Below are 70,439 nucleotides of genomic sequence, written 5' to 3' on the forward strand. Positions count from 1 at the left end.
CCCCTCCCCCATCTTCTTTGTCTACAGACACGTGACAGCCCTCTTACACCCCCCCCCCACAGGCCCCACCTCTGCCATCGGCTTCCTCTATTCTCTCTGCACCTTCCCCATTTTCTCTATACCCCCAGGTCCCTCATTCTAATATTCATGCTGAATTTCTGCCCTCAAAACTTTCTCTACCCCCTTCTCTGCTGAACCTATTAAAACCTGCCCCTTTAAGGTTAAGTCTTCTGTCTCTCTTTCTCAAAAATAAATTTGAAAATAATCCCAAGTGTCTTATGTTCCTGGACAAAAGTTGAATTGTGAGCCATAAAGAGATTCCTAAAGTGACTGAGGACCTTCATGTATTTGCTAAAGGATTTAACATAGTTTTTCCAACTTGAACCCAGTTTCTCAGATTTATATCAATTAGTCTACATGGTTGTACATGAGAACCAGCCCAAATGTTGAATGAAACTAGTCTGATAGGAACATCTTGAAAAGGATTTAGAGAAATAGACTCCTAAGTTTTGGCAAGATGCTAGATTCCTTGTTGGAGTTAGATCTCCATTGAGGAATTGTAGCTTTTTTAAAAAGCCTGTTGAAAAAAATTCAAGCTCAAGCACAAAAGCCTGATGAATGTGTTCATGATTATTATGTTTGACTCATGAAAGACTATTGAATACTGAAAACGAACCATGGACTGAAGGGGGAGGGGGAAAGAGAGAAGGGGGTGATGGTCATGGTGGGGGGCACTTGTGGGGGAAAAGTACTGGGTGTATTATGGAAACTAATTTGAAAATAAACTATTAAAAAACCGTCTTTAAAAAATATTCTAGTCTTTTGTTAGATGTTGAATCCCCTTGGGTAGCATTTAACACTATGTTTATTAATGGGCTTATCTGAAATTTTTTCCTTTTAGTTAAAAAGACCATGATGGAATGGGAAATTATATCCACTCCTGATTTAATTTGGCAAACCAGCTTGCTTGAACCCTAGATAAGTTATTTAAAGGAAAGATAGGGGGTGCCTGGGTGGGTCAGTCAGTTAAGTGTCTGGCTTCGGCTCAGGTCATGATCTCCCAGTTCATGGGTTCGAGCCCTGAGTCAGGCTCTGTGCTGACAGCTCAGAGCCTGGAGCGTGCTTCAGATTCTATGTCTCCCTCTCTCTCTGACCCTCCCCTGCTCATGCTGTCTCTCTTTCTCAAAAATAAATAAAACATTAAAAACAATTTTTTTAAATAATAAAGGGAAGAGTACTAAATTTTTCAGTGCTCAACTCTAGCGAATGAAGACCTCCAAGCAAAACTGAAAGCCTAGCTTTTTGCTATTATTACAAAGAAGTAGGACATTGGAAAAAAGATGGTTAGAAATTTAAGTGCTTTAGGTGCCTTCAGCCCACTGGCCAACCTTTCTAGTCTCTTCCTAATTTCCAGTGATGAGGGTCCACGGAGCTACGGGAGGTCTTCCCAGTCTCCTGTCGTAATCCTCTCACAGGAGCCACTCTTCAGATTGGGAGTGAATCTTTGTTCCTATGGACACCAGAGCTACATTCTTGGTGCTTAACTCTATTGCAATAAAGCAGCCTCTGCCTTGGTGTACTAAAGAGTGGGGGTCTCTAATAAACCCCAACAACGCCGTGTCTCTGAACCTATTCCCTTTTGTCCAAGCCCTTTGAGAGACACATACTCTTTTCTCCTTAGTTCCTCCACCCTTATTTATTTCAGGATTTCTTAGAAAAATATCATGGGAAATTTCTTTCTCCTGAAAGGGGAAAATAATTCTAGAATTTGACAGGAGTAACTAAAATAGCCAACAAGGGAAAATAAATGGTGCTTTGGCAGTGTAGTTGAGTCTGAGGACACTGATCATTTGTTCCTATTAGATCAGCTACCATCCTTTTTATGAGCAAAATCTTCAACTAATATGTGCAGAATCCACAGTGCACCTCCCATCCAGATTCAAAGAGATCCTCAAAACCTCTCCCTAGAATTAATACCCTGTAAATAAAGGCATCAAGCCCATTACAGGAGATTACAAGGTTCAAGTTCTTTTTATCTGCTACAGTAGTCCCTGATACCTGTGGAAAAACCCTGGTGGCTGAGGATGGAGATTTGTCCAGGACCTCTGTGCAACAAATAACATTGTTATCCCTCTGTACTCTGAGATTTCCAGCCCTCCTATGCTACTGACACCTATTGCCACTGAAAGCAAATTGTTCACTGTAACTGACACATGCAGTGCATTTTTAACCACTCCATTTGATAAAGATGGTCTATGTCTTCTTGCTTTCACTTGGGAAGAATGGCAATCCACCTGGCCAGTAATGCCCCAAGGTTACACAGAGAGTCCTTTTTCCCCCACAAACCTTCAAAGCTGATTTGGTTGATATAAAGTTTCCTGCAAGTCCCATCCTGTTATAATACATAGATGATTTGTTTTTCTGCTTTCATTCTCAAATTTCTTCACAGGGAGGCAGCATACACATATTAAAACTTCTGGCCTCAAAAAAAAAACAGTCTCAAAAGTTTGCTCAAATTCAGGTTTGATATTTAGGGAACTTGTTCTCAAAACAAGGACTACATTTGTATCTAGGTAGACTTCAAGGCATCCTGAATTTCCAAAAACTTAAAGGCCCAATTACGAGATTTTCTTGGGTTGGCTGACTACTGTTGAAATTGGATTCCAAACCTCTCTCTTATGGTGTAACCTCTATATGCCTTACTAGAAAAAGACAAATCTAGCCTTTATTATTTGAAAATATGGTGACATAGCCTTTGAGACTCCAAAGAAAAGTCTAATAATGCTCCCTGCCCTTGGACACCCAAATTATCAATTTTCCTTTTCCCATCACCCCAAAACATGGAGACCATTCACTCCACGGGATATCACAGCCAACAACTAGACCCTGTGGCACAGGGATATCCCACTTGCCTCAGTGCCATTCCTTCCACTGCCTTTTTAAACTGAGGCCACTGAAGAAATAGTCATAGGGTCCCCTTTAACCATCCTTATGCCCCATGTAGTAAACACCCCGCTGAATTTTCATCCCACTCAGCACTTTTCTCCAAGTCACCTTATCTCCTAGGAAATATTCCCACTAACTGCTCCTCCTATAGCTTGTTCTCGTTGCAGTAACCACAACCCTGTTATCCTTCTCTCCTGTACAGACAAAACCTCTCACAACTGTTGACAGATCACCTTTTGACTCCCTGCTATAATTTATAGGAAACCTCTCTAACCAATGCAGATTTTTCAGTTTACAGATGGTTATTAATTAAAGAATAAAAATGGTAAATATGCCAGGCATGCTATTGAAACTCCTTCTGAAGTCACTGGGGCAGCACCTTTAGCTAAGGGTAAATCTACAAACATTTATACTGGTGACTCTGGGGTAGCTCATAATTTTGGAAGGTTATGGTAACAGTGATGTCTCCTTATCTCTACTAGGAAGACATTTAAAAATAGCTCCTATGTCCAAAATTTATTAGATACCATACTTTTTGCCAGTGGCTCTAGCTATTATTAAGATTCTTAGACATTCCAGACTCCACTCCCAGGGTGTCAAGTAAACTACCTTGCTGATATTTCCACCGAATAGGCAGCTCTCTCATGGAGACTAATAGTTAAACATTGGTCATATTTCAAAGAGATATTCTCCCAAATGGCAATTGAGAAAAACCTATTAGCAATGCCCAAAAATTGTCTCCAGAAGAGAAGGAACAATATTAGAAATCTAGTAATTGTTGGTTTGAGAAAAAGAACTCTGGTTTGGACCAATAGCCATCCAGCCCTACCAGAAATTCTAAAATTCCCACTACTTACAATGATATATGCATCAGACCACTGTTCTGCTGATAAAATGGTAGTGTTCATGGATCAATATTGGTGGGAAAATATCAACAAGATGGCAAAAAGTGCCCACTTTGGCTGTCCCTCTTGTCCAAATTATGATACTGAGAGACCTGTCCATACTAGGCCAGGGCAAATTGCCAAATGAACAATATAAGGCTTGGCAAATGGATTTCATACAGCTCCTTCGATCTCATGGATAAAATATGCTTTAGTCACGGTTTGTATGTTTTCTCACTGGACTGAAGCTTTCTGCTGCAGATAGGCCAATGCCTCTTCTGGGGCTAAACTTATGTTAGAAAAGATTAACCCTATTTGGGATACCCCTCTCAAACTTCCTAGGGACTGAGAAACCCATTTTACTGGTCAGGTGTTTTGACAAGCTGGTTTTGCAACACTTTCATTGTGAATATCACCTTCAAACCTCGGGAAGTTGAATGCACTGACCACACTATTTATTCAGATTAAATTTGACCCCCCAAAAAAAGACTTTAAAGCAAAGAATGTAACAAGAAACAAAGAATGACACTGTATAATCATAAAAGGAACAATCCAACAAGAAAATACAATTGCAAATATTATGAGAGCACCCAAATACATAAAGTAAGAACTAACAAAGGAAGTAATTGATAGTAATACAACAGTAGGAGATTTTAACACCCCATTTATATAGATGGACACATCAATTATATGGAAAATCAACAAGGAAACCATGGCTTTGAGTGACATATTGCACCAGATAGACCTAACAGATGTATTCAGAATGTCCAATACTAGAAGAGCGGCATGCATGTTCTTCTCCAGCACACATGGAACATTCTCCAGAATAGATCTCATAACAGGGCACACAAAATGAGTCTCAACAAATTCAAAAATATAGACGTTATACCATGCATCTTTTCTGACTACAACACTATGAAATTAGAAATCAATCACAAGTGGGACCCCTGGGTGGCTCATTTGTTAAGTGTTAGACTTCAGCTCAGGTCATGATTTTGAGGTTCAGAAATTTGTGCCCTGCATCGATCTGTGCGAACACTTCAGAACCTGGAGCGTGCTTTGGATTCTGTGTCTCCCTCTCTCTCTGCTCCTCCCCACTCTCAAAAGTAAACAAACATTTAAAAAAAAATCAACCACAAGAAAAAATCTGGAAAGAATGAAAATATGTGGAGATTAAATAACATGCTACTAAACAATGAATAAGTCAACCAAGAAATCAAAGTGGAAATAAAAAAATACATAGATACAAACAAAAATGAAAACACAATGGTGCAAAATTTTGGGATGCAGCAAAAGCAGTTCTAAGAGGGAAGTTTATAGCAATAACAGGCCTCACATCAAATCAAGGAAAATCTCAAGTTAAAAAGGAGCTAGAAAAAGACCCCCCCCAAAAAAAACCCTTTAAATCAGCAGAAGAAAGGAAATATTAAAGATCAGAGCAGAAATAAACAATAGGAAGTAAGAAATCAGAACAGATTAATGAAACCAGGAGTCGGTTCTTTGAAAACATCAACAAAAACCTATAGCCAAGACTCAAAAAAAAAAAAAAAAAAAGAAAGAAAGAAAAAGAAAAAAGGACTTGAATAACAAAATCACCAATGAAAGAGGAGAAATAACAACCAACATCACAGAAATAAGGACAATTGTCAGAAAATATGAAAAACTATATGCCAACAAATTAGACAACCTAGAGGAAATGGATATAGTCCTAGAAACATAAATCAACAAAATTGTAATAGGAAAAAATAAAACATTTGGACAGATGGATTATCAGCAAGGAGATTGAATCAGTAATCAAAACACTCCCAACAAACAAAAGTCCAGGACCAGATGGTTTCACAAACAGATAAGGAAAACTTAATACCTGTTCTATTCAAACTATTCCCCAAAGCAGAAGGAAACTTCAAAATTCATTCTGAGGCTAGCATTACTGTGGTACCAAAACCAGATAAAGACACCACAAAAAAAAGGAGAACTATAGGCCAAGATCTCTGATGAACATAGATGCAAAAATCCTAACAAAATACTAGCAAACAGGGGTGCCTGGGTGGCTCAGTTGGTTAAATGTCCTACTTCAGCTTAGGTCATGATCTCATGGTTCTTGTGTTCAAGCCCCACATCAGGTTCTGCACTGACAGTTCAGAGCCTGCTTTGGATTTTCTCTCTCCATCTCTCCCCTGTGCATTCTCTCCCTCAAAAATAAATAAACATTAAAAAATACTAGCAAACAGAATCCAACAATACATTAAAAATATCATTCACCACAATAAGGTGGGATTTATTCCCTGATGCAGGGATGGTTTAATATTTCCAAATCAATAGGGGTACCTGGTTGGCTCAGTTGATTGAGCATCTGACTCTTGGTTTTAGCTCAGGTCATGATCTCACAATTTGTGAGTTGGAGCCCTGCATCAGTCTCTGCACTGACAGCTCAGGCCTGCTTAGGATCCTCTCCCTCTCTCTGCCCCTCCCCTGTTCTCTCTTTCACTCTTAAATAAGCAAACAAAATATTTAAAAAATATTTGCAAATCAACCAACATGATACACCACATCAATAAGAGAAAGAATAAAAACCCATATGGTCATCTCAATATGCAGAAAAAGCATTTGACAAAGTGTACCATCCATTCATTATAAAAGCCTTTGAAATAGTGGGCTCAGAGGGAACATACTGTTGAAAAACATACCTATGAAACATACCTATGAAAAACCCACAGAGAACATTATACTTAATGGGGGAAAATTGAGAGCTTTTCCCTTAAGGTCAGGAATAAGACAAGGATAGTCTCACCATTTTTATTCAACATAGTACTGGAAATTCTAGTCACAGCAATCAGACAAGAAAAGCCATCTAAATTGGTAAGGAAGAAGTAAAACTTTCACTATTTGCAGAGTTCAAGAAACTGTATATAGAAAAGTCAAAAGACTTTATCAAGAAACTACTAGAATAAATTAATTCCATAAAGATGCAGGATACAAAAATCAATGTGCAGAAATCTGTTGTGTTTCTATACAATAATAATGAAGCAGGAGAAATTAAGAAAAAAATCTCATTTAAAATTGTACCAAAAATAATCTGATACCTCAGAATAAACCTAACCAAAAATAAAAGACCTGTGCTCTGAACTATTAAGCAGTGATGAAATTAAGATGATACAAAGAAATGGAAAGATATTCCATTCTTCTGGATTAGAAGAACAAATATTGTTAAAATGTCTATACTACCCAAAGCAATCCACACATTCAATGCAATCTCTATCAAAATACCAATAGCATTTTTCACAGATCTAGAATAAACAATACTAAAATTTGTATGGAACCAAAAAAAGATCCTGCATAGCCAAAACAATTTTGAAAAACTGGAGATATAATTCCAGACTTTAAGTCATATTACAAAGCTGTAGTAATCAACCAGTATGGTAACTGGCACAAAAATAGGCACACAGATCAATGGAACAGGATAAAATAAATCCATAAATAACCCTACAAATATATGATATATTAATCTTTGACAAGTGAGGCAAGAATATGTAATAGGGAAAACACTAACAACAAATGGTGTTGGGAAAACTAGACAGCTACAAGGGAAAGAATGAAATTGGACGACTTTCTTACACCACACACAAACTTAAACTTAAAATGGATTAAGGATCTAAATGTGAGACCCGAAACTATAAAAATCCTTCAAGAAAGCACAGGCAGTAATTTGTCTGACACTGGTCAAAGCAACATGTTTCTAGATATGTTCCCTGAGGCAAGGGAAACGAAAGCAAAAATTAACTACTGGGACTACATCAAAATAAAAAACTTCCAGACAGCAAAGGAAACAATCAACAAAACTAAAAGATAACCTACTGAACTGGACAAAGTATTTGCAAATTACATATCTAAGAAAGGGTTAGTATTCAAAACATATAAAGGAGTCATGGACATGGACAGAAGACATGAATGGATATTTTTCCAATGAAGACATCCAGATCGCCAACAGAAACATGCAAAGATGCTCAACATCACTCATCATCAGGGAAATCCATATCAAAACTACAATGAGGTATCGCCTCACACCTGACAGAATGGCTATGATAAAAACACAAGGAACAACAAGTGTTGGTGAGGATGTGCAGAAAAATGCACACTTGTGCACTGTTGGTGGGAATGCAAACAGGTACAGCCACTGTAGAAAACAGTATTTAGGTCTCTCAAAAATTTAAAACTAGAACTATCATATGATCCAGTAATTGCACTTCTGGATATTTCCCAAATAATACAAAAACACCAATTTGAAAAGATATATTCACACCTTTTTATTGCAGCATTATTTACAATAGCCAAATTATGGAAGCAGCCCAAGTGTCTAACGGTAGATACATGGATAAAATGTGTACACCACACACACACTGGAATATTACTCAGCCATAAAAAGAATGAAAGTTTGCCATTTGCAGTAACATGGATGATCTAGAGATTGTAATATTAAGTGAAATACATCAGTCAGAGAAAGACAAATACCATCTGATTTCAGTCATATGTTGAATTTAGGAAACAAAACAAAGGAACTAAGAAAAAAAAGACAAGCCAAAAACCAGACTCAATCATAGAGAACAAACTATATGTATCCACCTCTGATGGACACTAGAGGTGGGTGGGGGAATGGGTGAAGTAGGTGAAGGGGATTAAGATTACGAGCACAGACTGATGTATGGAATTTTTGAACTACTATATTGTACACCTGAAACCAACATAGTACTGTGTGTTACCTGTATTAGAATGAAAAAAAAAAACCCACCTTAACTCAGAAAAAAAGACTAAATTGACAAAATTTGTAGAGATCCTCCAAATCCTTCAGCTAAAAGCACTGATGTTGGTTTTTCTAACTCAAATCCACTCCCTTTGGAACTCATAGACTTTTACCCTTTGAGATAGTCACAGGGCATCCAATGTCTTTGGCCTCTGCCTCCTTTGGCCCAAAGCTGATAAAAGGATATATACTTCAATACTGTTAAGGCCTAGTTGCCTCTATCAAAAACAATTATGCTTTGGTAGGACAATCTTTTCACCGTGCATTCTAGGAAGATGAAGATCTTAAGCATCATACCTTGCACTGTAGAGATTTTGTCTATTGGAAAAGACACTTCCAGAAAGAAAGACTCTCTTCAGCCTCAGTGGAAAGGTCCTTATCAGGTACTGATAAACAATCTTTGTGTTGCCAAAAGTCCAGGAAATAGACTCTTTTATTTATGTGACTCGTCAAAAGAAAGCACCAAACTCTAACTGGACCTGCACACCATCTGGTGAACAAAATTTCCTGAATTGAAGCAGATGGCATTTGATGAGACAGCTTTCTCAAGATACCTGGACCAGGTCTGTATACCTTTATTTATTTATTTATTTATTTATTTATTTATTTATTTATTTATTTTCTGCTATTGCTTCTTCCATCCCTTTGTGGGAAGAAAATGCCCCTTATCTGCATTTCCCCATCTTTTATCAAAGGGGGGAATCTCTTGATTATGGCCTTCCTGAGAACAGCCTCATTATGATCTCATTGTGAACTTTTCTGAAGGGTTAGAAGGTTCAGAATTCCTACAAGTTTTTCTTTCATGTAAACTATTAACTTATATTGGACTCTTGTGCAAATTCATGGTTTCTGAATTTATAGCTTTATAGACTGTATTACTGGATAACTTTTGTTTTCAAAATAGCTCTTTTGAGGGGTGCCTGGGTGGCTCAGTGGGTTAAGTGTCTGACTTCACCTCAGGTCATGATCTCACAGTTTGTGAGTTTGAGCCCCACATTGGGCTCTGTCCTGACAGTCCAGAGCCTGGAGCCTGCTTCAAATTCTGTGTCTCCATCTTTCTCTGTTCCTCCCCCATGTGCTCTCTCGCTCTTTTGCTCTAAAATAAAAATTGCATTCTTCTCAAAAATAAAGATTAAAAAAATTTAAAAACCCATACTTTTAAGATGACAGTATTTTTACTAAGTCTGAAGCTTTGCTATTCTTGCAAAAAGTTAATTAACTATTCCTTTATGTTTATACCTGCACTGCATCTTCCCAAATGTACCTGGTTATTTCCTTCAGTGCACTCTTGCATATTTTGCTCTTTTGCTTCATAGCCACTTTTAAAGTGGACTTCCAGGAGACACACATGACTCCAGGTTTGTCTCCATGGGAAGAACTTTTCTTTCCTAAGTTGGAATAAGTGCCAATAAATATTTTGAGTTGGTTACTATTAGACCTAAAGTCTTGGTTTAGAACCAACATGCAGTTTGGAATTGTCATGTTACTTTGGATTCTTTGCTTATTGTCTATCAATTTTTAAGATATACCCACTAAGGTGATGCTGGCTTAGTGCTTCAAGATGATCTCCAATTCAGTTGCTGGGTCACCGGGTAGTTCTGTTTTTAACTTTTTGAGGAATCTCTATACTGTTTTCCAACATGGCTTCACCACTTTGCATTCCCCCCAACAGTACAAAAGGGATCCCCTTTATCCATATTGTCACCAACATCTGTTGTTTCCTGAATCACTAAATTCTACTCCTGAAACCAATACTACACCATACATCTGAATGTATTCGAATCTAAGTTAAAAAAAAAAAAAGATAAATAAAAAAATATGACCTCCAAAGCTTACAACCTTGAGAAGACATAGACTTCAGATGGAAAGTGACTGAGAAACTCCCCTAACCCTCCTCGTTACTCAGATGTGGACTGCAGTGGTTTCCACCTGCTACGCATTTTTTCTCCAATGCCATGTGAACCAGGAAAGCTCCTTCCTGACACCGAAGGACAAAACCACTATCTATGAAAAACCTAACTCTTGATCAGTGAGACTTTGGAGGAAAGACCTTGGTTAAAAAGGGGGAAATGGAAAGATAAAGGGAAACCTTACTAAAGTGGAGTTAAGAGGAGCTCTCTTGCCAAATGCAAATCCAGTGAAAAGAGATGGAGCTTGCACAAGGATATATTTTACTACCCTGGGAAGAGGTAGAAAGGTTTTCTTCCTCCTCCAGTGACAGCCCAGCCAATAAGACATAGCCGAATTCAGCCAACTAGAAGCCACTAGGCTTTGAACTTCTACTTTATTGTAATGGAATTTTTCTTATTCCAGGCTTCCCAGCTTTTCCTTTCCTCTATAAAGGGTAGATTTCTCCTTTGTGCTCCAGGCTTATCTGTGGTCTCACTGCAGCTTCCTTATCCTGGATTGCAATTCTCTGCTATTCCCAAATAAACCCATCTTTTGCTGGTAAAATACCTGGTAGTTTGGTTTTTAAAGTTAACATTATTGAATAGTTTCCCAGATCACATGAACCTGAAATTCATTTGGATTAATTCTTTGTTATTTTTGAAAATTTTGGAAATAGCAAATTTACAGAAGAGCTTAATTCTGTTTAGCCAATTAAATAGGGCTCTTTTAAAATTAATTTTGGCAATGCCATCTGTGGGTCAAAAAATACCTTATCTGTAATATACGTAATACACATACATATAGACAAACAGAGATCCGTTCAGCTGTCTTCTCTGTGAGGGAAGTGTTGTGAATTGCCAATAATCTTTCTAATTCCTTTCTAAATTTGGTCTAATCTTCTGAAAGTGGAGGTAAAAATTTCTTTTTGGTGAAGGGTCTAGGATACATCTGCAAAAGACATTATGTAAGGATGCCTGAAGCCAGTAGAGCCTGATTACAAAGCCCTATAAACTAGGAGTGAAACAAGTCTTATTGCAAGTTTGGGGAGCTTGTGTTAAATTCATTTCCTAGCTTTCAGAATTTACAAGAGTAACTGTAAACTTTGAACCAAAAGATTTGGCCAGAGTGCTTTCTGTAAATCATGTAGGGAAAGGAAAGTTAAAACAGGCAGATGGGGCCAGATTTTGATAAGAGGAATTAGCTGGATGTGGCCATTAATTTTTGTCTTAAGTTTACTTTCTGGTCCTTAATCTTCTCAAAGGGAGTTCCTAAAGCTAGCTGTTATACTAATAAAGCAATTGAGAACTCTCTACAAAGAATTTCTTTTCTTTCAAACATAGCCAACTTAAAGGATTCATTATATGGCCACTAATGTTTAGGATGTTCTTAATCTTAAAATAGTGACTCAAACCAATAAGCCTTTTAATGGAAAAACTGGGGCAAGTTCATTTCCATACACTAACAATAAAACAGCAGAAAAAAAATGAAGAAAAAAGTCCTATTTACAAATGCACCAAAAATAATAAAATACACAGGAATAAATGTAACCAAGGAAGTGAAAGACCTGTACTCTGAAAACTATAAAACAGCAATGAAAGAAATTGCAGATGACACAAAGAAATGGAAAGATATTCCTGCTATGAATTGGAAGAACAAATATTGTTAAAATGTCTATACTACCTAAGGCACTATACACATTCAGTACCATCCTTATTGAACTACCAACAGCATTGTTCACAGAACTAGAGCAAACAATCCTAAAATCTGTATGGAACCACAAAAGATCTCAAGTAGCTGAAGCAATTTTGATCCAGATTTCAAGTTATATTATAGAACTGCAGTAATCAAAACAGTATGCTATTGGCACAAAAATACACATAGGTCAATGAAACAGAATAGAAAGCCCCAAAATAAATCCACAATTATATGGTCAATTAGTCTTTGTCAAAAGAGGCAAGAATATGCAATAGGAAAAATTCTCATGCTCTGTCTTTCTCTGTCGCAAAGATAAACTATCAAAAACAAACAAACTATCAAAAATGAACTGAGGATTGAGGGGGAAGGGGGAGGGGGGAAAAGAGGTGGTGGTGATGGTGGAGGGCACTTAAGGGGAAGAGCACTGGGTGTTGTATGGAAAACAATTTGACAATAAAATATTATGGAGAAAAAAAACCAACCAAACAAACAACAACAACAACAAAAAAAAAGGCAATCTCCAGAAGCTGAAAACCTCATTTAGGATGTTCCCTTAGGGAACACTGTTTTAGGTTTGGAACCTTCGCCTTAGGGCAAAGTCTCACCTGGATAGGTGTTACAATTTCTGCCCATCTAGTCCTCCCATCTCCCCAAACGCTGCGGTTTAATCTCTTCTGACAGGTCCATTGGCTGTTCTTCTCGGTATTGTAATATTGCCAGGGATTCGCAAGTTGCTCTGCTAGTACTTTAATATCTATTCACCCAGACAACAAAGTGACTTGAACATTGAACTTATTCAGCAAATCCCTTCTGAATAGTGGAGAGGGCCACTCAGGCATTTACCAAAAACTATGTTTCAAATAAGTTTTTCCAATCTGATAACGTAGGGGTTGAAAGAACAGTCTTTGCAAATGTTCTCCTGATACTCCTATTACTTTCATCCAGCATAATTTTATTAAGTATTTAATTTTTTTTAATGTTTTATTTATTTTGAGAGAGAGAGAGAGAGACAGCATGAGCAGGGGAGAGTCAGAGAGATAGTGAGACACAGAATTCGAAGAGAGGCTCCAGGGTCTGAGCTGTCAGCACAGAGCCTGACAGGGAGCTCGAACCCACAAACTGCAAGATTGTGACTTGAGCTGAAGTCGGACACTCAACCAACTGAGCCACCCAGGGGCCCCTTAAGTGAGTTTTTAATACACAATACATGGTGCTGTGTTAATTAATCATCCATTTTTTCACTTTCACTTGTGCCCAGGACTTCTTGTGAGAAAGGTTAATGGAGCCTGTGGATTGTAAAAGAGTGTGGGCTTTATCACTCTTTTTTTTTTCTTTCTTTCTGTTTTTTATTTATTTTTGAGAGACAGAGAGAGACAGCATGAGCAGGGGAGGGTCAGAGAGAGGGAGTCACAGAATCTGAAACAGGCTCCAGGCTCTGAGCGAGCTGTCAGCACAGAGCCCGACGTGGGGATTGAACCCACAAACTGTGGGATCATGACCTGAGCCGAAGTCAGATGCTTAACCAACTAAACTCCTGGTGATTGCCTTTTGGAATAAGACTAATTCAGCGCTGTCACTCACCTTCCAACACTCCAATTTTGCTGGTTCAGAAGGCTGCACAAAAGAATATTGCTTTGTCCCGGACCTCAGAGCAATTAAACAAATAATGGAATATAACCACTTGGTTGTAACTAATCCTTACACCTTGCTCATCACCTTGTCTGAAGATTTTCACTGGTTCACCATGCTCAACCATGGGTTTTTCTGTGTGTCTCTAAGTCCAGAATCTTAAGATCTATTTGCCTTTGAATGGGAAAATTTGGACACTAAGGTTAAGAAGCAATAGTCCTAGACTCTACTCCAAGGATTTAAGAAGGTCCCCACCATTATTGGTGAGTTTATTTCATTCTAGCTAAATATCTGAGAGAACTTTAGCTCTTTGGTAGCTAGTAAGACCAGAGACTAAAGACTATTTTTACTCAGAACTTTCTACATGACTAAGGATAAGATGAGAGAAAGAGAGACAAGTTTCTCAACCCTCTATAAAATATTTGCTGTTTGAATGGCTTCCGGGGCAAAGAAGTTTGCTCCCTGATAGGGAAGAGGCATTAATCAGGGCTGCCATGCTGATTACCTGGAGGCCAGCTGTGGAGTTGCCTGTGGAGATTTCTAGGTTTGGCAGAATTCTGCTAGATCTAGATTCCCAACTTTGGACTCAGAGCTAAGCCTTTCAATGAAGCCTTCAACTGAGGAGACATTGAACTCTGTAATTAGACAGGAGACTGTCACCAGGCATTCCAAGTCATTAAAAAGTTGTTCATGGCACCAGCACTCAGACTTCCAGACATAAGAAAGCCCTTTGACTTGTCCATGCATGAGAGAGGGCGAGTCTTGGAGTATTAGCATAGACTCTTGTTAACGTGAGAAAACCAGTTGCCTATTTTTCAAAACAATTCAAAACAATAGTAACATGGGGATGCCCTATTTATGAGCTGTGGCAGCAACTTGTGATCTTTTCCAGGAAGCAGAAAAATTTACCAGAGACAACCTACCATAGTACATACTTCCTTTGTGTTCTTACTTTGCTGGAACAAAAGGATATTTGCTCGTGTCTGGCAGACTGGGAAAATATCAATATTATTGGACAATCCTAATGTTACTCTAAAATCTGTATTTAACTTTAAAACCAGCCACATTACTTCCAACCAGTAATGATGAACACATACACACCGGTATGCAAGTAGTTGACCAAGTTTATTCTAGCCACTCTGATTTGACAGATCTATATCTCTCAAGAATCTGGACTTGGAAATGTTGATCATTTCCAGAATTAGCTTTATGGACCACAGTAAGCAGAAGGCTAACCCATCAACAAACCTTGGAATACAAAGCCTTTTTGCCAGGTATCTCCACATGAAAGGTAGAATTTGTTATACTCATCCAAGTCTTATAACTAGGAAGAAGGAGCAGAGCGATTGTATATAGTGATTGTAAATATGCCTTTTCCACAGTATATGCTCAATGGGGGTATTTGGAAGGAAAGGGGATTTTTCCTTGGAGAGAAGCAAGGACAGTCTAAGGAAATTTTTGATTTGCTTGAGGCAGTAATACAACCCAAAGAAGTAGTGATAGTCCCGTGTCCAAGGCGCCAAAAATCAGAGTGCTTGATCGCACAAGGAAATGATCAGGCGGATCAGGCTGCCAACTTAGCAGTGAGAATCAAGACTCCAACATCTCAAATAACCTTCATTCTGGACATGGATGCAACGCACGCTATCCCCAATAGCCCCCTGAAGTTCTTGACACAGCTAATGAGTAGGGATTTAATCAGGGTGTTTACTATAAATATACCAAAGAAGGCTGGATTTACAACAGACAAGGAATTGTGCTGAGCCCAAAACACCTTATAGAAGAAATTATTTATTTTTTAATGTTTAGTTATGAGAGATAGAGTGTGAGTGGGGGAGGGTCAGAGAGTGGAATATACAGAATCCAAAGCAGGTTCCAGGCTCTGAGCTGTCAGCACAGAACACAATGTGGGGCTCAAACTCATGAACTGTGAGATCATGACCTGAGCCTAAGTTGGGCACTTAACCAACTGAGCCACCCAGGTGCCCCTTTATAGATGACATTATTAGCCACATTCTTCAGGGTACTCATTATGGAAGAGATGCTAAGAAAAATACTCTCTAGGACCCAATATGCAGAGGATCATTCAGAAAGTAATACAGAAGTATATGATTTATGGGGGGAAAAAAACAAGTCAAAGACTAGTCCTTGTTTGGGTTTAGGGTGTTCAAACTCAAGGGAATGGAGCATGAGAAACTGGCAAATAGACTTTAAGATGATGCCAAAGGCTACCAGTAACTTTAAATACTTAGTATTTATAATTACTTTTACTGGATGAGTAAAAGCTTTTTCTTGCCATTCAGAAAAATCTCAGAGGTAGTTAAAGCCTTATTAAAAGAAATTATTCTAAGGTTTGAATTTTCTTTTTCCTTCTAGAGTGATAACGGAGGAACCTTTGTGGTCAAAGATACTCAAGACACCTCTGGACCTCTAGATATTCACTGGAGATCACATGCTTCTTTGAGATTACAACTAAAAGATTAACAAATAAACCATACCTTAAAAAAAAAAAGACTTTAGCAAAAATCTGTCCGGAAACTAACCTGACTTGGGACAAAGCATTATTGGTGGTTCTCCTCAGGAGAAGGGTGGCTTCTAGAAGCAGGCTCCCATTGAGCCCTTATCAAATGTCTAGGAAACCCTTCCTTTGTTCTGAATATCATTTAGGAGATCTGGAGGGGTCTAGGGTAAAAGAATTTGACACTGTAAAGTATGTGCATTCTCTTGGTGCAAATTTAGTAGCATTTCATGTTTGCTTCCAGGGAAGGATGTTCCCTATACATGTGCCATTGTACCATTTGAGTCCTGGTTGCTGTTCAAATTCTAGAAAAATGAACACGCTGAAGATTAGTTTAAGCCATGGTAGGTGGGATCATATGAGTTATTATTGGTTATTCACTCCTCTATCAAGTTAAAAGGTGTCAAGCTATTGAGTCATCATTCCTGTGTGAAACTGGTACCAATTAGCCAACCTACCCACTGTGACTTACTTATCAGAACAAGATTAGAGACAGGAATTTCTCAAGTCAAAAGCATAAAAGCTAGGATCACCCTAACTTTGTATGGTGGCACATCCCAAGCACAGACTTCACTCAGTCACCTTCACAACAGGAAGTTTCCAACTATTCTTGGGAGCCCTGACAGATTGTAAGGTGTTATTCTGAAGATAATCAGACTAACAGAGGAGTATGACTATTTCCAGTTGTTGGTGTTTCTCTGCAATTGTCATCTCTTGCTTGAAAAGATAACTCCATGGTTAGAATTGTACAAACTTTAGCTTTTCCTGGTAACCTGTTTGATTGCTGGATATATCACCTGAAGCCCTTCTCCATAAATGATCATACTGACCTCACAGTATGCTCATACCCAATTTCGTGAATGTGCCTAACTTCATGGCACTCTATGGAGAGAACCCTATAGACTTAACCTATTGGGTCAGAATAGTTAACAGAGGGTCATATATCCCCTGTTTCTTTTTAATACTCCCTAGTGATCCCCCTGTAATAACCTTTTGAAGCTTATCCAAGGGCACTGGAACCTCTGGTCATAAAAACCAAACATTCACTAACAGACAGGTGGTAACTAATTGTCTATTTAACACAACTTTACATTTTTTTGGGCCCAGCATCTCTCTCTCTCTCGTTCAGCAGAGATGTACTAATTATATATGTGCAAATTAAAAGTTATAAAATAATGTGTATCTTAACAGAATCTCTTCCCCTTAATAGGCATACAATATAAATATCAATTGGACATGGTCTTATACTGATCCCTGGCTTGACCAGGTTTTAAGCAGAATCCTCCAAAAATGAAGAGCTTAATTTCCAGAACATGTCAGGAATCTTCTGTGGGATACAGATTTTTCTGTGAGGCAAATGATCAGACTTGGGCTTATGAATGCTTAGACAGCTGGCACTTAGGAAGTACTTGTTTACTAGGACACTTAGTCACTCATTCCGACATCCATGATTCCAGTGATACCCAGCATTGTAACGATTCTTTAAAAAATGTTTTCCAGAACTAAAAGTTCCATATTAGACAGTGACTCATTCAATTTGGGGGAAAGCATAAGATTACCTAACAGAGTATCAGGAAGAGGGAACAGGCTATTTCTTTGGAAGAACTTTATTACCATGGTGGGAAGTGGCAGCCCATGAACATCAGATTGGAAACCCATCTATAATTTGGAAATGTTAGCTAATGAAACTGCTTTAGCGAAAGCAGCTCAACAGAAGTATCTAGCCTCTTCAGCAGAGGTAGTCTTGGACAAAAGGATAGCTTTAGATTATATTTTTGCTGAGCAGGGGGAAATCTGTATGATGGCAAACAGGTCTTTCTGTGTCTATACTAATACTCCCCATAAAGTAAAGACTCACCTAAACAAAATCAGACAGCAGGCTACCTGGTTTCAAGAGATGTCAGAAGATTCTAGGATCAGACTGTTTTTCAATTTTATTTTCATGGATCCTCTAAGGCATTGATTGTTACAAGGACTAATAAAAATGGACATGTTCATATTCATCATAATAATGATTAGATTTGGAATGATAAAAATGTCTGCACAATGCTATTCCAAGATGGTCAAAGAAAGAACTCCTATTCTGGTTATGCAAAATGTACCTACAAAGCTGGGAACAAGAAAATATTTCCAACTAAGTGCAAAAGAATTTTATTCCTCAAATCCCAAACTGTGCCTCTAAAATCAACAGGAAGTAGCCAGAGCGGTCATCATCCCAGTCCCTCAAGACTGGAGAAGGATCAAATGACAGATGGGACTAAAACCAATAATCTGAGTTTTAAAATGCTAGGCTCTTCCATTCTAAAGACACTTTGGTTAACCTGGTTTATGAGCCTGTTTTGCAGAAGTTGATGGACCACCAGTAAGACTAGTTGAGGCTGGAGCAAACCAGGAGGAATTCTTGCAGTTGCACAGAAGGGACCAAGAGTGAACTAAAGTAGCCTCTTTGATGACACACTCTGAGATCTCCCCCACATGTCATGCTTATCCTCCCACTTAATGAACATGTGTCCCACGAAAAGTCATGATTCCTGAATTCTCATCTCAGAAAGGAAGACACACCTCCCATTTCCCCTATAACTAATCAGCATATTCCATTCAACCTACATACCCTGTGACATTGTGACTCCTTATCCTTAAAGACACTCAACTGTGACCCTTTGGGGAGGTAGATTTGAGATTTTTTCCCCCCATTTCCTTGCTAGGCACCCTGCAACAAAACCCTTTTTCTCTGCCACAAAACCAGCATCAGTATTTGGCTTGTTGTGCATTGGATAATGGATCCTTGTCCTCCAGCAATAAATCTGGGAGGAATAATAGCAAAAATGGTGTAGTGAGGACAGTGTCTCTGGTCTCCCATGAAAATGTAAGAGGTCTCCAGTCTCAGACACCCTCATCTATGTCACCAGGCAGGTACTACTGGAATGGGACTTTTCCAGGGATAAGAAGCAAGAAAGGCTAAGATGATGAAGGTCCCCTATGGGCTGCAGCCTTCTATGACAAACTGCCCTGAACGCTTTGCTGGACAGTGAGTCCTGCTTATAACCTGATGTTTCAGAATCCCAGTCTATTAGACTGACCACCAAGGTACATCCAAGTAAATACACCCTCTGGACGGTGGAGGCAAACAGAATATTCATGCTGGTCTCGAGGTCAAGCTCTTAGGACATAGCACAGAATGAAAGGCTAAACTCCATCTGGTTTTTACAATGAAAACTTACAGCAAAGTTTGTCCAAACAGACATGAGTCTGAGGAGAAGTGTGAACTCACCAGTCTGTGAGGTCACTTTGAATAGCAGACTAATCAACCCTATGCCTGTGTTCTTTCTCCATCGCAATTCCTATTTATGACAAATGACACAGAAAGGGAAACAGTGACCACCTCAGGGAGGAAATGATCAGTCAAACCAAGACTATTCTAACAAAATTACTAGACTTATCAAGTCCACACAACTCATTCCACAAATAGTTTCTCTAGTTAATCTAAATGTAGAAAGAGAGAGAAAAAGGGCCTCTTACCTGTTTCAAATACATTAGCCCCACTAGGCAGAGCACCAGGGGCTGATGTGGCAGAAATTCCTACCTACTTCCGGTGTTTCGGGGTGTGTCAGGCTCTCTCAGCTGCAGTGGTGTTCAGCCAGAGAAGTTTATCCTGCTGATTACACTAAGTGTTATGGAGGCAAAATATTCCTGTACTCTTCAAGGTTCTTCTAGTTGGTTTGAGAGTTAAATTGACAGGAGACAGAGGAATAGGAGCAAAAAGCAAAATTTAATTTTGTGTGCACAGAGGCCCAGTATTCAAATGGAGTCTCAAATGACTAAGGAAGGCAGCTATTATGTTTTTTGGATAAAGAAGCAATAAATCTGGGAGGAACTGACAGGACAAAGAAAGCATTTGAGTAGGATAGGGCTTGGAATTAGGCAAGAGGACATGGACATCCTAGAGCTCACTCATGAAACCAGGCCTCTGGAGCACCAGCCCTGTCGCAGGTCCCTGGCTTCCCTGGCTTGGGTGACTTGAGCATATGCAGTATGCACTTGGTCAGTCAGTTTGGAGGCAGTACAGGCCCTCCAGGCCTCTGACGTGCACAGCCCCCAGGACAAAGGAGTATACGCTGAAAATCTGTCTACAGCAACAGCTTTAGGTTGGTGATGGCCCCCATTTGGATTAGCTGCCTGATGGGGTATTTGGCTTCTCCAACAATCAAAGCTCCCAGGTGCCTCTTATTGGAGGGTATCCTGGCCATCAGGCCCAATCCAGGCAAGGCCAACCACATTTCTCCAGCTCTGCCTTCCAGGGGAATATGCACATTTGTGTCTGTTAAAATCTTAGAAACAGGAAGACACCGGCTACTTCCAGTAGCCTGCTCTTGTGCCTCGACAGTGGGGGGACTAACCCCACCTCACCAAAATTGCTCTGAAACAGCCATAGAAATGGGCAACAGTCATTCCACATGTTGACTTACTGTGTGCTGAAGTCCTGAGCTTCTGTGTCAGTCAAGGTTCCCAGATGTCTCTTACTACAGGATACCTTTGCCATCCCATTGATCGAGTCCTGGTGAGGGGAGTCCAGACCACTTAAAGTCTGCCTTCACAGGGAATATGCTCATTTGTTTATCAATCACAATTATGTAGGTTGGGGCTTGGAATTAGGCAGATGATTTGTAGCCCCAAGAGCCCTTTCCTGTGACCCTTACCTCTCATGAAACTTGGTCTGTTTCAGCGTTCTGGCTACCTTGACCTGTACAGCCCATAGAATCTCACTGTACAACCTTTAAGTTGGCCTCTGGGACACCTGGTACTCTAAGCCTGTGAAAACCCAGCCAGGCCCTCACCACCTCTATAGCCTCTGCTGTGGAGGGAGCCCACCTTTCAAACACCCACACTGAGCTAATAGCTACAAAAGGCTGACAGACATCCCCATGTAGACTTACTGCCTGAGGCGGTCCCAGGCTTCACCAGTGATTGTTCCCAGCCAGGTGTCTCTTACTGGATGGTACCTGGCCACCCTGCTTGGCCCCTTCTTGGCAAGGCCACCCAGACTTCGCCAGCTCTGCCTTCAGGGGGAGTATGCACATTAGTGTGGGTTAAATTATGGGAATAGTCAGGTGCCAGGTACTTCCAATAGCCTGCTCTTGTGACCCAGCCCCACAGGGCAGTTGCACTGTTCCAGATCCCTGACTACCCTGACCTGTGCAGCTTGTGCATGTGCAATACTTGCTCCATCGGCTACCACTGGCTGCTGAATGAGCGATAGTCCCCATGTAGACACACTGTCTCCTTGAGCCTGGGCCCCTGCATCAATCCCAGTTTCTGGGTGACTCTTATTGGGGGATACTCCAGATTACTCCAGGACTGCCTTCAGCGAGAATATGCACAATTACATAGGTTACGGCTTGGAAGTAAGCACTTTGTAACTCCAAGAGCCTGCATCTCCGGATGCTTGCCCTCTTCCAGATCCCTGGCTCCCTGGACCCACACCACCCATGCTGGCACATACACTCCCTGTAAACCAGTCTGGGCAGACCCAGCCCTCAGAGCCTGTGAAATGCTGGCTAGGCCCCAACCACCTCCCTAGGTGCCAGCGAGAGGGAGCCCACCTTAGGAAAACTGCTCCTATTTGACAGCTACTAATGGGAGACTGTAGCCATGTGGACTTACTTCTTAATGGGGTCTTGAGCTTCTTTAGGAACCAGGTCCCCCGGTGTCTCCGAATGGAAGATACTCTCTCCTGTGGGCCCGATCCTTTCCTTGAGAGGCAGTTGAAAAACTTCCAAGACCACCCTATCCCGGACCCCGGGCCAATTTAACCTGGGCGACCCGCGCATGCGCTGTCTTCACAGGCTCAGCTGGTCCTGGGCTGCAGGGGGCACTCCAGGCCTGTGGACCTCCAGCCTGACCCCAAACCACCTGAATGCCCTTAGCAGGGAGTAAACTCCACCACCTGAAAATCTTTCTGGGGCAACAGCTTAAAACTGAAGACAATCTGTCCCCATTTGCACTGGCTTTTCTGTGGGACATCCGGCTTCGCCACTCAGCACGGCTCTCAGGTGTCTCTTATTGGAGGGAACTCCAGCCATCTAGCCCAGCCCTGCCCAGTGGAGCCCAACTTTACTTCTGCAGTTCTGCCTTCAGGGGGAGTATATGCATTTGTGGAGGTGCAGATACGAGGTACCCTAACAGCCCCCTTCTGACTACCTTGATCTGCACGGCCTGCATGTGTATGGTCCATACCATGTCAGCTGGCCCTTGGCTTTGGGGCCCTCAAGGCCTGTGGAGCTCAAGCCAGCCCTCAAATACCTAGCTTCTAGGGTGGAGAGAGCCTGAAATTCCTTCTGAGGCTTCAGCTTAAACTACTGACTGTTAGTCCCTGTTTGGAGTGGCTGCCCAATGAGGTTCCAGGCTTCTCCAGCAATCAAGGATCCCAGGTGTCTCTTATTACAGGGTTTCTCAACCATCCCTTTTTGCCTCAATGAGGCAAGTCAGTCCAGATTCTTCTAGATATGCCTTTAGCAGGAATAGGAGTCTTTTTGTATGTTAAGCCATGGAAGTAGGCAGATGCCAGGTCCCTTTCTGTGACCCAGCCTCAGCCAACATTGTGCAGTTCCAAGTCCCTGGTTACTGTGGTCACCTTGACTTGTGTGGCCTGTGCTTGAGTTGTCCATACTCTGTCCGCTGCTTCCTGGCTTTTGGACCCTCTATGCCTGTGAAGGTCAAACTGGTCCCCAAACACCTGCTGGCCTGTAGGGTGGAGAGAGTCCACCCCACTAAAGTCATTCTGAGGCCCCAGCTTAAACTAGAGGCATTCCCCATTTGGACGGGCTTTGGGCAGACTCTGCCCTGCCGGCCTGTGAAATTCAGGCCAGGCCTCAACCATCAGTATAGACTCTGGTATGGAAGGAACCCACCTTCTGGAAATTGCTCTGAGCCAATGGGTGCAAAAGGGTGACAGTCAGTCACCAGGTAGACTTGCTGCCTGCTGGGCTCCAGGGCTTTTCTAGGAATCAGGACTCCCTGTGTCTCCATATGGCAGATACCCCGTCCTTCCAGGCAGGTCACTTCCTAGTAAGGGGTTGATAAACCTCCAGTTGTGTTTTCGGGGGTGGGGGAGGAATATTCCATAATGTGTAGGTAGGCCTGACTCATTAGGCTGATACCTTGTACACCTAAGAGCCCTCTCCTGTGATGTGCCACCCCCGACATTGCCCTGCTTCAGGTCTCTGGCTAGCCTAAACTGCCATGCCTGCTCATGTGTGCTTGTGTATCCCGTCACCTGGCCTTGGGCTGCAGGGCCACTCCAGGCCTGTGGAGCTCTGGGCAACCCCAGCTACCCGAGGCAACAGCTTTAATCTGGCAACAGTGTCCCCATTTGGACTGGCTGCCTGATAGGGCCCTGGTGTGCATCAGCAATCAGGAGGCCCTAGGTGTCTCTTATTGGAGGTGCCTTTGTCACACTCCTGGCCCCACCCTGTCAATGCAATCCAGATTCCTCTGGCTCTGGACCTAGTAGGAATATGCATATTTGTGTAGATTAAGCCTTGGAATTAGGCAGATGCTTCATACCCACAATAGCCCCATCTATAGATGGCTTATACTGTCACTGCCTGTCCCAGGTTTCTGGCTTCCCTGGGCTATATGGTTCCTACGTGTGCCGTACGCACCCTGAATTCTGCCCTTGGGCGACAGGCTTTCCAGGCCTGTGGAGCTAGGGTTTATCCCCAACAACCTCAAAGGAGGAGGTTTCTAGCTCTGTGAAATTCCCACTGAGGCAGCCACTGATATGGGTGACAGGCCCCGTGAGGACTGGCTGTCTGATGGGGTCCCAGGCTTCTGTTGCTTCAGCTAGGCCCCGACCACCTGTCAGCCTTTGACATGGAGAAACCCACCTTTGGAAAATCGCTTCAGGCAGACAGCTACAAATGGACAGCGGTTAGTCCCCATGCAGACTTGCTGCTGATGAGCTACCAGGAGGTTCTCCGGCAATCAAGTCTCCCTAATGTCTTCTTAGAGGAGACTCCGGCGAGCCCTCCCAGTCCCTCCTGATTATCTTCTGAGGCAGCAGCTTTAAACTGGCGACTGTCATTCCCCATTTGGGCTGACCACCTAATGGGGTTCTGGGCTTTTCCAGTAATCGAGGCTCTCAGTTATCTCCTGCCCTGGCAAGGCAGTCCAGATTCTTCCAGTTCTGTCTTCTGGAGGAGTATAGGGTAAAGCTTTGGAATCAGGCAGAGGCCAAGTTTCCCCTACAGCCTGTTCTTGTGACCCAGACTCTCCCAATATTTGGCTTATACCAGGCCCCGGACTACATTGACTTGCAAGGTTAAGTATGGGCAGTATGTACTTCAAAACCCACCCTTGGGCAACTGTCCTTGGTCCCTCCCCCACCCCCAAGTCTGTGTGGCTAAGGCCCATCCCTACCATCTGCATAACCTCAAGGGTGGTGAAAGCCCACCCCTTGAAAATTGTTCTCAGGGGTCTGATAAAATGGATGTGAGTCCCCACGTATAGTTACTATCTGCTGTCATCCCTGACTTTAGCAGCCATCGAGCTTCCTAGATGTCTCTTATCAGAAGGTAGCCCAGCTGGTTGGCCAAATCCATCCCTGGCCAGGTGGTCCAGATGCCTCTAGCTCTGCCTTCAGTGAAAAGATAGCACATTTGTGTAGGTTAGGGCATGGAATTAGACCTGAGAGGCCTGCACGTTTTTCATTCAATAAGTCATTGTCATAATACTTTTATTTAATTTCTTAGACATGGTTCCTTTAGTTCTTTGAACATATTGATAATGACTATATGACATCTTCATCGGCTTATTCCAAAATCGAGACCGACTCAAAGAAAGTTTCTATTGCCTTTCTCCCTCTTGTGTTCAGGATACACTTCTTTATTTCTTTCCATGTCTCTTTGTATGTTTGTTGTTGTTAAAAACAGGATATTTTAGATGATATGCTGTAGAATTCTGAATCCTCTCCAACCAAGGACTGTTGCTATTGCTGACTTGTTTATTTGTTTAGTAAGTAGCCCAGACTAATTCTGTAGAGCTTGATTCTTGCAGTGTACAGATTTTGATGTCATCGCTCAGGTTTTATTTCTTTTTATTTTTTAGTCTGACTTCCTGGGAGTCATTCCTGAGTCAGCAGAACTTAATTAAGTCAACCCATCATTGGTGAGAAGTTATGCTTACACACATTGACCCACTAAACATCCTACCTTTTGTCTCTGAAACTGTGTGTGGTTTGGGGAGTGCTTTCAAAGGTCAGGGAGTGTAAAAGTCTCCTCCACATTTAGCCAGTGACTAGTAGCTCACAGGACTCTCTGGTTTGTCTGATTGGGCAGAGTCGTTGTATGTCCAATGACTTCTGGACCACCAGCAATAAGTGTCATCTTAGTGGAGCCCTTTTTGGGTATCTATTTCCTCCAGATTTACCTGTTACATTTCTGGCTGGTCTGCCATTTTGTTTCTTGCCCCAACAGTATCATGGGGAGACATTAGCCTTCCTACATTGTTGCCCACTGTAATCTCTATTGTATTCAATGGTGTCATTGGGTGTGGATTTTCTTCCAAGATCTGCCATAAAGTCACTCTTCCCCGGCAGGGCAGAATAACTGCCAGTTCACAATGCCTGCCTGCCCATCCAAGGTAATACTTCTGAGCCACAGAATTCAGCAGGTGTCAGAGGATCTCAATTTTAGTCAGATTTATGGAGATTTTCTTTAATAAATATTTCTCAACAGTATGCCATTTATCCAACTTATAGAAACTATATACATGGTTATTTTTTTAATATAATTTTGTCCCCTTTTATTTCTGCCTTTCAGAGAGAGAGTCCACCACACTCCTATCATAGCCATTCTTGAAGTCCCACCTACATGAGTTTGAAATATACTTTGTTCAAAAATTTCAGGAAGCATTATTTGGCAAAATATACTTGACTACACCTAAAAAATATCTGTGAAAATATAAAAACTACTAAAAGGGAACCTAATTCTTAGTGCCAGATTGAAGAGAAATATATAGTAACTAAAGATTGACACAGCATTAAAATGAGGATGGATGAGCCACACTTGATCGCTTTCTGAAGCAGCTGACCTCCAGGCCAGCAAAAAGATGAGAGAGGGCTTTATTCCTCCTCCTCAGTGGTCCATGTCTGAATGCTTCAAACTTAGAAACTTAGGAACTGCAACAAGGAAATTGCACAACTATTATTTTGCTCAAATAAATATCAAGTGTTGACTTAAATTTTTTAAATGTTTTTATGTTTTTTATTTATTTTTGAGAGACAGCACAAGCAGGGGAGGGTCAGAGAGAGAGAGGGAGATACAGAATTTGAAGCAGGCTCCAGGCTCTGAGCTATCTATCAGCACAGAGTCCGACACGGGGCTTGAACTCATGAACCATGAGATCACCATCTGAGCCGAAGTTGGATGCTTAACCGACTTAGCCACCCAGGCGCCCCCACTTAAATTTTTTTTAATCTTTATTTTTTCAGAGAGAGAGAGAGACAGACAGACAAAGTACAAACAGGGGAGGGGCAGAGAGAGAGGGAGACACAGAATCTGAAGCAGGGTTCAAGCTCAGGGCTCTCAGCGCAGAGCCTGAGTGGGGCTCAAACTCACGAAAGTGAGTTCATGACCTGAGCCGAAGTCAGATGCCCTACCTACAGAGCCACCCAAGCACCCCAAAAGTGTTGACTTTAAAGTGTTAATGTGAAAACACTAACAAGACATTATTTAGTTATTTCACATTACCCTCTGTGAACTTTGATATTTACTGAAGGTATTTCACTACACTGGCTTCCCGGCAGTGCACTGAAATTCAAAGTCATGCATATAACCACACCTGAAAGCGGGACTTGGAGCAACACCACCATTTCTAAGCATATGTGATGGGGATAACCTAGCATGCTGCTTTTAATTAATGCTATTCTAATCTTATGGATTTCTACTGTTGAGGGGCAAGGTAAGTAAAACATGAAAACAAACCTAAATACTAGGTTCTCTCAAATGCATGGGTTTTGGAGTGTGTGTGTGTAGGTGTGTGTTTGTATGTCTTAAAATGAATAATTAGGTAAGATCATATTTTAATCTATTTTATCAAAGTATTTTCTAATATGAAATTAAGAGAAAATTGAATGACGTTTCTCTGTTCTTTAAGTGTAATAGCCACCATATACAAAATTTGGGAGGAATTAAATGACAAAAAAGTTGCATGTAAGGAAGTTGAAAGGGCCAAGTACCAGAGTAATTCTCCACAAACTCTGCAATGCCACTGACCAGAGAAAGCATCCCCAGAAAAACTGGACACCTTCCAAATGTTTGCGTTTTCAAAGATTTGTTAATTTAAGATTTAAGTATTATTAAACCAGGAACTTCCTTTGTCAATCTAATTATCGTTTAATAAAGAAAAATCTTTTTAGTGAAATAGTACAGTATATTCTAATTTTTATGTGTAATAAACCAGTGAAATGTCAGTGAGTTATTTGCTTTTTCTGAGCTCTTTAGCAAATTTGAAAGTGAAAGGAAATCCTGCATTGTTTTTTATTAAAACTATAAACTACATCTTAAAATATTTTGAAAGCTGTCTCATCTTATTTCAAGCTGAAATAAAACCCATCTTATCTGAATCATTGCAAACTAAAACTTTAACAATGCCCAGGGCAGCTGAATAGACCACTTGTCCAAGTGGAGTTTCAGTCCTGTGTTTTATTGTTTGATTTCCAGAAGGGCTTTGCTTTGCTATTTTGTTGCTTGCTAAATTTTGCATACAATGGAAGTCCTTACAGGAAGTTTCTCTTTAGTCCTAAGGTAAGAGAATAATAGAACAATAAACATGCCTTACTTTTAAGATCCACCTTCATGGGGCGCCTGAGTGGCCTAGTGAGTTAAGAGTCCATCTCTTGATCTTGGCCCAGGTCATGATCTCACCGTCCATGGGATCAAGCCCTGAGTCCAGCTCCTACTGGACAGCATGGAGTCTGCTTGGGATTCTCCTGTGTCTTGTCACCCTCTCTCTCTCTCTGCCCTTCCCCCATGGGTGCATGCTCTCTCTCTCTTTCAAAAATAAATATTAAAAAAAGATCCACCTTCATAAACATTATAAAACCTTATTTCTATGGATTTGAAACTTTTGTTACTACTTTTAGCATTGAGATATAATCACAGGAGAACAGTTAGCTGATGGGGGTAAAAATACTTTTTCTCCAATATCAGGCTTAGTTAAGTAGTCTCAAATAAAATACCAAATGCTCTGTGCTCAGTTGGTTAAGCGTATGACTTAGGCTTAGGTCATGATCTCCTGGATGGTGGGTTCTAGCCTCACATCGGGCTTTCTGCTGTCAGCACGGGGTCCACTTGGGGTCCTCTATCCCCCTTTTTTCTTCCCCTCCCCTAGTTATGCTCTCTCAAAAATAAACAATAAAAATAATAATTCAAATTTTTAAAAATACCAAATTCTCTGGTTAGGCTATACAGCAGCCTCACTGAAGAACTGTGAGTGTGTATGTGTGTATTTTTTTGTTTTATTTTACTGTGTGTCTGGTACATATAGTTTTAAACATCCGTTAGAGACAACATTAAGAGGGGATTTCTAAATGGAGAAAAAGCAGAGGGAAATAAGTGTAAAATATGACACTAATATGTAGAATATTTACAACCCCTAACCCAGAAAAAGATCTTCAACTTCTATCTAGTCTCCCAGAGAACCTTCAGGGAAGCTCTATCTGAAAGCTGTGTAGATGTTAAATGCCCTGTCAGTTTGTGTTGCATTTACATTTAGGCACCTGTTGAGAAACTGGCCCCAAAGCAAAAGCCGCACAGTAAGGTAACACTTATATAAAAACTTTCAATAGTGAAATTTATTGAGCAATATATTATGCTGCAGGCTGCAGCAAAGAAGCTCCAAAGAAAATGAACACTTCGTGCCTCTCTTCGGCTTTCAGTGTCCTCAAAGGAAGGCAAAACAAGTAGATAAGTAAATAGATAGCAAGACTATGTGTGTGTGTGTGTATGTATTTAAATCAATATATGTATATATTGTATATATATATAAGGGAGTGTATGTATTTCATAGGAAACATCGGAAGCGGTTTTTTGAAGATAGAGACAAGAAACATTGTCTCCTACTTTTGGAGCAGATGACTGGATAAGGGAGGAGTTAACTTTCAGAGCTAGCCCATCGCTGTGTGCACAAGGAGTATTTTCTAAATGTAGAATGAGCATTGAAGAGCAGGCAGAATAGGGATAGTTGGAAGATGGAAGTGAAGTTACTCTGGATGGCAAAGTATATGTAGGTAGTAATGCATGGAAATCAAATGCTGTAATTTGAGGGGAGGGCAAAGCAGATCTGAAAAAGAATTCTGGAAGGTATGAGTGTCAGTGTTACGGGGCTGGGTGGGAGTGTCTTTTCCTCCATATCTTCTCACAAACTACCAGAGAATGACAAATGTCAAATTGTAAACAGTTAGTTAAGAAACTCCAGGTTCCACAGGCTAAAGGCCACAGACATCACCAGTGTGAAATATTGTGCGGCTGGAAAGTCACTGCTAGATAAAAGCCAAAAGGGAATTTTCCCCATTAACTAGTTTGTGAGCAGAATTTCTGGAAGTTGTTTCCTTTGTTCACATAAGGGGAAAACAAAACTCAGTCATCCTTTAGCACCAGGAAAAACCAGAGGACACAGAGACTTCAGGCAGAGATGCCCGCGGCAGTTAATCAAGGCAGAGAAAGGAATGGATGGATGAGCCCTGACCACCAGCACCTTGTGGGGACCTGACAGCTACTACTGCCCCCCTTTGCCACCATTCCTAAATTGGGGAGGGATTTGCTTCTTGAAGTTGCTGCAAAAGAGATTTTATTCCCCATGACTCCAAAACATAAACTTCATTGACAATGGCCTTTTCAAACACTCTGGTACTTTAATTAGAGGTCATTTTTTGTTCTCAACTGAGTACACTGGAAAGCATGTAAGGTAAAGGATTTTGAGCCAGAAGAAAGAAAAAAAAATCAATAAGATGATTAAAATATGACTTAAGGGTTGACTCACTAATGGAGGTTAATTCTTCAGTTTTGTTTTATTTTTCCCAGTGGGACATTGTGATTTTCCAAAAATCAACCACGGAATTCTATATGATGAAAAGAAAGATACGCCCGTTTCCTCAGTTCCTGTTGGGACAACTTTATATTATTCTTGTGAATATAATTTTGCATCTCCTTCAAAATCCTTTTGGACCCGCATAACGTGCAGGGAAGAAGGATGGTCACCGACACCCAGGTGCCTCAGTGAGTAAATGCCCCGATCAGTAGAGGCGATGCATCATTCAGTAAATAGGCAAGATGTGCCAGATGGGATGTCAGGCTCTTGGGGCTCCTGGCACATGATCACAGGGATCAGGACTAGAGACGCCAGCGAAGACAAGAAGCTAGTCCTGGGGCTCCTGGGGGGCTCAGTCAGTTAAGTGTCCAGTTTTGGCTCCGGTCGTGATCTCACGGTTTGTGGGTTCGAGAGCCTGGAGCCTGCTTCAGACTCTGTATCTTCCTCTCTCTCTGACCCTCCCCTGCTCGCACTCTCTCTCTCTGTGTCTCAGAAATAAATAAAAAACATAAAAAATTAGGAAAAAAAGGAAATGTAGTCCTTTCTTGAGAAGTCTTTTATGAAAACCAAATGAAGAATAAGTATGTGAACTTTCTTATATTACCTAGAAGGGCTTTACACATTTTAATTTCAAAAACTGATAGTTTATGTATTTCACTATGAATATGGAGTTCCTAATATTTGTTTGGTATTCAGCCTGGTCCTACTTTTCCTTTAAAACAAGTCTTTTTACATATTTCTTCTATTTTGAAAAAATGTTTTCAACAATTTGAAACTTACTATTCCCGCAATGCAAAGATCACGTAAATGTACATATTTTCACTTTTATGTTTTCCACAAATCACTTCTTTTGTTCTTACCAGGATGTCTTTCAATGAATGGGAAGAACAGACTCAGGAGAGGATAGAGAAGCAAAGAGCAATGGGAGGCAGAGCCTTTGAACCAACAAAGGACACAGTTATAGTCTTTCTCCTTCTACAAGAAACATTTAGGAGAATTCAGAGAGAAATAGATATATTAAAATCTTGTTTTGTACCTAGAAAAGTTTATAAAAATAAAAAACTACAGAACAGAATGAAATGTGAATTTGCTTCCATAGATGGAATATACGAATATACTTCATATAGTAAACATTGATATAAAGTAGCATGATCTAAATTCTTTCGAAGTTTTGTTTTTATACATGATTTCTGTTGAGAGTTGGACTTTTTTTTTTTAAATATCGTGAGATGCAAATTTAGTTTGCTTTTTTTTTTTTTTTTGCTATTTCCACCCTATTAAACAATTTCTGGTCCTTAGGGCTGTGTTTCTTTCCTTCTGTGGAAAACGGCCATTCTGAGTCTTCAGGACAAACACACCTGGAAGGGGACACCGTACAAATTGTCTGCGATGTCGGCTACAGCCTTCCTGACGATACTGATGTCATTACGTGTTTGGAAGGCGGCTGGTCCTCTCCTCCCAAATGCAGCTCCACCAGTAAGTAAAATACTGTCCTTTCACATCCTGACATGGGATGCGATTTTTTAAAAAATAAATACATCCAAAAATATAATAAATAAAATAAATATATCTAATATCAGAAGCTAAATGCAGGTGTCACCACTTGCTTTTATCATTATGCATTTGTTTTTCAGTTCCAGTTGTGTCTGATAGATGTACAAATGGCATAGTTGGCCTGCCTACACAAATCTAATGTATGCAGTGAATAAAATTTAGACAATATAAACACTTTGAGGGCTGTACCTTTATGTTAAAGTAACGCCCATATATTGTTTACATGAAAATTATCACATTAGTTGAAAATTAATTTAAATCTGGAGTATTAAGCTGAAAAGAGAGTATTTAAGGGAAAATATGTCCAATACTAGTTAAAAATGTCTTATGACTAAGATTTTTATAGTTATTTTCTGTGTGAATACTAAATTCCTATGCTGAGTTCAATAAACTGTCGATTTCTAAGTTTAAAATATTTTGTGCTTGTGAGCATTATGTTTATTTTTCAGTGGCTTAAAATTTGGGAAACAATTCCTTTGGAAACTGTATAATGTGATCGCATCTTCAGATTTGGGTGAACGCTTTTAATTCTTTACCTTTACAAGTCTCTGGCCAACACTCTGAAGCCAGCTCATGGAATTCTATCCTATGTTTGCACATCTTAGTACACAGCCAAAAACTCAAGAACACTCTTAGGAAAATGTCTCTGGCTCTTTCCCATCGTAATGCCCTCCCTCTGTTACTCTGCCCTGTAAATTCTAGCCACCTTGGTCTCCAAAACTGGGATCTGGCTCTTCCCACTGGACTCTTCATAGCTTCTCCTTCCCTGCAATACAGTCTGGAAAGTGCTAGTAGAAGGCTGAAACAACCGTAGACCGCACTTCGGGGTTTGGGTTTTTTTTCCCTTTTCTTGATTATCACGGATTTGCACCAACTCGTTTCCAGTTTTTTAGAGATATGTTTCATATAGCTTTCTAATGTTTTCCCAGTTGGAGGGTATGCTGATACCAGCTACTCTATTTTATCAAGAAATGAAATCTTCTGATATGCTCAGTTTAAAAAATGTGATTCCACAACTTCAATAAATTTAAACTTCTAGAAAATAGAATCTGTTTAAAAATTTTTTTAATGTTTTATTTATTTTTGATACAGAGAGAGACAGAGCATGAGAGGGGGAGGGGCAGAGAGAGAAGGAGACACAGAACCAGAAGCAGGCTCCAGGCCCTGAGCTAGCTGTCAGCACAGAGCCTGACGCGGGGGCTCGAACCCACGAACGTGAGATCTGACCTGAGCCGAAGCTGGAGGCTTAACCGACTGAGCCACCCAGGCGCCCCTAGAATCTGTTTAAAGCAGCTTGAATTAGGGGCACCTGGGTGGCTCAGGTCATAATCTCATGGTTGGTGTGTTCGAGCTGCCTGTCAGGCTTTGTGCTGACAGCTAGCTCAGAGCCTGGAGCCTGCTTCTGATTCTGTGTCTCCCTCTCTCTGACTCTCCCCTGCTCACTCTGTCTCTCTCTGTCTCTCAAAAATAAATAAAAAACATAAAAGAAAAATTTAAAGCAGCTTGAATTACAAAATTACCAGTTAGGCCACAACCTCTTTCAATTATGGGGGGCTTAAACATGACTAATCTTTGCAAAAAATTATAAAAGAACACGTTTATTGACTTCCTACCTGAAATGTCCAGTATTGGACATGGTTCAATAGGTTATAGAGGGGTGATGATTTGGAAGGCTTCAGTTATGGTATAAATATTTCATTGTCATCTCAAGAACAAGCTCTCTTCCTTTTTGTGAGATGATGTCAATTGTCGGCCCAGCAATTGTATTTTAGAAGCCTGACAACTCAGTTTGACCAGTGGTAACCCACCCAAGCTGGCTTCTGTGTACATTTTGTGAGACTCCATTAGCCTTTGAAAAATTCTGTGTATCCAAGGTCGGGTGTTGGATCAAGAACACTGTGGAGGGGCGCCTGGGTGGCTCAGTCGGTTGAGCGTCTGGCTTCAGCTCAGGTCATGATCTCACGGTTGGTGGGTTTGAGCCCCGCGTCAGGCTCTGTGCTGACAGCTAGCTCAAAGCCTGGAACCTGCTTCAGATTCTTTATCTCCCTCTCACTCTGGCCCTCCTGTGCTCACGCTGTCTCTCTCTGTCTCTCAAAAAGAAAAAAAAAAAAACACCGTAAAACACTGTGGAGAAAGTCAGGGGCCGCTGGGTGGGTCAGGTTGTGATATTACTGTTTGTGCGGTCAGCACAGAGCCTGTTTTGGATCCTCTGTCCCGCTCTCTCTCTGCCCCTCCCCTGCTCTCTCTCGATCTCTCTCTCTCAAAAATAAATAAACATTAAAAAAAAGAGAGAGAGAGAGAGAGAAAGAGGACACTCTGGAGAGTCAACAATGTTTCAGAACTGGACTCCATCATGGGTTCTGAGAGAAATTACTCTGTGTCCATGAGTAAATGATTACCTTTATTTGAGCTGAGATTACTGATCTATGAAGTGACTATGCTAAATTGCCTAGGTAACGACGGTTAATGATTTTTCTTTCAATCCCCAAATTATTTCCACGGTGGTGGAAGCTCTTATTTTCTACCAACCATGTTAGATTCATTGACAAATACTTAGTGAGAAATGGCTTTTAAAAAGAATTAGAGTAGCAAGGGAAGAAATAAAGAATGGATAATGAAATGGTGGAGAGAGATACAGAAAGATGAAACAATAGGTAAGAGGAATACAGGAAGAGAAGAGAGAAAAATAAATATCTAGAACAAGAATTCTAAACTTTTTCTGAAGTATTCACACTTTCTGTTTCCCCAAGGAAGCTGTGGAAATGCTGATAAAATCATTAATCATTTCGTGAAATCAATCATGATATACATGTGTATTTAAATTTTGGGTCCAATGTTATTAGAATTGTAAATCACATGCTTTAAAAATATATTGGCTTTACTCTTAATGCTACAGTCTTAAAAAGAGGCATTTTTTTTTTGAGAGAGAGAGAGAGAGCACGGTGGGGCAGAGGGAGAGGGAGAATCTGAAGCAGGTACTGTGCCCAGCACAGAGCCACACGAGGGGCTTGATCTCACAGCTGAGAGATCATGACCTGAGCCGAAATCAAGAGTTGGTTGTTTAACTAACTGAGCCACCCAGGCACTCTTCACACTAATATTTTCTTAAATATAGCAAATAAATTTTCAGGGAAGTCTGTCCTATCATATCAAACTCCTTTCAAATACCACCATGGTTTTCTTATAAGAGCAAACTGTTTGTGATTTTATTTTCCTAGCATAGCAACATCTCCACGAAGACAGGTAGTCAACACAAAACAATATTAGCGTATGTTCCAATATAGGTGTCTGTATACAGTTACTTAAGTTGTATAAATGATACCCCTAAAGCTCTATAGATCAAAATATGTGTAAACCCTTATTGAGTTCTGTTACAATAAACAATCGATTTCATCTATCTATCATCATCATCTACCTCTCTATCCATCATCTATCTGCCTATTTATATATGTTACCATATATACATACATATCAATATTCTATATGTATATATACCATATATACATACATAAATATCTATCTATATTGGTTTCTCTCTTATAGTATTTTTCATAGGTTCAGGCAAACAAAAATTATTTTTTGAGTTGTTTCTACTTTACATATTAATGTTACCAAGTTGTAATTTCACATTAACAGGATTACGTTTAAGACGGTCTAATATTTTGCTGCATCCTCTTTTTACTATAATTTATTATATTATTTGATAAAACAAATTGCTGATGCTAGTTTTTATCATCAGATCCCAGTACTATATTTGAACAGTTTTATTTTGACCATTTTTTGAATTTTAAATGTACATAAACGTCTCTAAAGTATTCTCTCAGCTTAAACATTACGCTCTGGTTCTCAGTTATTGAAGATAGAGAGAGTACTGTATCTGCTCTACCAGCCACTCATATACCTCTTTTTTATTGTTTGATGCACAACTATATATAATTTAAAAATATGTTTGGGAAAAATCTTTCAAAGATAAATAAGGTCTAAAATTCTGAAGTTTCTGCTCTTCTACTGAAAGTCCTACAGGCTTCAGGGATCAGATGATTTTTAGCATGGCTACCATACTCTAGGTCAGAGGTCATTTGTGGACATATGTGATGATAGGTTTATAGGCTATAGTTCAGTTGATGGAGGAAAGGCAAACTAAAATGAATTTATTCAACAGTAGAACTGCCAGAAATTGGTGCTTCAGTTTGTCGTCTGTCAGTTTCCTATGGCTGCCGTAACAAACTAGTACAAACCTGATGGCTTAAACGATACAAATCTATTCTTTTCCAGGTCTGGAGGCCGGGACATCCAAGACCAGTTTTTCTAAGCTAAATCCAAGGTGTAGGCAGGGCTGATTCCTTTGGGTGCTCTAGGAAGGAAGCTGTTTACATACGTGTTCCAGCTGCCAGAGGCCCATTGGTTGGTGCCCCCTTCCACCCCCTTCCAAGCCAGTAGTTTGGCTCCTTTAAATAGTTTTCTCTCAATCTTCTCCTTTTTCGGTCAAAGCATTTTCTGACTGGACTGACTCCTCCTGCTTGCCTTTCATAAGGACCATTGTGGGCACATCAGGCCCACCTGGATAGTACAGATGGGGATAATCTCCCCATCTCCAGGTCCTTAACTTGACCATATCCACAAAAGTTCTTTTGCCGTGTGCAGTAACCTTCACAGGTTCTGGGGATGAGAATATGGACATCTTTGAGGGAGTATCATTTAGACCACCATGGTCATTTACAAGAAGCATATTGATTCACAGAACACTACTATTTAACAACTAAAGGAATAAACAGTCTACCTAAAAACTTCTGGCCTTACATGAGTTATACATGGACTCCTTTTTGTATTCTCATTGCACTGTTTCCATATCCCAAACCTCTAGCGCCAATTGTTTTACTATTTATTATTTACTATTTGGTTTTCCAGTTACGAATTCCGTGTCATTTTTGGTTTGATGCAAGACCTGGTCTGATACTCCCAAGTTAAATAAATTCTGCCGACTAGTAAACCCAAACCAGTGTGAAAATCTAATGAAGGGGTCTGATATATTGCAAATCACCCATAATCCCTTATAGGAATTCATTAGATTACTGAATTGGATTTCTCTTGGGCATGCCAAAACTCTACTGGCAAGAATTCTTTGCTTTTGTTTTTTCAAAAAACAATAAATTTATGTATAATTTACCTTATTCTATATAAAAATATATTTCACATTGTTTCCTAGAACATTTTATTTAAGGGTTATGCCTAATTTATTTTTATTTTATTTTATTTTATTGTTTTAGTTTAGAGAGAGAAAAAGAGCATGAACGGGGGAGAGACGGAGGGAGAGAAAGATAATATCTTAAGCAGGCTCCATGTTCAGTGTGGAGCCCGATGTGAGGCTCAATCCCACAGCCCCGGGATCATGACCTGAGAAATCAAGAGTTGGGTGCTCAACCAATTGAGTCACCCAGGTGTCCCACAGCTGATTTATTTTTAATAAATTAAAGGTATGGACTAAAAGAATAATATCAGTTGTAGTTTTCCTGGCAAAACCCTGATTTTTTTTCTCTTACTGGTCATACTTATTAACTTATCATTACACTATTTACTAAACAAATACTGATATTTTCAATGTGTATTTTTTCATAAAAATATTTAAAATCAGATATTATAGTTAACAATGGGTTTTCTCTGAATCAGAATATACTTACTTATTATTTTTTAAAATTTATTTATTTTTTTGCTTAGAGAAGGAAAAAATATATATTAAAAATTTCTTCAGGGTTCCCGGGTCTCAGTTGGTTAAGTGTCCAACTCTTGATCTCGGGTTCAGGTCATGATCTCATGGTTCGGTAGTTTAAGCCCCACATTTGGCTCTGTGCTGATGGTGGGGAATCTGTTTGGGATTCTCTCTCTCTCTGCCCCTTCCCTATTCATGCTTGCTCTCTTGCTCTCTCTCAAATTAAAAAAAAAAAAAAAAGCCCAGATATGGAAGCACCATAGATTCCATAGTATGTGGTGAAGATGTCTGGTCCCATTTGCCCACATGTTATGGTAAGTACTTTTTTTTATCTAGGAAATAAAAGCAATCCTGAATATATTTCTGTTCATTAGACTTCATTGAAAGATACTTCCTAATGGACAATAATCTAAATTTAAGGTGTCTTCACAGAGCTTTAAGAGACCAACATTAAATATTGATATAATAACAGATCTTTGAAAAGCACTTAGCCCATCCCAAATTAGGTTGTTTATATGCCAATATCGACCAAAATTAAAGCTGTTTTTAAGGTACCTTGAATTCAAACTGCCTAATAATTCAAAACTAAGCAAACATTACCAAAGTTATAGTTTATTACACATCCTACAGCCACTTTATATATTTTCTTCCTTTTCATCCTTTTCCTTGTCATTTGATTATTAACTCATAATTTATAGCCAGAGACTTGGTTTATTGTTTATTTTAGAGCAGTTTTGGGCTTCATGACAAAATTGAGGGAGAGGTACAGAGATTTCTGTGTACTCCTTGTGCCACACATGCAAGGTAGTCTGTTCTATTATCAACTTGATTGACCATTGTGCTATTGACAATTGACACATCACAATTACCCAAAGTCCATAGTATACATTACAGTTCATTCTTGGTGTTACACGAAGTCTTTGATGTAAATGCAGCCTGGAGTGCCTCATGTCATGCCAAATCATGCCCTTTTAAAATATGGTTGTACATTTCCCCCCATATGTATTAGTTTTCTACTGCTGCTGTAACAGATTACCATAAACCTACTTACAGACCTAAAACCTAAACCTAGTTCCAGACTTATTATCTTTCGGTTCTGGAGGTGAAAAGTCCTGAAATCAAGATGTTGAATCATGGTTCCTTCTGGAAGTCCTAGAAAAGAATCTCTTTGCCTTTTACAGCTTCTAGAAGCCCTTTGCATTTCTTGGCTGATGGCCTTTCTCATATCACTTCAACCTCTGCTTCTGTTGTCATATTGCCTACTTTGATTCTGGCACTTCTGCTCCCTTTTGTAAGAACCCTTGTGATTACACTGGGTCCACTATCACCCAGATAATTCAAAATGATCTCTCTATCCCAAGGAGATGGGATGACCTTTAATTTAATTTAATTATTCCTGTAAAGTCTGTTTTTCCAAGGAAAGGTAACATATTTATATGTAGGGATTAGAACGTGGACATTTTGGGGAGACCGTTATTCTGTCTATAACACTGTATAACTACACTTGAATAAAGCAGCTAGAAAATCCTACATCGGCCAAGATCAATTATTTTCAATAGCCTTTTTTTTTTTTTTTTTTTTTTTGCTATTGGATAAGAAAGGAAATGCAAGCAACCAGTAAAGAATTGTCATGCAAAATTACTGGAATAAAATACAGAAACCCATGAGTGCAAATTTTACTAAAGCTGAGTGACTCACATGCCAGGGGTGGTTGCACAAACTGTTATTAAACAGTTAAATTGCCAATAACAATATATAAAACTGGCTAGTTTAAATATTTCTGAGATTTAATTAGAAAATATTTCATCATATTTTTGTGATATGTTTTAGATTTGAGAGTATTTGTCTTGAAGTTCATTTGTATTTTTACATGTGAATTTCAATATCTAATTTTATAAATGAACCATGAATAACAGTTAGAAGAGAAAAGTACACACACACACACACACACACACACGCACACGCACGCACACATCCATTTTTACCTGAATCAGAAGGTATTCATAATACATTGGTATTTAGAAAGTTATCAGAGATGTGTTTTAGAAAGATATTAGAGATGTGGTTGGGTATAATGGAAAGATTCAGAACACCTAGAAGCAATTTAGCCATGTTGGTTAGCCACTTTTTTTTAAAACGTCCATATACTAAATACAGCTCCTTATTTGTAAAATTAGGAATTTTTTGTTATGTAATGTTCCCTCCTAGTTAAAATGTACTAGACATGTCTTCTTTGGGCCATTCCAGTTATTAACTTTTTAAATATATGCAGCATTTAATTAAATATGCTGTATTTTAATTTCTACCAGTTGAAAGAATGATTTTCATGTGACCTGAATGTGAAAACTATTCATATGTTACTTTATAGACAAATAATAAAAGTTAGTAAATTTATTGTTAATTAAATAAATGAAATGATATATAAGTAATGGCTCAGGACTTACTTATTATAGTCCTGAGGAGATTGTCATACAAAATTGTACTTTGCTGTTCAATATCCTAATTTCTTAAAAGGGCCTACACATTTATTGGGTGTAAATAATTAGTTTATATTTTGAAGGTAAGAATATAAGCACATTTAGAATATAATCTTATTTTTATATTGTATATATTAAATTTATTTTCACAATGATTATCTCACACACCTTTTATTTTATTTTAGATATACGATGTCTTGTTCCATTTTTAGAAGCTAATATAAATGCTTATCCAAAACAAGAAAAATACACAACTGGAGATGTGTTGAAATTTTTCTGCAGACATGGACTTACAAGAGTTGGACCAGATTCAGTTCAATGCTATCATTTTGGATGGTCACCTAATTTTCCAACATGTAAAGGTCAATGTTTATTTTAGAGCTAATGAAACAACTTATACAAATTTATATTAATGTCTATGTATTTTATTGGATCTTATATCTATAATCTGACAAACTGCAAAAAAATGGCAAAGGTAGTATTTTAATTGAGAAGGAGGAAGATTCTGGGTCATAGATTAGTTATATTTCCTTTATCAAGGGGTAACTCTACCTCTATGTTTTGAAATATGTAATAGAGCTTTATAGATCAAAATACAGTCGCTGGGACTGAAAAGTGTTAGGGATTTTTCCCCAAACTCAATTAAAAAAAATTATACTTTAAAAAATATTGTATGGGCCTTGTTATTAAGTAATTAAGCAATCAAATAAACATATGGATTATTCAATATAAAGGAATTATGATTTTTTACTTGTTCAGGTGACATTACTTTTTCAAAAATTATAGTTATTTTTATATATTTATAGATATTAATAAAAGCTATAATTGCATGTGTATATCATATCACATATTTGATAACTACTTATTTATATATGATATTCAGATCATTGCACTACTTAAAATCTTCAAGGATACAATTAATATCTTGGTTATAATAACTTCCAAAATATTGAAGGTAGGGCCAATGATGGTATTTGCATAGAGAAAGAATATAAGATGCACTAAAAATTATTGTTAACTTAAAGAAATGCATTAAGATGTTTTGTATATGTTGGTCAATATTCTTAGACATTCTGAAGAATTTAGAAGTAAAATCTTACTATGTCTATCATTTACTTTAAATTACTTCACAAACAAATTGCTTGGGTGAAATGTAACTTTCATGTGTATCTAGGTGATCAGTATGTGTGTCCATTATGCATTTTTCTTTGTTGAGATTATTTATAAAAAAGCATCAATTTTTGAGAAAAAGAATAGACTTTACACCATATACTATGTACACTGTAAGAAGCAATCCTGAAGAAAATAGAAATGTAGCATAAATGTAATTTAGTTCTAGGTCAACCAAAATAATAACTCCACATTTTGCCAGATTTATAAGACTATTTAGGCATTATGTAAACAATTTCTTTATGATAGAGCAAGTACAGTCATGTGGTCAACCTCCTCAACTCCCCAATGGTACCATAAAACAGACAAGGAAAGAAGAATATGGACACGGTGAAATGGTGGAATATGATTGTAATCCCAATTTCCTAATGATGGGGACTAAGAATATACAGTGCATCGATGGAGAATGGACAAATCTGCCTACTTGCGTTGGTAAATAGATGTTAATATTTAAATAGAACAGCTTAAACTTTGCACTTTAAACATATATATGTATGTATGTATATTTATGTATGTGTGTATATGAATATATTTAAAATATTTTAAAAGTAAGAAGATCTTTTATTACATTTTCTTAGAACAGGTCAAAACATGTGGATATGTACCTCAACTTGAGAATGGCTATGCCCAGTTCTCTCTGCCTCCCTATCGATTTGGTGTTTCTGTGGAACTGAATTGCAGCAGTGGATATACGATGATTGGAAATAATGCAATTACTTGTATTGATGGAATGTGGACTGAACTTCCTAAGTGTGTTGGTGAGAATACATTTCTTAGGGTTTTTTTAATTGTTTATTATTTTTTAAATCAATAAGTATATTTACATAGGCATATGCTGATGCCCCTCAGGTATTAAACAGGATATAAGGTACTAAGTTGTTTGCTCCTAATTACTTAACGTGAATTTTTAAAGATTTTCTTTGACCTATGAACACTGTGAAAACGTATTGAGATGCTAATGGCTCCGTGAACCTGGAGAATTTGGGACTTCTTCAGAGTGCTACCAGTTTGCTTTTTCTAGGTAACTACTGCTGGAGCCTATCCACCATGTGATGGAGCTATGCAAAATGGATTTTCCTTAGCTTCTGGATAAACCATGTTCTTTTAAGTCTCTGTGCCTTTCCTCATGTGTGCCTTTGCTCTCTTCCTGAAATATCTTTCTCCATTGGAAGCACATGTAAAACTATTTGCCTTCAAGAGTCAACTCAAAATTCACTCACCCCTGTAACCTCTCTTGGTTTATTTTCCACTACCCATATGCTCATCTCAAAATTTTAGTAGAAAGATATAGCCTCTCCACGGTGTTGTCTGTACATTTATCACCGTCATGTACCTAACAGATACTTTGTCTTCCATTTAGATTGTAAAGTGCCAGAATATCAGGACCCATCTGTACGGACCCAATCTTTAATTCAGTGCCTTAGTAATCATTCACTTAGGTTTGCATAAAGTATTAACATTCTGTGTCAGTAACTAACTCATTTCATAATTATTTTTGGTTGTTATCTCACAAGTTCCTCATCTGGGGCATGCTCCATTTGTTATCAGCTCTCATTTTTGTCTCACATACTTGCACTTCTGTTGGTTTAGACTTTGTCAGACACATAGGAAGTCTGTATAGGCTTTACTTGACATTTTAATTGAATTAATGTCTCAAAACTTATCCTCAGCTCTCCGCCTTAGCATAAACCTGTTGTAGACCCAGAGAGGTTCTAGATGAGGAGACATAGCCAAAGCACTTTGATTCTATTTTTGTTTAAAGTTGAAAAAATGGGGGAAAAAAAGAATGCTGTGAAACATCTGTGTTACACTATTCAGAATTGGTATTTTTTTACATTATTTGCTTTGAATATTTTGTAATAGAATAAACATTTACATAAAAACATTGAGGAAAAATGGAAGTATCCATTATCCTATCATCCTCCCAAGGGAAATCCTAATCAAGTAGAATTTGGACTTTCCATTCTACTTTTATATATATAATTTTTTAAAGTGTAGGATGAGACTTTGGGTTTTTTCCCTAAACTTATGCAAAATTATTGTCTACTTGCAAAGTGATTTTTTTCTTCAACATAGTACTTTTACTGTGTAGTAATTTTCCTGAAGAATGTATTTTGCTTTATCACTTTACTACCCTATTAGAAATGGAAATTATTTCTTTTTGTCCTGGTATAAAAGGCATGCTTCATTGTTTCTTAAAATATATGTTTGCAGGTGGAATTGATGGTATCAGTTTGTAGGTACTTTTGATTTTACAAGGTACTGCCAAATATATACAAAGTCGTTACTCCTCTTGTATTCACTTGATATTTTAATATTTTTGGATTGTGACTGAGTTGGTGGGTCAAAATCATTTCTCATATTTAATTTTATTGTCTGAATAATAGTGATATTGACTATAAGTTCAAGTATTTTTTGGTAGCTAGATTTTCCCTTATGTGCAATAAGCATTTTTCTTTAATTTTTGTTTTCTTTTTGATTTTAAGATTTGAGTTCTGCATTAAATCTTCTCATAATTATATTGCAAAAGTTTTAAAGTATTTTTGCTTTATTGTTTCTATTATATCTTTTTCATTGGAGGGTTTTTTGAAAATTAAAATTTTTTTTTACATTTTTTTTTTTTGAGAGAGGCAGAGACAGAGCATGAGTTGGGAGGGGCAGAGAGAGAGACACACACACAGAATCCGAAGCTGACTCCAAGTTCTGAGCTGTCAGCACAGAGCCTGACGCAGGGCTGAAACTCACAAGCCCTGAGATTATGACCTGAGCCAATGTCGGACGCTCAACCGACTGAGCCACCCAGGTGCCCCTGGAGGGTTTTGTTTAAACTCAATTATCAATCTGTCTTTTTTCAATTGTTTGCGTGCTTGTGTATATCTTGTTTAGGAATCTTTTATTTTTTAGGTGCATAAATATATTCCCTTTTATTCTAAGGATTATGATCTCATTACTAAGATTTATTTCTTTAGTTTACTTGATATCTTTACATTGTATTAGAGTACTTTTTATTTTTGTCTATGTGGAAAACTATGTCAATACTAAGTGAATTGTCTGTTCTATTTTCTACTAATATTTATTTTCCCTATGCCATTTACTAGTACCCTCTTTATAAGTATATCTATTTCTAGATTATCTATTCTGTTCCCTTAACCTGTTTACCTATTCCTATACCAATATAGAAATATCATTATTATAACAATCTTTTTTACTTACTATAGTCATCTTGACTATTCTTTCACATGCCCCAATCCACCTGTATTTTATCTTATTTTTATTTTATGTTTAATCTTTTAAATGTTTATTTTTGAGAGGAAGAGAGGGAGGGAGAGAGACTGAGGGAAGGGAGGGATAGAGAGATGGGGAGACACAGAATTTGAAGCAGGCTCCAGGCTCTGAGCTGTCAGCGCAGACCCTGATGCAGGGCTTGAACCCACAAACCATGATATCATGACCTGAGCTAAAGTCAGACGCTTAACAGACTGAGCCATCTAGGCACCCGTCCATCTGTATTTTAAAACTAAATTCTTTGATAATTCTGGTTCCATTTTGTTTGGGATTACATAAAATTTGTAAATTTGGCTAGAATTAAAATTTTATTTATTATTGACTGAACCTCCCATGAATATAATGCATCAATTTAGACAGGTCATATTAAAGTTTTATATATAATAATACACAATTCTCATTAAAATTATTTCTAAATATGTTTTTTTCCTTAAGTTATTTGGGATTCTATTGATAAAACAAATGAGATCTTTTACTAATTTATATATTTGAAGAGTTATACTTTCTATATGCAGGATTATAATTTATTTTGTATATTGGTTTTGTTTCCAGCAATCTTGCTAAATTCTCATATTAGTTCTAACAATGAATTTGGATATTTTATTTTTATAAATAATGACAATTGAATCTCTTTTATTTCTTTAGTTCATGAAAATGTCTCTGCATGGTCCAGAAACAACTACCAAAATAATAATCATGTAGCCTGAGTTCTATTAAGGTCTGAGGAATTTGTGGTTTCCTCTTAGAGAAAGAGTTGCAGGAAGGACCTAGGCCTGATTCTTACTCTTTCTGTGCCTCTAATTCTTTTAATTCTATTCCAGATTTTCTGATTAACTTGTCTATGTTTCTTTCAGAGAAGTAGCGAAATCCATTTCAGGTTTTCCTATCAGTCCATCAGCCTGTGTGCTCTGCTCTTTCACCCACATTCTAGCAATCAGGCTTTCCGCCATAATGAATAAGTATTTGCGAGTTTTGTCCTGATATCCTCAGATACTGTTCTCCTTTGTCCTGTCTCCAGCAATCTCAATATATTAAAGCCATTAATTCTGAACTTTAAAAACTAGCAGACTCTCTTCCGCTATTCTTCAAGATTCTAAAGTAGAAAACCCAAAACCACTCTCTTCCCTCATCTCCTAGACTTTTGGCTTATCAACTGGCCTATTCCACTTCTGGCCCTGAAAACTGTAGCTGTTGTGCTTCTTTAAGCCTGAAAGATATCTGGTCACTGGCCATTGAGGGTGACCCACAGAGAGGGAATGTCTTCCAGCCCCAAGAGACTGGACTCTGTTATAAAAAGGTGTAAATTGTATGTGTTCATGGTCAACAATTATTGTATAAGGGAAATACAGATAGCCAATCATTAACATCTCATAAGGGAAATTTAAAATATGGATTAAAAAACACTTGACAGAAGAGAAGTAGCAGAGCAATTCATGTCTCATTATCTCATCCTTTGACACCCTAAGGAAAGATTCCATAATAATCTATATATTTATGGACAAAAGGAAAGAACCATAACAATAAAAACTTTGTAGACAAGCAAGTGGTCTATTGTCAATGAATGTTCTGAGGCTGAACAGTGTTATCAGAGGGTTCTTTCTGTGAGCATACTCTGACTTCTTGGGTCAGGGTCTTTACTGAGCTTCTGAAATGTGGGAGTAATTGAACTTCAAGGGAAATCCAGATTTATCTCTCCTAGTACTGTACTTCCCACAGACATGTGGTTATTTATGGGAAACAATCATATACGAATATCTTTTCATGGCCTTTAAAAACTAGGCTGAATGAAGTTTCATAAGGACTATCCTCCTTATTCGTCTGGACCAGAATAATCCATCTCACGTTCCCCTTTCCCAAAAGACTTTGATATATTTCTCTGTTATTCAAAATGGAACACAGTTCTTCATTTCCTTTCTTGTTTTTCAATAGTCAGCATAGCCTATGCTATGAAATTAAGGATAGTTTTCTGTGATATTGCTTAAAGCCATCAAACATGATTTAATTATATCATTAATATTTCAGATAATTTACTAAAATAATTGCTAGTTTCTGTTCAATATTCTTATCATGTATGAATATTTTCCTTTTTAATAGCAACAGACCAACTTAAGAGTTGCAGAAGACCAAGGTTTTATTCAGGAGAACTGATAAGTCTAAAAATGCTTGAATATAATCATAATGCCAGAATAAATTACAGATGCTTGGGGAAGACCGCACACATGCAAATATCCTGCATAAATGGGAAGTGGTATCCTGAACCAAACTGCAGAAGTAAGATTTGTTTTAGAGATAATTTTGTAAAAGAAAAAAGAAAGATTTTGTAGAACTTATTTCATCTTTATCAGAAAATTTCTTTTATAATTAGCATGCTTTTAAATTTAATTATTGTGTCACATAAATTTTTAAGTTGATGGTGAAGTTAGAAACTACTCATAACGCTATTTTCAGACAAATACTATCATTCAAAAACCCTTGCCTTCTGGTAATAGTGATGAGATAAATCTATTTTTACTCTATTACAATCTCTTGAAATAAAAGAAAAAGAAAGAACTGTAAAAACAGAGCAAAAACTCAATCTCAATGATATTGGGAAACAGTTAAAACCCAAATGACACATTGTGAAAGTTAACTAACAGATATGATAAATTCTGGACCAAAAGTAGAAATTAGTCTGGGAAGGAAAATGATCTGATTAAGAAATTATTTTCGTAAGATTAAATCTCACATTCCTCAAAGGCTTATTTTCAAATTATTTAATTTGAGCAATAGGATTATAAATGACAATTATAAAATGGACACCATATTAAATAAAAATAAACCAGGTATAGAGAAGATGTAGTGTTTACAGAGAAATAACAAAATAGAGAAAATAGAGTAGACTTCAGACTTCTCACCAGCAGTTTAAGAAGCCAGAATAAAATGGAGCAATATCTTCAAAGTGCTTAGGAAAAGTAATTGGCAACCAGTTATTTTCCATACCCAAATTATATATTGATGATTACAAAATAACTACATTTTTAAACATAGCAAAGATTAAGGGAATTTATCACTCAAAATCATCCTTTGAAATAAATCATATAAAATATACATAAGCAATAGAAATATTACTTAACAAGAGTGTGATGTTATTAGAAATTGTGAGAGTAAAATGTATTAAATTTAAATAAGTAATAAGTTCAAGAAGTTAAGATAACTATAGTTTGTTTAAAACAACTAAAATGTTATTTTTTAAATTTTATTTAATGTTATTTTTTAAATTTCTTTACTCATAATATTTTTATTTTTATATAAGGAAGTGAAGTATTGTTCTGAGAGTTTCAAGAATTTTAAAGCATTTTCTGTGCCCATGGAATGTTTAAATTAATCAGTTATTGTGAATTAAATAATACTCCAAGTTCAAATATTAATACCCTATAGATCACTTTTTGTAACCACAAAGAAATGATATTTAAAAGTAATAATAATATCTATCTACTTTTTTACCCTTCATTATATGAAATAATTCACTTCCAAATAACCTAATAATATAGTGTTCACACTACTAAGAACTATAATTATAAGAACATGTAGTAAAACCTCTGAGAGGCAACCTAACCAAAACTTAGAGTAAAATGCATAGCTTAAAATAATAAGCTTGGATCTATTGTCTGTCAGTCTATCTATCTATCTATCTTTCATCTATCATCTATCTTCCCTTAAGCTAGGAAAAGTAAACTCCAGATATTGGGAGGCAAAATAATAAAGGTAAGATGGAATAGAATATTTTACTTACAGCTGATCTGGAAAATAATATTAATTTTATAAAGATTAATAAGCAGATCCATCTAGTCAATTCTACTCTAGTCAAGAAGAATCATGGGTAAGTCTAAATAAGCTTCTCTATAACCCAAAAGTAGATGAGTATACAAATACAGGAAAAACTAATATAAGAAAACAATTTTAAAAATAATGAAACTAAAAACATTAATTGAAAAGGAAAATACCATGGAAAGGGCATTTACAGATCTCAGGAGATTGCTGTTTCTGGCGATTTCCCTTACTTGGGGTACTTGCCTTGACAAAGTTCTACCAGTCCTGGATTTCAAGTCCATTTCTTCATTGGAGTTATTCCACGCTCTACAGTTGACTTTTCTTTTGTATTTTTAAAATTTTTTTCCTGTTTTTTATTCATTTTTGAGAGGCAGAGAGAGACAGTGCGAGCAGGGGAAGGTCAGAGAGGGAGGGAGATACAGAATCTGAAGCAGATTCTAGGTTCTGAGCTGTCAGCACAGAGCCTGACACGGGGCTTGAACCCAGGAACTGTGAGATCATGACCTGAGCCGAAGCCAGATGCTTAACCGACTTAAGCCACCCAGGTGCCCCACAGTTGACTTTTCTGATAGAGCCGTTTCAAGACAACCCACAGCTAGCCTTTGCCCATGGTTTCCATCCTAGCCACTGAGATTTGGAAATAGAGAGTATCACCAGTGCAGGCATGCCTTTAGGTTTTATCAGACAGACTACCTCAGTTATTCTTAAATTTTAAGTATGAATCAGAAAATATTCTTTGCACCATTAATTCCATGGGAGAAAGCAGTTGTCTAGAAGCTTCCTGCTTTCACTTGGCCTAAGTTAAATGTGAGATTCCCGTTCTCTCTCCCATGATATAATGTGCAGACAGCACTCTTTAAAGAAACCTTTACTACTGGCTCTTTAACGTTCATTCCTTTAGCCTTTCATTCTTGTAATACCAGTTTAATGGAGGCAGAGCATAGTTTATAATCTCTTGGCATGTCTTTTAAAAGTTGTTTATTGGGGTGTCTGGGTGACTTAGTCAGTTGAGCACCCCATTCATGATTTTGTCTTAGGTCGTGATCTCATGGCTTGTGAGACTGAGCCCTGTGTCAGGCCCTGTGCTGACAGTGTGGAGCCTGCTTGGGGTGCTTGCTCTCTGCCCTTCCTTTGCTTGCATGCTCTCTCTGTTTTTAAATTAAAAAAAGTTGTTTGTCATCTCACTTTAAATCTTGGTATAATTGAATTTGGAAGACTAGGAAAAGGAAAGAAGACTGTTCTTATTTTAGTGCTCTGTGTTTTACATACAAACACATATGGGTCTCAAAACGTCATAGTTCATGAGAAAAGCAAGTTGCCTTACGATATACTATAGTAAATGCTAAAACAATAAATTCACAGACACTAATTTTTCTTATTTTCAGGGTATAAGTAGTATTGCCTTCTTCCTTAATAAAAGAAGCTAAACTCTACAGCTATAGTAAAGTTACTCTTGTGGATATTAAATGTGGGTTCACATGTATGTGTTTAGAGAAAATAAAAACGAGAAATTACACATAGGTGATAGGGTAGAAGGGAAAATGATGAAGCTAGCTGGGCCACAAGAATAACTTTACCGTAGCTGTAGAATCTAGTTTCTTCTAGTAAGAAAAGGAAGAAGGCAATGTTACGTATGCCCTGAAAACAAGAAAAATCAAGATAAAATATAAAATTGTCATTTTTTTTTATTTTAGAGAGAGAGAAAGAAAGCGTGTGTGAGTGGGCAGAAGGGAGAGAGAGAGAGAGAGAGAGAGAGAATCTTAATCAGGTTAGATGCTCAGTGCAGAGCCCAGCACAGGGCTCAAACCCACAAATCGTGAGCTCGTGACCTGAGCCAAAGTCAAGAGTGAGCCATTTAGGCATCTCTAAAATTATAGTTTTTTTTTTTTAACAATCTAATCGGAGCGCTAAGAAACCAACAAATGAAATTCGAGAATGAAATATGCTTCTCTAAGGAAAAAAAGCAAGTCACATTGCTGCTCTTATCCTTCCTGGAACACTGACAGGATGAGAAAGCCACCAGAAACATAAACATAAATAAAATTGAGTTTTTTTTAACATTTATTTATTTTTGAAAAACACAGAGAGAGCACTAATGGGGGAGGGGCAGAGAGAGAGACACACACACACACAGAATCTGAAACAGGCTCCAGGCTCTGAGTTGTCAGCATACAACCGATTGCAGGGCTCAAACCCGTGAGCCCTGAGATCATGACCTGAGCCAAAGCCGGATGCTTAACTGACTGAGCCACTCAGGCCCCACAAAATAGTAGAGTTTTTAAAGAAAGTTTACAAGAGGTATGAAGGCTAGCACAACTGTTAAAATTTCCAAGAGTCCAGAAACAAACAAACAAGAGCATGTGTCAGCCTTTTCCAAGTGCCCTGCTAAAATCTGATGTTAGGGCAAGAAAATAAAAATAAGTCATCTAAAAAATCTGTCTCACCTTGACCCTCAATGTTGAGATGACTTCAGAATGCTCACCTCTCTTTTCTTGGAGTTTCCTTTGGTGTGCTCAGTTCCCTTTGCATATAATACTTCTTGGTCAGGTTCTTCATCTTGGCAAGATCTACATAAAAAATCTTGGGAAAAAGAAAATGGAATTATTGGTTTATTGCTGCTTAAGTTGCAGAATTTTTTTGGTGTAAAACTTTTCACCCCCCTTCCCTTCTCCTTTCCAGTCTACTCATACCCTTAATTCCTTCTGGGGAAAAAAGGTAGTTTTGGCCAAATGACAAAAACAAGATATCCTGCTGTTCTCATTCCCCACGATGCTTTATGTTTGTCGAAGGCAATGACTCAAGTGACTCTAGAATAAAACATATTTGCCTTATGGAGAAGCAGCAGCATTAAAAAAATTACACCTCAATGGTACTTCATTATTAACCCTATTATTGTATCATATACATTCATATCTATTCTGTATTGTTGACTTCACATCAGAACCTAAATATGTTGGTGTATTAGATAAGGTGGTATATAATGTATCATTCCTCCATTGCTGGTAGTCAGATTACTGATGGTTTTAATACTAAAAATTCTACAAAATTTATAGAACACGTTAACAATGGTATTTAAAATCCCCAAATATTCAATATGAGCTAGATAAGAATCATAAACATTTGATTTATTGTATCAACTTGATTTTCTTAAAGGTTGTATTTAGAGATAATAAAATTATATATCCAGAGTGAGGTAGAAAAATGAGGAGGAGGCTTTACTGAAAGTTGAATGAAGAGTTTAATAACAATTTTGAGAAATGGTAGTTGATGGCAGATAGAGATTAGGTGAGAATATTATCAAGTGGCAGATATTTGTCACAAAAATTGCCAGATCTATTCTTTTCTTTTGAGAGATAGAGAGAGAGGGACAGATCGCAAGTCGGGGAGGGGCGGAGAGAGGGAGGCACAGAATCGGAAGCAGGCTCCGGGTTCTGAGCTGTCAGCACAGAGCCCGACATGGGGCTCGAACTCATGAACCATGAGATCATGACCTGAGTGGAAGTCAGATGGTTAACTGACTGAGCCACCCACTTTCTTTTTTTTTTTTTTTTTAATTTTAGAGAGAGAGAGAATGAAAGTTAGCATGAGTGGGGAAGAGGGACAGAAGGGGAGAGAGAGAGAGAAAGAGAAAGAGAATTTTAAGGAGGTTCCACATTCAGTGCAGAGTCCAATGTGGGACTCAAACCCACAACCCTGCAGTCATGAGCTGAACTGAAATCAGTTCAACTGACTGAGCTCAACTGACTGAGCTGGCCAGGCACCTGCCAGACTTATTTTTAAGAAAGACAAGAAAGTCCTTCATCTTAAAATTCAGAATTACAAGACCCCAAGAAGTCCCTTGGTTAAAATCATGACTGGAACTTGTTTCTCGGTTCTTATATTAGTGCTATGCTATGTCTACACTAGGTTGAAGTTTCTGAAGACAATGTCCATACTTCTGCAAGGAAAGTAAGTGGGACAGCTATATAATCATGTGTAATTTTTTACCTAAAATATAATAGCAATCATATTTATATGATATTTGAACATTTAACTTGGTTAGTTGGGACTCTATTCACATTTTTTTATTATGGATATGTTTGAGATTTCAGACAATGTCAACCTCCCCATTTCCCTTTATCAGGACTTCTAGGAGATAAACAACAGGTGTATTAGATAATACACCAAAATTGGCATCACATACCCTGATGCTGATTCAAGAGTCTTGATGAAATTAAACAAGTATTCATCCTTGTGACTTTGTACTTATATAAAATATTTGCGCATCTAAACAGAAATGAATAAATGACACTATAAAATTCCTCAACAAAGAGGAAATGAGTCGCCAAAGTAGGAAAACGTCCACATAACAGAGTGAACTGCTCCATCTGCCTATTGAATGTGTCTTATCTTCTTTTCATGTACTTTCCATAGCTTGTTCTCTAGCTGACGAGCCAGACTCCACCAACTGAAAATGTACAGTAACAGTAATATCAGGCTAATCTTTGTCTTCTTTTGCAGAATTAGTTATTGAGCCAAGCAGATCATAAAAGACTGGCCCTGTTAAAGGTTGACTAGAATAATGAGGATTCTGGAATTAAATTTTTTTTATGTCATATATTTCTTAAACCAATAAATAAAAAGGGCAAGTCATACAGAACACAGAAAGATGTATAAGTGGTCCCACTCTCAGAGAGCCATGTGGGTTTTTCACAGAAATAGCTTTTGTTTACAGGATTTGAAGTATAGAATTCTAGTGTCTTCCTTTCCTTGAAAATAATAAACCCAGTATAAAACTCAAGTTTCAGGTAGTGTGTGTATTTGCTGAAATGGTACTGATCTTAGGTTTATTCACATAATTTTGGAAAAATTTACTATAAATTATTAATATTTCTAAATGCAGTTAAAGCAAGAGGGTTTGGCTCGCGCTTCTATATTGGGTTTAAAAGAAAGTAGCGTAGTAGCAGATAAAAATACCATTAATTTCTTTGTAATAATTTTGAAGGGAAGTGCCGCTTGATAGCAGCTTCTATCCTGAATAAAAAAAAAAAAGAAAATGAGCTGAAGGAGAGCATTGTCTGGTCCCAGGTCAGGAGGTGAGACTGTGGCTCAGTTAATGATGTTTTGGCATCCAAATTGGTAATTTAAAATTTATCCCTTAGGAGAAATTAGTAAGCAACTAAAAATAAGTTAATTTCTACACAAACAGAAGCATTCTAATTACATCGATCACCAATCATTGTCATGTTTAAAACAAAAGGCAAATCATGAAAATCTTTCATTGAGATCAGGGTTTAGGTTATTAAGAGAAGTCTTAATTGGTTCTCTCATTACAATTACCAATTTAATTTTTTTTGTTTTAACTTGTTTGAATAACATGTAAACAACTTATTTGAATCCTATAAATTAGGTAGAAAATATTAAAAGTGTTAATTTGTACAAGAGTACCGACAGAATAATGAATAGGAAATAGAAGGGAACACCAGAGAAATGTTAATCTGATGGTTGTAACACAAAAGTGCTTGGTAAACCTTAAGCTATGTTAACATAAAGTACGTTGGTTACTAAAGCATCATATATACATGCACATATACATACACACACAGAGTTGTTATACTGAAATTATACTGAAAAATACTGAAATATTATCTTGTTGAGCTGTTTTCTTTAGATTTTATTAATCAAAGAACTTAATTCCAATATTTTTTAGGCAAAGAGAGACCACTCTGCCCACCTCCACCTCAGATACCTAATGCTCAGAGTATGCTAACCACAGTGAATTATCAGGATGGAGAGAAAGTAGCTGTTCTCTGCAAAGAAAAGTATCTACTTCATGGAGGGAAAGAAATCATGTGTAAAAATGGACAATGGCAGTCATTACCACAGTGTATTGGTCAGTAAATAGTTTATTTCTAAATAATGGTATTTAAAAAGCATTTACTAATCTTTGCTTTATCTAAAGAATAGGAAAAAGAACTTATGATTTATCCATTGTGCTGTATTTTGAAGCATTAATGTCATCTAGTTACTCAATTCTGTCACTTTTAAAAACTGTGTATGAGGTATTTCTGACAATGACCATACAAGAAATAAGCTTGAGACCTTGACTGGATGTCCACTTTTATTAAGTATGTTTACTTGATATGTGGCTTAAGATGTAGAATGGGCATTTGGGAGTGGTCAGCGCTGGGATGTAGATTTGGTAACTACTAGAATATAGATGACTTCTAAAGCCACAGGACTGGATGCGGTCACATAGAGAGTTCAAGTGGCTAAGAAAAGAGAGGAGGTTGAAGGGACAGTCTTGGAGACTTGCCATTATTAGATATCTGGGAAATGAGGAGCAGCTAGATAGGTTGTGCAAGAAAAACTAGGGAAGGCTGATAAAATGATTCGAGGACACAATCACATTGTGTGTGTTGGGAGATGCGAGGTTCCACCACATCCAACAAGTAACTCTTGGACACCTGCTAGGTGTCCTACAGTTGGGCTCAATTCTGACACTACCTTTGCAGAGATAGCATCAGATTTCACAGGTCAAGGACTCAGTCTTAGCAGACTGCTTCTTGTATCCACTTCAGATGCTAGTCACACATCTAGGTTGCCATCTGTGTGTTTCTTCTTCTTTTTTTTTAAATTGCCTTATTTTGAGAAAACAAGACAGAGAGTGAGTGGGGGACAGGCAGAGAGCAAGGGAGACAGAATCTGAAGTAGGCTTCAGGCTCTGAGCTTTCAGCACAAGGCCTGATATGGGACTCGAACCCATGGACTGTGAGATCATGGCCTGAGCCGAAGTCAGATACTTAACCGAATGCCCCATCCATCTGTGTGGTTTTGACTGACTGACTATAGTTTGGACGTTCCCACAACTGCCCTCCTTGTGTTTGATTAATTTGGTAGAGACCAGGTCACAGACTCAGAGAAACATTTTACTTACTAGATTATGGGTTTTTTAAATAAAGGGATATAACTCAGGGCCAGCCAGATGGAAGATATGTATAGGACACCGCATGAGGAAAGGGTACAGAACTTCCACGACCCTTCCAGCCACCGCTTTCCCCACATCTCCATGTATTTACCAGCCCAGAAACTCTCCAAACCTTGTCCGTTTGGGATTTTATGGAGGCTTCATTACACAGGCATGATTGATTAAGCCATTACCCATTGGTGATTGATTCAACCTCCTGCCCTTATCCCTTTCCTCAAGGGTCAGGTTGGGACTAAGAGTTCCAAACCCCTAATCACATGGTTTGCCCTCCTGGCAACCAGCCTATCCTCTGGTTACCCAGGGGTCTTCCAAAAGTGATCTTACTGATATACAAAAGGCACATTTACTGCTCTCATCATTTGTGAAATTCCGAGCATTTTAGGATCTTTGTGCCAGGAAGGGGGAAGGATACCAAATATTTATCATAAATCACATTATTAGAACTTGTGTCCGAGAAGCAATATCAAGGACATGTTTTAGAAGGACATTGCAAAAAGTCATCCAAAAGGTGGGCAAGCATGTCAAAGACTACTTAGAACTGGACAAGATGACCAATAATTGAACAATGATTTAAGTACCTAAAGTTATTGGTAGCTTTTCTTAGAGGTATTTCAGCCCTGGGGAATACCTAACTGCAGTGTGTTCAAGAGAGAGTGTGGGCTGATGAAGTAAGATCAGGGATGATAGGAAACAAGTAGGTTTGCTCTAAAGGGAAGACAGAAATGAGGCAGTAGCTGGGTATGGCGTGTGGATAAAGGGAAATTCTACCTTACTCAATTGTGACATTTTCAGCATGTTTGTGTGTTGATGAATTATTTCATAGAGAAGGACAAATTGTTAATACAGACAAAAGGGGATAATTCATGGTCTTTGCTGAGTTTAATGGGGAACCTAGTGCCCACATGAAAGAGTTAGTCTAAGAAAAATACAGGAACTGCAACTCAATGAAACGAGAAGTAGAAGATATTCAGGATGAGATTATTTACTTGGCCATTTCATGTCTATATCCTTGGTGATCTACAGGAAGATAAATCAGTACAATGGAATGTATCCCAGCCATTCTTAACATGAAGTTGAAACATTTATTGACAGAGAAAGATGCCTATGCTATTATTTGGAATCAGAAAAATAAATGGAAAGCACTATGTCAATAATTCATTTCATAGGTACATGCTACTTGCATAAAATTACAGTTGTCACAGAGAATAGAAATGGGGAGTTATTTTTACCTTTCCTCTTTAAATAAAAAATTTGATAAAGGAAGTTGGCAGTAGACCAGATAAGATTTACTTATCCATTCATCATGCTTTAAATAAAAAACTATTCCTAGTTGCATGCCCTTAGAAATCAATACATACATGTTTTTACTTATGGGTGCTCTTATAAGATATGCCTTTATAATACATATGCACTCAATACTTAAGTGTATATTACTTATGGGTGAAAGGAAGCACTGTAATTTTTGGTTATCAGGTTATAGTGTAGAAATTATACAATGAGTTCTTTGAGCTCGCAGACATCACATTAAACATTGAACATATAATAGAAGGAAATTTATTTATACTAATTCACTTAAACTACATATCGGTTTTCTCTCCACACAAAAATGTTATTTTCCAGAGTCTACGCAATATTGTGGTTCCCCTCCACCTATTAGCAATGGAGATATCACCTCATTCCCATTAACAGTATATCCACCAGGATCAAAAGTCCAGTACCATTGCCAGTCTTTGTATGAACTTCGGGGCTCCATATATATCACATGCAGAAATGGACAGTGGTCGGAACCACCAAAATGCATAGGTGAGTTTGTCATATTCTCTTAGAGTCTAAGATTTGATATTCATAGTAAAATTTTCATGGACTAATTTCATAGATGATGTTTACTTAAATTCAGTTCAGCTGAAAACCTATCTGACTTTGATTCAACCCACTTGGCGAGTATTTGGTGGAGCTAGGAATCAGACACTGCAATCTGGTTCCAAATTTCATGTTCCAATTTCATGTATTTAGACCTGAGGCTATGGTGGCCTCTCATGTCTACAGAAAAGTCAGGTAGATAAAAGGTCAACCTCACTCTAACAAGTAAAAGGACTCATCTATTATATGTCATCAGGAAAATACTTTATAATGTATCTTAGCATCCTGGGCCTGGACAAATCTAGGTACTAAAATAAGGTCCTAAGGGTCACCACTGCCTAGGATGGCTCCTCAGATTTAACCACAGGCTTATTTTAAAAACTCTGAACAATTTCTATATCAGAGATGATGGGCTATAGAGAACATGCTGCTTCGTAGTGCTGGGGAGCGCTGCTCACTCAGGGGTATGTAACCTCTCAAAATGCTGACTTTAAAAATGAATGAAGGGACTCTGATCATGGGGGAGGGTAATACAGCTTTCCTACAGAAATCAAGGCTGCCTAAAAGTGACAACTCACTGCTAATTACATTGTGGAAAAGGAGCTGCAAACAAGAAATATAATAGCTAATATGACAGCTAGTAGACTTTTTGGTCTCATTGATAAATAGTTACCTTCAAGAATATGCTAAGTGAACATTTGAAGAGATGGTTGGTTTTTATATATAGCGTGCCTTCTTCAATCCACTGAAGTTTATTACACAGAAATAAACTTATTTTTACTATTATAATATTTAGCAAGATGTTAATACATCCATGTGCTCACACTACGTACATTTTGTGAACAACGTAAAAGAGAATCCTGCGTTGGGAAAGGAGGGTGAATAACACTGACCCTAATAGAACATTTTAATTTAATCCTATTTCGTATGTGGTTTTTAGGCATGTAAAGCATAGTAATTGAGAGCACAGGCTCTGAAGTCAAACTGCCAGGGCCAATATTCTGGCTCCAAATACTAAGTTATGTGACTTTGGAAAAATTATTCATTCTCTCTGAGTCCCCCTGCCCTCTTACGTAGCTCAGGGAAATGCTGCATAGTGTTTAGAGACAATGCATGCAAAATACTAAGGACAGTACTGGGCAAAACTCAATAAATGTTAGCTTTTATATTTTTCATAATTTTATTTAATTCCAAAATATTATTAAAAGAAATGTCATTATTCTTGGAATGGAAAAGGTATATTATTAATGATGTATTTTTTAATTCTTCTTTCAGATGCATGTGTAATATCTGAAGATAACATGAACAAATATAATGTACGGTTAAGAGGGAAGTACACCAACAAACTTTATGTAAAAACAGGGGATTTTGTTGAATTTGAATGTAAACAGCCACATAAAGCAAAGACATCAGTACAATCATTTCGGGCAATCTGTCAGGAAGGGGAAGTTGAATATCCCAGATGTGAATGAAACAAGCATAGTTTCTCTGAATATAAATTTTAAAGGAATCCTATATGTATGTTGGAAGTATGCATTATAAAGGCAATTCTAGAATTAATGTATTTATATTCTTTGAAGTGTTGCTTATCTCAGTTTTATTTTGAACTCTGAATTTTCAGAGATACACAAATTTATAAACTGAGAGCAATGCTTCACTTATTCAATGGACCATACTCTACCTGGGTTAAATCACAGAACTGGGTCTCCCGTTCATATAATACCCACAGAAAGTGAGCATGTGCCTCAATTAAGTACTTTATCCCATTGAACCTCTTCTAATTTTCTAAAATTTATAAGATAACTTCAAGGCTTTTCATCTTTCTATCACATCATACAACATAAAAACTGTGGGGTGCCTGCATCGCTCAGTCAGTTAAGCAACCAACTTTGGCTCAGGTCACGATCTCATGCTTCATAAGTTTGAGCCCTGCATTGGGCTCTGTGCTGATGGCTCAGAGCCTGGAGCCTGCTTTGGATTCTGTGTCTCCCTCTCTCTCTGCCCCTCCCCCACTCACTCTGTCTCCCTCTCTGTAAAAAATAAATACACATTAAAATTTTTTAAATATAAAAACTGTCACCTCTTATGCTTATAGCAAGCATTAGTAAATATTAATAAGTCCTCAAATGTGAGCCTGATTATTCATCAAATACTAAATAACCCTTAAGGGTACAAATTATCATCTTATACAAATGTGTGAAAGACTAAAATTTTTACTAATCCTAGTGCAGAACTTTTAGTATAGTCAGTAGGTGATATACACATACAAAAAGGTAACTATAATTATAAGTAAGAATTATTAGGTTACAGTACTGCATCTATAGGATTATCTAGATATGCCTACATACTTAAAGAGATTGAGAGGAAATATAAAGTTTGGCTGTAATAATTCTATGTGGTCTGTGGTTTAAGAAATTAAATACTTGCAAATTTTTATATTCCTTGTTTTATAATTTTTCATTTTTAATTATATTACTTTTACACTTAGATGAGAGTCATCGAGAACTGTCATTATTAGAGACCAAGAAAGTGGAAGATGCAAATGTAATGACTCTGTGGGCTGGGGGGCTGATTTCATACCAAAGCTCAATTATTTTTTGGTGTACTGTAGTTTGGGGAAATACCGAACAGGAACTTTTAGAAATGTCCTTTGTATGTTCCTGTATTTTAGGTATCATATCACAGTTAAAACATTTTTTGGGCAAATTTTTTAAGTATCTATGAAAATGGTGACAACAAAGGCTTAAAATCTTCATGACTATGGATATAGCAATAGATTCTTAACAAAGACATCAAAACATAAGCAAGCAAGAAAAAAAGAGAAATTGGACTTTATCAAGATTAAAAACTCTTACACTTTAAACAAGGCTAATAAGAAAATGAAAACATGCAGATATAATGGGAGAAAATAATTGCAAATTATATATCAGATAAGGGACTTGTATTTAGAGTTAAAGAACTCTTACAATTCAAAATAGACAACCCAATTTTAAAATGAGCAAAATACCTACATAGACATTTCTCCAAAAAAGATGTATGAATGGCCAAAAAGGACATGAAACTTAACACTTAGCACTTAACATCATCAATCATTAAGCAGCCAAATCAAATCTCCATGAGCTACTACTTCCTACCCACTAGGATGGCTATAATCAGTGAGATAGTAACAAGTATGGTTAAGAATATGGACAAATTAGAACCCACATACACTGCTGATGGGAATGTAAAGTGGTATGCCCAATTAAAAAAAAAAAAACAATTTGGAAGTTCTTTGAAAGGTTAAACATAGAGTTATCATAGACTCAGTAGTCTACTCCTAGATATAAATGAAAAGAAAAACATGTTCACACAAGCACTGTACATGAATGTTCATAGCAGAATTATTTATAGTAGCCCCAAAGTAGAAACAACCCGGATGCTTATCAATGTACATAAAACATATATCTTATATAATATTGTTTGGTTATAACAAAGAAATAAAATGCTATTACATGCCACAGCATGGATGAACCTCAGAATCTTTATGTTAAGTGAGAAAAGCCAATCACAAAGACAACATATTGTGTAATTTCAATTATAGGACATGTCCAGAATAGACTAGTAAGGAGGGCAGAAAATAGATCCATGGCTGCTTAGGGCCGGAGTAGGGAGGCAGGGGCTGATAGATAACAGCAACAAATGTTCTAATATCGATTGTGGTGATGATTGTACAACTCTGATTAAATGAAAAACATTGAATATGCAATACATTTTAAAGGAGTGAATTTAAATTAGTGAATTTAAATGGTATGTGAATTATATCTCAATAAAGTGATTAAAAAATTGTGGCCAACATTTTAGAATTATGACAAACACTGGGAATTAAAAAATAAAATAAAAAATTAAGACCATATCAGAATTTATAAGAATGTATTCAATTATTTATTTCTGAGTTTTTAATATTTATTTATTTTTGAAAGAGAGAGAGAGAGAGGCAGGCAGAAGGGCTGAGAGAGAGAAGGAGATGCAGAATCAGAAGCAGGCTCCAGCCTCTGAACTGTTAGCACAGAGTCCGACACAGGGCTCAAACTGACCAACCAGCAAGATCATGACCAGAGCCAAAGTTAGACATCCAACCAACTGAGCCACCCAACTCAAAGATTGATGGGGTTGAATAAAAAGTAAAAAGTTGTAACTCACACTAGCTATCTATTAAAACAGCTGACCTCTTGGTTAGGAGGAAGACAGGTAGAAATTTTATTTTTCCTCCTCCTTTTGGAGGAAGAAATCTTAAAAAGGAACTGTTACTTAAAATTTTTAGAATGATAAAATACATATACGATATTTTATTTAGGGGCACCTGGGTTGCTCAGTTGGTTGAGCTACCAACTTTGGCTCAGGTCATGATCTTGTGGTTCATGGGTTTGAGACCTGCATTGGGCTTGCTTCTGTCAGTGCAGAGCCCGCTTTGTATCTTCTGTCTGCACCCTCTCTCTGCCCCTTCCCTGCTTGCACTCTCTCTCTCTCAAACATAAAAATAAAAATCTTAATAGAAATATTTTATTTAGAGCACAATATGTAGCAGTATTTAAAATTTTTTTTAAATATTTTTTTATTTATTTTTGAGAGACAGTGTGAGCAGAGGAGGGTCAGAGAAAGAGGGAGACACAGAATCTGAAGCAGGCTCCAGGCTCTGAGCTAGCTGTCAGCACAGAGCCTGAAGCAGGGCTCAAACCCACGGACCGTGATATCATGACCTGAGCCGAAGTCGGATGCTCAACCAACTGAGCCACCTAGGCACCCCTATATAGCAGTATTTTAAGCTTGGATATTCTTTTTGGGTTTCTGAGAATTTCTTTCTTTCTCAAACTATTTCATGGCACATATTTCTAAGCAAGTTGCTTGAGTGGCAGTGTCGTATTCGAGAAGATGTGCTATTCTTAGCTTACTACTCTCCTCCAAGATGTAAAGAAAGTAAAAAGAAAGGGGCAGGGGGAGGGAGTAAGACAGGAAATTCCAGAAAGCATTTCTTCATAGACAGTTGTCAGATGAGTATACAAACAACTAGAAGAATGTGATCTAGACTCATTCTCAAGGGAAAAGACAATTAACTGATATTGAGATTAAGATGATCCACATTTTGGAATAGAGAAGCATTTAAACAAGCATTACAGCTATTCTAAAGGACATAATAAGAAATATGCTCTCAATGAGTAAAAACATAAGACAGTAGAAAAATAGAAACTATAAAAGAGAAAGAAATTCTAAAACTTATAATTTAATATCTAAGAAAAATTTCACTGGGGAGACTTAAAATAGGTGGAATTGACAAAAGATAGTGAGCATAAAAATAGATGGAAATAATAGAAATAAACAACAGAAATAATCCAATCTAAAGAAAAATAAAAATAATTATAAACTGAATGTGGGAATGGTTGGTTGGATGATGGAAAAAGCAAATGTGTAAATGAAGGCTCATAAGGTATGGAGAAAGAGAGATTATGGAAGAAAAAATATTTGAAGAAGCAAGATCATCAATTCTTTAAATTTGACAACTAACTTAAGTATATAGATTTAGAAAATTAATAAAGTACATGCAAGATAAATACGAAGAAAATATATTATATACAAACTACCAAAAACTAAAGATAATGAGAGAAGCTGAAAACAACCATTAACCAATGACACACTACATACAGGGGAACAATCATTTCAATGAAGACTAGCCTCTTGTTGGCAAATATGGAGGCTGGAAGATTCTGGAAGACAGGTTTTAAGTACTAAAATCAAACATCCGGAATTCAAAATATTATGTCTAGTGAAAAAAATCCTTCAAGAAGAAAAGCAAAATAAGCACATTTTTAGGACAAAAGAAAATGAAAATAACGAACTAGGACAAGTCATTGCCAGGAGACCTGCACCATCAGAAACAGGCATGCATGTGGGGTGCCTGGGTGGCTCAGTCAGTTGAGCATCTGATTTCGGCTCAGCGCATCATCTTACAGTCTGTAAGTTTGAGCCTCCTGTTGGGCTCTGTGCTGACAGCTCAAGCCTGGAACCTTCTTAGGATTCTGTGTCTCCCTTTCCTCTCTGCCCCTCCGCCACTCATGCTCGTCTCTCTCTTTCAAATGTAAATATTAAAAAAGAAAAGAAAGAAATAGGTTTGCCTCTGACATGAATTCTCAGCTATACTCTCTTCCTCTCAGGGTTTTTTTCCCAGTAACCAACCTTCATTCACCAGAAACCACTCTTGCAAACCAGAAGCTCCTCTCAGGGGTCCCAAACCCGCCTGTCCTATTACCAACTGTAGGTTCTTCTCACTTGAAGTGCATTTTACTTGAAAAATCATGTCAAAGAAAAAAGAAGTGGTATACAACTAAATTAGGTCTGAGTGGTTTTCTTAACCAGACTTCCTTCTGGGAGTGAGTAAAACTCTTCTAACCTTAAAAGCCTTCTTGACATTTCCAAACTTAATGACTAATACTCTCTCCTTATCTTTAAATGTTTTCCAGTACTTACTGCCTTTCTTCATACCTCTTCTTAAAATAAAAGTCTTACTGTGCCAATACTCTTTCTTAACCAACCTCAAATCTCTTGTCTCCTTCTTTTGAAGGTCTAGTCTAACAAATTTCCACACCAAAGAAACGTATGCATCAGTGTTCCCCATCCCCGTACCTAAGCATCCAAGTGTTGTGGAGAAAAACAAAGAGGCTGATGGGTGTCTCTCAAAATTCATGATCCTTATGTTTTACCACTGCTAAACAACCCCATTCCCATTTTGTTTTTGTCTGCCAAATACCCTCCACTCTCTTAAAGCTTTGAGCCCTTGACAAAATTACAGGACACATCACGTGGCTGTCTCATTACCAGGTCTTAACACTCCAGCCTCTTTGCTTTCTTTTGTGTGTTTGTGCACACTGAAAAAGAATATGATAGAGTAGGGACTTCCACAGTTTTAAACTAAAATACTTGTACTGGCAACATAAATACACTTAAAGATGTACATAGTCAAATGGTTTAAATCGTGATTAAAAACTTACTACGTTCTTTGACTAGGATAGAGCTCTGTGTGAAAAGAAAAAGTACTACTCACAGCAACAGTAGGATTATGTTCATAACACAAAGTTTGGGGTTCTGGTCTGATCTGATATAGGAAGAGCCTGAACTCACCTCCTCCACACCAAATCTATACCTATGGAGAGAGCAATTCCTCCGGAAGGAGAACTGTGGGCGGACATAACAGCTTCTGTGCAACCAGAGAGGGAGAGACCACACAGAGAAGGGCAAGAGAGAAAGAGATGCAGTAACAAAGGGAACACCCCCACCCCCAGCTTGCACACTGCAGTGGGGACGGACAGTGCTGAGAGACCAGGAGATGTGCCTGCCCTGGGATACAGAGAAACAGCCTACGTTTAAACAGCAACTAGACACTGGGTGTTATATGGAAACCAATTTGACAATAAACTACATATGAAGTTGAAAGGAAAAAAAAAAAAAAAGAGCAACTAGTATCTAAAGACCTGAATCTTGCCAAGTGGTGAGACGGCCACTGGCACTCGCTCTGGGTTGGAGAGACCGGAAGTGACCTGGTTTCAGTTCCTCTTCCACCTTGATAGTGCAGATGGCTGAAGGGTTCTGGGCGCGGTAGCTGGCCTGCCGCCTCATTGAGCTGCAGTCCCCATTCGCCCCAGCCCCAGGCACTCTGGTGCACAAGATAAAAACCTTGGTTTCAAAGAGCAAGTAGAACACAAAGGAACTAGCCCTAGGGATCCACCAAATGTCAGGGGAGCTACTGGAACTCTCTCTGCATGGGAGGAGCAGGCCAGTGCCACAGTCTGTGTTCCCTGTCCACCTTGCCATCATGGATGAAGTAAGATCCAAGCACCAGAGCAAACCTACTGCCTCAGTGAGCCCCTGACTCTTAGCCCACAGGGGCCCTTGCCATCCTACCAAAGCAGCCCCTGCACGGCGCATACAAGGACACCCCCAGTCAGAGCTCCCTACAGCTCTAGCTGTCACACCAAAATGACACAGGTACAAAGCATCCCAGACCACTCCAGGCCCGCATCACCTTGGGTGCAAGTGGCTTGCAAAGGCACCCCTCAGTGCAGAACACTGCAGTACCTCCCAGCTCATGCCTGCTGGCTCTAGCCACACTGCCAAGGGGCTCCCAGGACCCCCCTCCCCCTTAGCCTGTGCTTACCATGCTTCCATCCCTTTTGAAGCAACTTGGAAACCCAACCTGCACCCTGCTTTGGCTTCAACTGCCCTGCCAGGATGACCCCATTTACTGAGTACCCTTGTCATCCCAGCTTGTGTGCACTTCAGCTTCAGCTATCTTCTGCATGTGCCCTCTGAGAGCCCCAGGAATACCCCAGCCCATGCCCACATCAGCTATAGCCAGGATGCCACCTGCATTTGGCACCTCAGAATTGTCTATCCCATGACCCAGCTCAGCTCCAGCTCTCACATGGATTGCCCCAGATCCCCTGGCCCATGCCCTGCCCTGGCCCTAGCCACTTTGCCAGGGTGCCCTCTGCATGGTGAGTCACAGAATACCCCAGATTGTGCTCTTCAGCTTCAGCTATCCTGCAAAGGTACCCTCTATGCTGAGAACCCAAGGCCCACCCAGGCCCACATATACTTTAGCTCAGGCCATCAGACCAAGGAAGTCTTAGCATGGGGTGCCCCAGAATCCCCAGCCCACACCACATACAACTCCAACCAGCCAGCAAAGTCCCCAAACACACAGTCTGTGTGGGGGATTACCATACACAAGACCATTCCTTCAAGTTTTGGAGAAGTAGCTGTTCCATCTAATGAATAGATTCAAAAACAGAAAGTCACATAAAATGAGGAAACAGAAGAATATACTCCCAACAAAAGAACATGACAAAAACCTAGAAAAGAACTAAGTAAGACAGAGATAAGCAATATGCCTGATAAGGATTTTAAAGTAATGATTGTAAAGGTAGATGCTCACCAGCCTGGAGAAGAGCGTGAAAGATCTTAGTGACACTTTCGGCAGAGAGATAAAATTTTTGGCAGTTGAAAAATGCAATAATTGAAATGAAAAACACACTAGAGAGAATCAGTAGTAGATGAGCAAATGCAGAAGAACGTATCAGCAATCTAGAAGACAGGGTAATAGAACGCATTCAATCTGAACAGCAAAAAGAAAAGAATTTCAGAAAATGGGGATATGTTAAAGGGTCTCTTGGACATCAAGTGAACATTTGTATTGTAGGAGTCCCAGAAAGAGGAGAGAGAGAGTAAAGGGGGCAGAAAATTCATTTGAAGAAATATGAGCTGAAAACTTTCCTCACCTGGGGAAGGAAGCAGACATCCAGGTTTAGGGAGCACGGAGAATTCCAAACAAGATGAACCCAAGGAGGTCCACACCGCAACACATAATAATTAAAATGTCAAAGGTTAACAATAAAAAGAGAATTTTAAAAATAGCAAGAGAGAAGCAAAAAGTTACATACAAAGGAAGCTCCATAAGGATTGATTTTTCAGCAGAAAACCTTTGCAGGTCAGAAAGGAGAGGCAGGACATATGCAAAGAGCTGAAAGGGAAAAAAATTACAACTAAGAATATACTACCCAGCAAGGTTATAACTCAGAACTGAAGGAGAGATAGAGGTTCCCAGACAAATAAAAGCGAAAGGAGTTAATCATCACTAAAATTTTTCTACCAGAAATGTTAAAAGGATTTCTTTAAGTGAAAATATAAAGGCCATAAACAGAGGTAAGAAAATTATTTTAAAATTATATAAACTATAATTACATATATTTAAAACACGGAGGAGAGAGTAAAAAAGAAGTTCTTTTAGAATGAGCTCAAACTAAACTATCAGCTTAACAATATGAAATCATGTAACAGACTCTTATATACTTAGGATCATAGGTTTGACCCTCATGACCACCCCAAACCCCAAACCTATAATAGAGTCACAAAAAATAGAGAAAAATAAAGTCAAGGATAACAACACAGAAAGTCATCAATCACAGGAAAAAGAAAAATTAAAAACAGAAGGGAGGGGAGAGGGAGGAGGAAGGGGAAGGGAAAGGAGAAGAAGAAAGGAACAGAGAACTACAAAAACAATCAGAAAATAGTTAAGAAAATGAAAATAAGTACATATCTATCAAAAATACTTTATTGATGTTTATTTATTTTTGAGAGAGATATCATGAGCAGTAGAGGGGCAGGGAGACGGAGACACAGAATCTGAAGCAGGCTCCACACCCTGAGCTGTTAGCACAAAGCCTGATATGGGGTTCGAACTCAAGAGCTGTGAGATCCTGAACTGAGCTGAAGTCAGACATTCAATGGATTGAGCCACCCAGATGTCCCGATACCCGTCAATAATTACCTTAAATGTAAATGGTCTGAATATTTAATCAAAGACATAGGGTGATGGAACAGGTAAACAAGACCCATCTCTGTGCTGCACTGAGAGACTCACTTCAGACCTAAAGACACACAGAGTACAAGTGAAAGGATAGAAAACGATACACTATGCAAATAGAGGAGGGAAAAAATGCCATGATAGCAATACTTATATTAAACAGGAGACTTTAAAACAAAGGTTATAACAAGAGACAAAGAAAAGCATTACATAATGATAAAGGGGTCAATCCACAAAAGGATATAACAATTATAAATACCTATATATCCAACATTGCAGCATCTAAATACATAAGGCAAATATTAACAGACATACAGGGAGAGATTGACAGTATGGCTATAGTCAGGGACTTTAACACCCTGCTTACATTAATGGATAGATAATCCAGGCAGAAAATCAACCAGGAAACAGTCATTTGAACAGCTCATTAGACCAGAGGGACTTAACACACATACAGAACATCCATCTAAAGACAACACAATACACAGTCTCAAAATGAATCACAAAATGAGTCTCAAACTTAAGAGGATAAAAATCATATCATGCATCTTTTCTCACCACAATGGTGTAGAACTAGAAATTAATAACGAGAAAAAAAACCTGGAAAAAATACAACTGACAGCTAAACAACATGCTACTAAACAGCCAGTAGTAAGTCAACGAGGAAATGAAAGAGGAAGGAACAAAAAAAAAGATACACGGAGACAAATGAAAATGAAAACACAATAGTCTAAAATCTTTGGGATGCAACAAAAGCAGTTCTAAAAGGGAAATATTTAGTGATATAGACCTACCTCAAGAATCAAGAAAAATCTAATGAATAAGTTAAACTTACACCTAAAGGAATTAGAAAAAGAACAACAAACAAAGCCCAAGGTTAGCAGAATGAAGGAAATAAATAAAAATCAAAATAGAAACAAATGAAAGAAACAAAGAATAAGATCAATGAAACCAGGGAGTTGGTTCTTTGAAAAGATAAACAAATTGATAAGCCTTAACCATAAACATCAAGAAAAAAAAAGAGGAAAAAATAAATAAAATAAAAAACAAAAGAAGAAAAAACAACTGACATCACAAAGGATTTTAAGAGTCTATTATGGAGAATTATATGCCAGCATGTTGGACAACCTAGAAGAAATGAAAAAATTCCTAGAAACATACAATCTTCCAAAGTCAATCAAAAGAAGGAAAAATTCTGGACAGACCAGTTATTAGTAATGAAAATGAATCAGTAATCAAAAAACTCCCAACAAACTAAAGCCCAGGACCAGATAGATTCACATGTGAATTCTACCAAGGAGTTAATACCTATTCTTCTCAAAGTATTCCAAAGCAGTAGAGGAAAAAAGCTTTCAACCACATTTTATAAGGCCGTCATTATCCTGATACAAAAGCCAAGGACACCAAAAAAAGGAGAAAATTACAGGTCAATATCCCTGATAAACATAGATGCAAAATACTTAACAAAGTATTAGTAAATCACGTTGACAATACATTAAAAAGATCCTTTACCAGAATCAGGTGGATTTATTATGGGGATGCAAGATGGTTAAATATTGGCAAATCAATGCAATACACCATATCAACAAAACAAAGGATAAAAATCATGATTTTCTCAATAGATGAAGAATAAGCATGTGACAGAATTCAGTATCTATTTATGATAAAAACTCTCAACAAAGTGGATTTAGAGGAATCTATCTCAAAATAATAAAGGCTTTATGTATGAAAAATCCATAGCTAACTTCATACTTAATGGTGCCTCTGTGGAAAACAGTATGCAGTCTACCCAAAAAATTAAAAATAGGAATACTATATGATCCAATAATTCCAATACTGGATATTTGCCCAAACAAGAAACCTAATTTGAAAAGATACATACATCCTTATGTTCATTGCTGCATTATTTTCAGTACCCAAGACACAGAATATGGAAGCAACCCAAGTGTCCATTGATTGATGAATGGGCAAAGAAGGTGTAGTATATGTATATCTGTTTTATATAGTTCTAGGGCCTACATGGTATTATGTTAAGGGGAATAAGTCAGACAGCGAAAAACAAACAGCATATGATTTCATTTACATGTGGAATCTAAAAACCAAAGAAACAGAAGGCAGAAATAGACCTTCAAATACAGAGATCAAACAGGGAGTTGCCTGAGGGGCGGATGGTGGGGGGATGGGCAAAATGGGTAAAATGGAGTGGGAGGTATAGTCTTCCAGTCATGGAGTGAATAAATCATGGGGACAAAACATATAGCATAGGTAATATAGTCCATGGTATTATAATAGCGTTGTATAGTGACAGATGGTAGCTATACTTGCGGTGGGCATAGCATTATGTATAGATTTTCCCAATCACTATGTTGTATACCTGAAACTAATGTAACATTGTATGTCAACTGTAAGTCAATTTAAAAATATTAAGGCTGAGATGTGCATATGTTCCCTGAATTTGTCAGATTAGAATAAACTAAATAATGGGGTAAGAAGCTGATTTGCAGTGAGTTGAGGAGTTATTTACTCCATATTATTTCTTGTAATTTATATTTGTGCTTTATTATATCTTTATTCATTTTTCTATTTTGCTACTTGTTTTTAAAGGTCATTTTTTTTTCTGACTGACTTATTTCTCTCAGCATAAGTCACTCAGAGAAGAACAGATATCATATGTTTTCACTCATATTTGGATCTTGAGAAACTTAACAGAAGTCCACGGGAGAAGGGAAGGGGAAAAAATAGTTGCAAACAGAGGGGGAGGGAGGCAAACC

The 70,439-nt window shown here is 38.1% G+C and overlaps 1 protein-coding gene across 1 annotated transcript; it reads left to right on the plus strand.

Moving 5' to 3' along the window:
• The first annotated feature begins 27,261 nt into the window (after positions 1-27,261).
• CFHR5 (complement factor H related 5) lies at positions 27,262-58,842 on the plus strand. Its single transcript, XM_029935398.1, has 10 exons — positions 27,262-27,319; positions 30,442-30,636; positions 31,748-31,924; positions 40,372-40,548; positions 41,606-41,788; positions 41,935-42,114; positions 46,736-46,912; positions 54,141-54,323; positions 57,039-57,221; positions 58,554-58,842. The coding sequence occupies exons 1-10, from the start codon at positions 27,262-27,264 to the stop codon at positions 58,748-58,750; spliced, it is 1,710 nt and encodes a 569-aa protein (XP_029791258.1). The 3' UTR covers positions 58,751-58,842.
• Positions 58,843-70,439: the final 11,597 nt, after the last annotated feature.

Source organism: Suricata suricatta, chromosome 3, assembly GCF_006229205.1.
Source record: "Suricata suricatta isolate VVHF042 chromosome 3, meerkat_22Aug2017_6uvM2_HiC, whole genome shotgun sequence".
NCBI lineage: Eukaryota > Metazoa > Chordata > Mammalia > Carnivora > Herpestidae > Suricata > Suricata suricatta.

Excerpts from the sequence above, each read along its gene's own strand:
- CFHR5 (XM_029935398.1), top strand. The coding sequence starts at position 27,262 with ATGCTGCTTTTAATTAATGCTATTCTAATCTTATGGATTTCTACTGTT. Across the intron at positions 31,925-40,371 it reads TCCCAAATGCAGCTCCACCA|ATATACGATGTCTTGTTCCA; the intron begins GTAAGTAAAATA and ends ATTTTATTTTAG. Across the intron at positions 46,913-54,140 it reads TCCTGAACCAAACTGCAGAA|GCAAAGAGAGACCACTCTGC; the intron begins GTAAGATTTGTT and ends AATATTTTTTAG.